The following is a 68573-nucleotide window of genomic DNA, read 5'->3' on the forward strand; positions in this document are numbered from 1 at the left end:
GACATAGAGTACCGGACAAAAAGGATGTTGAGTTCATTCTCTGCTGAGGGTCCAGCTGACACAGAGGATGTTCCTTCTCCATCATGTCGGTACATAGGGCAGAGAAAACATAAGCTGTTATCAGTGTCAGCAAACATTTCACCCTTTGTGTTAAATTAAATACACAAATTCATTTTTGCTTTGGGTGTCTGCGGCTGCTGGAAAACTGAGCTAAATTTGCACCTCTAGCTTGTCCAACAGTGCATAAAGCGTTTTATGAATACTAGGATAGATTCATCAGGCTTCTGTTTACACATAGTTACTGCATTTAAGTCAATTTTGTCTCTGGACATTGTTAGCAGGAATTTCTTTAGATTCTTAAAGAAATCGGCGACTTTGTCATTATTTACCCTCCTTTTGTCCATAGCGGTAACATTTGATGCATCACGTCGCGGCATTCTATCATATATTTTCTACAGGACTTTTTAAGCAGACTACTTTTCTTATCACAAATGATATTCAACATTTCTACTGACCTGGTTTCTGGCGATAATCATTCGGGATAAGGCTCCGAAAAGAAATTAGAATGCATTGAACTTCTTAAGTTGTAAACAAAGTCAGTCACATAAGCACTCCCGCATGTTCTGGATACGTGATCATGGACGTCTTCACCGATTCGCGGACGTAGGTTACACGTAACCGGAAATGGGAGTTATACTGAGCCGTTATTTGAGACTTTATTTTGTATTTTATTAATTTTTGGTTTTACAGGTACTTTAGATTTTTTATCGGACCTGTCTGTGGTCTTTGAATTATTCTGACCCATGTTCAGTGATTTCCAGAGGGGTTTACACGCTAGGAGGATTTAGGTTAGTATTTTCGCTGCGGCACAGCTGAGGTCACTTTAAATTTATTGCTAGCAATTTTTTGTTTGTGTGAGCAACTCTCACTTAGCGAGCAACTTCTCGCTTAACGAGCAACTTCTCGTAAAACAACAGGCAACTTCCTGTGTCTTTCTGCTTTTAATTTACTGCTTTTAACCCTTGTATGGTAATCGGGTCTGTGAGACCCGTTTTCAGTTTTCTTTCGTTTTTTTTTTTTTTTTTAACAAAATTAAATTTAATTATTTACTAGCTTTCTGTGAGTGAGCAACTTCTCACTTCTTAACGTACGTTTCAAGATAACAGGCAACTCCCTGTGTCACTCTTTGGTGAGCAACTTCTCACTTAACGAGAAGTATTTAAGACAACAGGCAACTTTCTGTGTCACTTTTCTAAGTGAGCAACTTCTCACTTTTTAACGTACGTTTAATTAAACAATTAATTATTATTATTTTTTTAAACAAAATTAAAATATTCAAGACAACAGGCAACTTCCTGTGTCCACCAACACCACACAAGGGTTAATTTACTTTATTCGGGGACTGAGGAAGTCGTCAGTGTATCTCTCTGGATCACTAAGTGAAACTTCGTCAGCATATCCCGTTTCTTTATGGATCAATCACTGAGAGAGGTATAATATGGTCTCTATATAAATATGAAAGACGCATATTTACCTTCTGTCAGGGATCCCACTTCTTGACACCAAAATTGAAGGAAATTGCCTTCCCGGGTTTCCTCCGTGGCGTGAGCGATAAGCAGAGTTTTGTCCTTTCCTTCTAAGATTCCTAATTATTTAAAGTAACACTCAGGTATGCCGTTCAGCTGGGTTAGTTACAGCGCCGGGAGCAGCTTGGGAGAACAAGGAAACACAGACTGCTTCAGGTTGCCTTCCCAAATCAACTCCAAGGTTTATTTGATACACAGCAGTTTATATAGATGAAAAAAAAGGTTCGTGTGTCAGCTTTCCCAGTTCAAACCGGTACAGACCAAATAAGGAAACGTCTTCCTGCCTTCTGAGCAAAGAAGTATCCTGTGTGTAGTTTATCAGTTCAGCTATAATTTATGATCATCCCAGCAAAATACACTCCTAGACATAAAATACAGAGTTCTTTCATCAGTGAATTCTGAAACAAACCACCTAGCCTTTAACGAGCCTTTTCCAGGAGATAAAGAAAAAGGGAGGATGGGAGTAAGGAAGTGGTCTCATCTCTGTGGTATTTTCGACCTTGGGGTACCAGCTTGTGAGTCCTACACATTAATTCTTGGGTCACAGAGAAAGAGAAAAACAACTAGTAGATGGGCCTTATTGAGCAACTCTTTTCTGTATAAAACAATCTTCTGTAAATGCTAACCGTGGTACTAAAATACCTAACACTGACCTCCACAGAGGTGTTTTTATGTGATTCTACGAGCCACAAGAACCTAATTGAGATACTTGGATTAAATACTCGATGTGAGGATTTCAACAAATCATCACAGCCACATTGATGAAAAATATCTGAAAAGTAAAACCCTGACACTGGTCTGAATCACAATAAATGACTTAAAGTAAAAATAGGGCTTCGGGTTTTTAAGGTGCTTTTCAAAGTTAGCAGACTCAGAGCAGCTCTTCATTTGTACTTGCGTTAGTTACCACCCACCAACTCCACTTTTCACTCTGTGTTCTGCTCTCCAGCTATGAAACAAAGAAATATATTCCTCTTAAGCTGAAAATGATCCACTATGCTCACCACCTTGTCTAATAGATGTTTCTTCAGTGGTTATTAGGGCCATTTTGCTAAAACAGCTACCTGCTGTGTCAGGTACAATCTGTCAAGGAGTGACTGAACTGAAGCTGTAAAGTCATAAAACCAAACCAAGATAATACTGCAATGCTCAGCTGTTTCTCAGTTATCAGCTCTTAAATTGTTTTATTAAGGCATTTTATTACATGAACATAAAGGTCTCCATTCTGGCTTCAGGATCTGTGGTACCAAAATAACAAAAGCAAAGCCTTAATGCCAATATCCATAACTAAACTAAACAGAGAGCTGGCAGAAAGGAAATATTTGCAGATCATTTCCCAGACAGTTATAGAGTGTATGTCTATAAAGAGATGTGTTTAGACGATAGACTGCATAAAACAACTGGCCGCACCTTCTGAGTTGAAAAATGAAGAAATAAGAATGTGCCTTAAACTTAGATTGTCTCTATGGGATACTGCTGTCATTATAAATGTATAAGTTCATGGAGAAATTCATGTCACCTGTTGTCCATGCTGCAATGTTAAATTTCTGTATATATGATTATGGTATGAAATACATTTCTCTAAATTCTAGTTTCAAATCCTATTAGTTCAGATTTTTATCCCGTAGACTTGAGTTTCCCTTAGTATCTCTAAGGATGCTGAAACAGGATGTGCTTAGCAGTGAACCTACCTTGTGATTGACAGTTAGGTACCACATAAATATGAGTGTCCCTTGGTTTCACACTTGCGATGTCTAGTTCACAAACCAATGGCCAAGTCTGTCTTTTATATGCACTCAGTGTCTTTTTTATAATCTTAGCTAAAACAACTTTGACACATAGAGGAGCTGGTTCTCAAAGAAACCAAAAAGCACCCAGAAGTAGTTTGAAACAAAATAACACTCACACTCACGTGATGCTGCCGAAAGTATTTGCTCGCCTGCCTTCACACATATATGAACTTAAGTGACATCCCATTCTTTTGATGTCGGCTCTGCAGCTGTAACAATTTCAAGTCTTCTGGGAAGGCTTTCCACAAAGTTTAGGACAGTGTTTATGGGAAATTTTGACCATTCCTACAGAAGCGCATTTGTGAGGTCAGAAACTGAAGTTGGATAAGAAGTCCTGGCTCACAGCCGCTGCTCTAATTCATCCCAAAGGTGGTCTGTAGGGTTGATGTCAGGACTCTATGTGGGCCAGTCAGGTTCTTCTGTACCAGACTCACTCATCGATGGGCCTGGCTTTGTGCAGTGGTTTACAGTCATGTTGGAACAGAAAGGGGCCATCCCCAAACACTCCCCTGCACCCAACTTGACATTTGGTACAACCTAGTCAGACGAGTACTGTTCTCCTAGCTCATCCATTGGATTGTCAGATTCAGAAGTTTGAATCGCCACTCCAAAGAGCACGTTTCCACTGCTCACGAGTCTTGTGGCAGTGTGCCTTACACCATTTCATCTAAGGCTTTGCATTGTAGTTGATGCTGTAGGATTTGGATCGAGCTGCGCAGCCATGGAAACCTATTTCATCTAGTTTGCTATGCACTGTTCTAGAGCTTATCTGAAGCCCACATGAAGTTTGGAAGTCTGTAGATATCATGATGAACCAAAACGTGATGGATTGTCAGTTCTTGCAGGTGCCTGGAGGAGAGGTAAACTGAACTACAGCAGTCTGATAATAATTTCACAACTAACCTGAACGATATCTCTCTCAGTCATCTGCCTGGTTTGTTGACATAATAAAAGAACACCCTCTGTGCAAAGATTAGTATCCAAAGACCTTTCTCTCCACCCACTTCCTGACAATGATGCCAAAAATTAAATGAGCAAGATATGTTGGTTTCACTCAAAGGCAATAATTACCTGGAAGCCAACAAGATTGAAGCAAAGACAGGAAAAAAGGACTGAACTGCAAGTCAGCATCAGAACTGGATCCTCGGTAAAATCATTTCCTCCACTAAAGTAAGAAATGTCAGATTCTGATTTACTGAGTATTACTGACATTGTTCAAACATTAAGAAGACTATTTAACACAAATTCCTTGGATAAACTCTGTGGGTAACTTTACACTGTTTATCCACATTTTCCTGCAGAAAATATTCCAGTTATTACATATTCATTACTTCTGTGTCTCATACTTTGCTCTTACTTGTTTATTGAACTGTATATTTCTATACCTTTGACGTTCCTCTTTCCTGATTGAAATTTTAAATTTATTTACAAAGTATTTTATGTTTATTAGATTATGTAGCACATGACATTAGACAGTTTTCCTGATGTCTTATAAAGAAAGTAAGTTGTTAGAATGATGAAAGCATTGGAAATTCTGTTTTGTCCACATGTGCACTCCCTGTACACTACAGCATTTGCTATTTCAATTCACATAACTTTTCTTTCACTACAAATATTTCTTAGAGATTCTTCCAAACATTTACATGTATAGTTGGAAACAACTAATCACTAGACTCTATGTATTTGTTTGTCTCTTTACCTCTCAGGAATCTTTATAAATTAACTGTAACTTATGTCAGGATCTTCCTACTATTCAACAAACATTGGAAAAAAAAATGATAATGAATATCTTCTCATTTGTTTAATGGTGATGTCAGAAGAAATGTGAAAATACTGGAAAAAGTCTTACTCTGTTTCAGAGAATGGTCACTCATTAAGCAAAGAAAACATCTAGGAGTCTGCTGAAACTGATATAAAAATCCGATCCATTATTAAAACCTGGAAGGATCCACATAACTCTCCGCTTAACCATTGCTATGTTTAACTGTGAAAGTAAGACAGTTTCCACATACATAATGCAGAGCACTTCTACATTCACTACCAGGTGAACTGGTCACACAGCACAACGCTGCAACAAGACATGAGGACTGTTTTCCAATCATGACGTTCCTACTTTATAAACACTCCACCTGCCTTCCGAAGCCTGGTTACATCTTCGTATTCCTCATTGTGTTTGTCCTGATTCTGATTATATACATCGTGGACATTCTGGATGTGAGTTTTTTTTTTAATTATTTGTTTTTGTAATTAATTTACTAGTTAATTTTCTTAATTTTATTTACTTTCTCAAAATCAGAAATGAGAAAAGAAAGAGCAACTAGCACAATTAAAAAAAAAGGGGGGGGGGGGGGTGGGTGCATAATTTATTTTACAAAGACTCCTTTTGTAGCTTTGCTTCATTAGTTAATATAACTGAAGTAGAAACTTTAAGCTTTAAAGACTTCAACCCTGAAGTTATGGAGGACCTCGAGTACCAAAATGAATTAACTTAATACATAATTAAATATTTGTGTTAATTAAATAAATATACAAATTATTCATTAGATGTTAATACAAAAAGTACTTAAAATTCAATAATAATAATAATAATAATAATACATTTTATTTATAGGCACCTTTAAGACCCTCAAGGTTACCTTACAATAGTACAGAACAGTAGCAGCAATACAATACAATAAAACGTGGCAAAATAAAATTTAGGAATAATGTGAATAACAAAAAACTAAAAAGCATGAAAGTATAAAAGCTGAGCAAGGTAAAAATGGACTAAGACAGAATCAGCTGTATGAAATTTTGAATAGATACAATACAATACAATACAATACAATACAACTTTATTTGTATAGCACATTTAAAACCAGAGGTAGCCAAAGTGCTTCACATAATCCAATAAAATAGTAGTAAAGTACAAAGGTAGATAAGCTAGCAGGTGGGAGGCATTGATTAACGATTAAGTACGTAGATAAGCAAGCAAGACTTAATGATTAAAACAATAAAACAATATAAGCAAAAGAGAGGAAAGGGGAGGGCGAGAAGGGACACTTAAAAGGCCTGCTCGAGCCAGACACGTGAATGGTATGAGGGAGGTTATTCCAGAGGTTAGGTGCAAATGAAGCAAAGGCACAGTCACCTCTGGTTTTCAGCCGTGACCTAGGTTGCACCAAGAGCAATTGGTCAGACGATCTCAGCGTTCTACTGGGGGTATACACGCTAAGGAGATCAATAAGGTAGCTAGGTGTGATGTTATTTATGATTTTATAATTAAGCAGTAGGATTTTGAAATCAATGCGGTATTTAATTGGAAGCCAGTGGAGGCCAGTGAGAATTGGGGTGATAGACTCAAACCCTACGAGTACCAGTTAGAAGGCGAGCCGCGGCGTTTTGGACGAGTTGCAATCTATGAAGAAGGGCAGAATGAAGCCCAGTGTATAGGGAGTTGCAGTAGTCTAACCTGGATGTGACAGGCATTGATAAGCTTTTCTACATCCTCATGTGGTAAGTATGTCTTGGCCTTAGAAATTAAACGAAGTTGATAGAAAGAAGATTTAATAACAGAGGACACATGTTTCTCAAACTTAAAGGAGCCGTCCAGGTAAACACCCAAATTACTTGCGGAATCGGAAATCAGCAAAGGGCCCGAGGACACCAGTTAGATGGGCTCCAGGGGTGTGACTGTCAAAGATTACAATTTCCGCTTTCTTGTTATTAAGGATAAGGGAATTGCTCAGCAGCCAGTCTTTAACTTCATTTATACAATCGAAGAAGCGAAGCATCGATGAAGTATCATCCTCAGTCAATTCAAAATAAATATGAATGTCATCCACGTAGCAATGATCAGAGAGTTTGTACTTGTCAATAATACGACCAACGGGTAACATATATAGAGAAAACAGCACAGACCCCTGAGGGACACCACAGGTAACGGGGGCAGTGGAAGAGGAGTAGGTACCCATCGTGACAGAGAAGGACCTCTCCGATAAGTAGAATTTAAGCCAACTAAGGGCCATACCCGTAATGCCAACCAGATGTTCAAGCCTCATTAAGTGGATATTATGGTCCACCACATCAAAACCAGAGGACAGGTCCAACAAAATGAAGACCGCGGGGCACCCAGAGTCAGTAATTACAAGATCATTGAAGACCCTCAAGAGTGCCGTTTCCGTAGTTTAAACCCAGACTGGAATTTATCCCAGATGTTATTCACATTCAGATAGGTCTGAAGTTGTGATAGGACTATCTTCTTGAGGATTTTTGACAGGAACGGAAGTTGCGAGATAGGTCTGTAATTAGCGAGGTTTGAGTGATCTAGGGAACGATTTTTAAGACCAGGTTTCACTACGGCATGTTTAAAGGCAGCCGGAACACAACCCAGTGACAAAGAAAGATTGATTAGTGATAATATACAAGGCCCAATTACATTAAATCCCTCCTTAATAATGTGAGATGGGAGAATGTCGTGAACGGCCAATAATTCCCTTAAGGGTAGGAAGTGACACTGGTTCGAACTGAGCAAGTGTCATAGAGCAGCGTAAATCAGGGGCTTGGCACATCACCGGAGCTTTTAAGGTAGAAATTTTATCAGTGAAGTGATTTAAAAACTGCTCACAAAGATGAACAGTGGGTTTTAAGATGTGATTTAAAAGTGATGAGAGAGTTTGTGGTCCGGAGATCTGGTGGAAGTGCATCCAAAGTCTCGGGGCAGAACGGCTAAAGGCTCTGAGTCCCATGGCAGTCAGGCAACCAGGTGGAACAGACAGAAGGGAAGCTGAAGCAGAGCGGAGTGTACGAGGAGGCGAGTATGTGTGGAGAAGATCAGATAAATATGGAGGAGAGAAATTGACACGGAGGTGAACTGGAAGCCAGTAGAGCTGTTTATGAACAGGTGTTATACGTTCAGTGGATCTCATTCTGGAAACAACAAGTGCAGCTGTGTTTTGAACTGGCTGCAATTTATGGAGCGATTTATCAGGTAGACCATAGAGAAGAGAATTACTGTACCTTCCGTTTCTATTGCTCACCAATTTTTTTAATAAATTGCTCATGTTTTGTTTCCATGTGTCTGTTTTTGGTCCACAATCCAACCTCCACACAGTCTGCAAACACACAGACTCTGACACAGGATTTGTGGTCCGAGACTTGAAAAAATACTTGTAAACAATTTAAAGCACAGCACCCAAATTTTTCCACAGACTTACAAGCAAATAATGTGTTTGTTATAAGCTTTAACCTTCTGCCCAAGGTTCAAATTCTGAGGTTGATTCAAGTTTCTGTAATAATGCACTGTAAGTAATGATGTACTGTATGTGCAGCCATACTATGATTCATATCAAATCAAGGGAGGTTGAAACACATCTGTTGATCACTTTTTGAAGTATATTTGTAGTGAGCAGCCACCTATAATTCTATATACTTAAACATTACTGTTATGGCTGTGCTGTGTGGCAGGCAGGCAGGAGAAAGGACCCAAAATGCAGGACTCTCAAAACGGGACTGGAACTCAAAATGCAGCTTTATTGCTGGCAAAACGTCCTCGTAAAATAAACTCACAAAAGCAACACAAAACAAAACTCAGAACAGAGGCGCTGGAAGCCTCGACATAACAAACACACAGCATGTTGAGGGTACGACACGACAGAGAACAAAGGAAAACACAGGGCTTATATGCACTGTACTCCTGTTTCCCATTCTCTGATTACTATCAGAGAATGGGAAACAGGAGTACAGCTGGGAGAGATTAGGGCTAACAAGACAGGGGCAGGTAAAACTGAATACACAGACATAGGACTTGGACTAGCAAAATAAAACAGGAAATACGAAACAAATCACAAAAACGCAAACTTGACACCGAGAGACAGACTGAAAGAATATAACACATGAAACAGAGAAGACAGTGACTTAAACTAGAGGCCAGAACAACAAATAACGTCAAAAGAACACAACCATGAATAACCCTTAATACAAAATCAGACCAGCACAACTCAAAAATCCGATCAAATCATAATTTAGAAAAAACCCAAAACAGAAACAGAAAATGCTTTTGACCCAGAAACGTGACAATTAGATTGTTTACTTTTAATTGATAACTACTTTGTAAGTGTACAGCATGCTTGCCTTACTGATAAAAAATATCTGCTGAAAAAAGTTATTAATCAAATATATAGAATAGAATTGAATAGAATTGAATAGAATTCAACTTTATTGTCATTGCACATGCACAGGTACAGGGCAACGAAATGCAGTTTGCATCCATCCAGAGGTGCTTTAGTGATATAGATATATTACAATATATATTAGCAATAATATAGATATGTGAGTATATTACAGAAATGGGTCTATTATGGTATGTTATAATGTACACGGTATGAAGTATGTTGTGAATATTCTATAACTATAACAGGCTGTAGTGAGTACAAGCTATGAACAGGATATAAATTCTCTCTTCTGTAGCTCGGCATTAGCTGTGCTGTTGTTTGGTTTTAGGCAGCTGGTTAAGAGGAAAACTCAAAGTGATAGATTAAGGCAGCAGTCTTTACTCTTTTTGAAATTGGACAATGGATCAAGCAAGGCTAAAAATACACAGAACAGTATTATATGTATTCATTCCATGATTATTCTATTGAAAAACAAGGTGGCAGACAAACTGCATTAACCTATGAAAAACAATGAAAGAAGGGATACCTGCACAAAAATAATCTTTCATCATATTATGTTAAAAACTAAAGCTGAATTATGAATGAGTATATTTGCTATTTTTTGTATTTGCCACACAAATTTTTCAGTTTTGGGATAAACTGGACATCACCATCATCATCCCAGGAGCTGCCACTGTCACCCAACCTGCTGACATGTATTCTAACTTCTGCAAGTTAAAACCACTGTCCCCTGAGGAAGCTCTTGAAGAACACCTTGTACTAGAGTCCATCGCTTGGCCTAAAACTCCACCATTACCATCTCCTCTTTCTCTGAACAACACCAGTGATCCAGCCCATAGCACCTTCACCATTCTCCCAAGGAAGAGGGGAGAACAGTGGTACATAGGTGATAAACTGGAGGTTATGATAAAAATGTATGACTTTCAAGGCTATCCAAAGAAGTCCGGCGGAGATGTCTTACTAGCCCGGCTGCACAACTTGACTCTTGGTGCAGGTGCTGCAGGGCATATAACAGATTATCTCAATGGCACCTACTCTGCTGTATTCTCTCTACTCTGGGAAGGAAGTGCACAGGTTCAGGTAATGCTAACACTCATCTTGAATGTGATTGTAGGGACCAAATATGTCTGTGAAGGTTCTCAGTCATCCAGGTCATCGTAGTCTAAGGAGCTTGGAAAGACAAGCGTCTGGACTTCTTTAAGTTGCTTGAAGACGTTTCAGCTCTCATCCGAGAAGCTTCTTCTGTTCCAGGGTCAAATGGTGGAGAGTCCCAGATTTAAACCTTGAGGGAGTATCCGCCCAAAGAGGGACAAAAGGACCCCCTGATGATCCTCTATCTAATCACATGAGCCAAGGTGTGAAAATGGGTGTGGGTAACAATCAGCCAGAGTTTCGGGTGAGCCCATTGTGAAACCTGGCCCCAACTTATCATGTGATTTCCTGAGGTCAGATGGCCCAGGATGTGAGTGGGCGTTAAGGCGTCTGGGAAGGATCTCAAAACTGGATTATAGATGGCAGAGAGTTGGTGTCGTAAACCCCCGCCTCTGTTCAAAGATGGTCGCTCACAGTGGACATAGATGCTTCTTTCACTCCTCTTTCAAACCATCTGAAGGTTCTCAGTCACAGACATATTGCCTGTTTATTGGTCATAATATTGACATATTGGTCATCCATCCTTTTGTCCCGCTTTGGGCAGATACTCCCACAGGGTTTAAATCTGGGACTCCCCACCATTTGACCCTGGAACAGAAGAAGCTTCTTGGATGAGAGGTGAAACGTCTTCAAGCAACTTAAAGAAGTCCAGACGCTTTTCTTTCCAAGCTCCTTAGAGTAGGGACCTCTTTCTTTCACTGTCTGTCCTTTTTTCAATCACTGGAAAATTTATCAAGGTTAAATTCAAGGTCAAGCTTATAACCGCAAAAAATGCACGTGCTCTTTGTGAGCTCGTTCCCGGCTCGTAACCAGCGCGTTCTGCCGTCAAGGGCGATCATTGGTTAAATGTGATCATGTGACTGATGCAAGCCAGATCCTTTTATTTAGCAAAACTGTGATTAATAGTTAAATATTATTGTTGAGGGGCACAGACAGGACTCCGCACACACACACACACATAAAAAATAATAATTTTTTTTTTTTAAAAGTTGTCTCAACAAAAGGGCACTGTGGGCACCCATCAGGAAAGGGACGGGTGCTCAAGCCCCTCTATCCCCCCCTCTGCACTTCACTTTGTGTTAAATACATCACTGAGCTCAGCTGTGGTACCTGCATGCCTCAAAACCACGAAAATCATCCCGGTGCCAAAGAAGTGCACTCAATGACTACCGGCCGGTGCCACTTACGCCCATCTTCACAAAGTGCTTTGAGAGGCTGGTATTGAGGCACATTAATACACAACTTCCACCAAATCTGGACCCACTACAGTTTGCATACAGCCCAAACCCCTCCACAGACGGTGCCATTTTGTCTGCTCTTCACCTTTCTCTCTCCCATCTTGACAAAAAGGACACTTATGTCAGAATACCGTTTTCTGACTTCAGCTCAGCATTCAACACAGTCGTTCCCCAGGAGCTGGTAAAGAAGTTGGACTGACAAGGATAAACACCCCCCTCTGCAATTGGATCTTGGACTTTCTAACTAGGAGATAAAACCTCAGACTGAGTACAGGATCGCCGCAGGGCTGTGTGCTTGGTCCACTGCTGTTCACCCTGCTAACACATGAGAATACTACACAGTACAGCTCAAATCACATCATCAAGTTTGCAGATGACACAACAGTGGTGGGTCTCATCACCAACAACGATGAGTCTGAATACATAGAGGAGGTACAACACCTGGTGGACTGGTGTCAGAATAACAACCTGTCTCTAAATGTTCAGACGACTAAAGAGATGGTTGTTAACGTCAGGAAGAGCTCAATGACCAACACCCACTGCACATCATCTGCTGTTAAGATGGTCAACAGTGTGAAGTTCCTGGGTGTGCACATATCAGATGACCTCTCTTGGAACCTGAACACCACCAGCATCATGAAGAAAGCCCAACAGTGTCTTTCTTAGGAAACTGAAGAAGGCCAGTCTCCCTCCTCCCATCCTCACATCAGTCCTCTGCTGCTACATCACTATCTAGTAAGGAAACTGCACCCTCGCTGAAAAGAAGTCTCTGTAGCGGATGGTGAGGACAGCAGAGAGGGTCATTGGAGGCCCTCTCCCACCCATCTCCCAACTCTATGACAGACACATCATCCGACGTGCGAACAGCATAGTGAAGGACACTTTCCACCCCTCACATGCACCGTTCTCCTTCTTTCCATCTAGCAGACGGTTTTGAAGGATCAAAACTGTAACAGGAGACACTGCAAGAGCTTCTTCCCCCAAGCAGTCAGAGCCCTCAACTTGATACCACCAAAGGACTGATAAACACATACACCTTTACAAACACCTTACAATACTCGTGAAAAAACTCAAAAACAACAAAAACTTACACAGTCCACCTGGGAACGATATGCTTATTTGCACACTCAGTCACGTAGGGACTAAACACATATCTAAACTAAACTACATTTGCACATCTTGCACATGTCTTTGTCGTGTCTCGTCTGTAATATCCTGACAATGACTCAACCTGGTATTCAATATCACTGCACAATCCACTTTGTATTGTCTCTGTCCTGTCTTTGTTTGTCGTACAGTTAGTATTGTATAGTTAGTAATTAGTACCTTTGTATCCCTTAATTTTACCAAGATTTAGCACGTTATTTATTTGTTGTTTCTAGTTTTATATCTCTTGGAGACATATCTTTCATATACTTACAAAGGCGCCGTGGGGGGAACAGGATGAAACAGAATTTTGGCACACTGTATACTGTGTATACTGCTGTATTGACAATAAAGCTCTTGAATCTTGAAGGTTGTGACTTTTGGTAACACACGTGTGGCCAGAGCTTCTTCAGATCTTTGCTTGAAGAGACAGGGTGACAGGGAAAACACCCTTGTTGCAGTTCGGTGCGACTTGAAACCCACAAGATGTATTCTGAATATGGTCCCATCTCGTTTACTGAAAGATGTTTTTGACACTGTGGGTATGAGTTTACTGTCTACTGTCAATAGCAGTCTTCAGTCTGAGTGTGTCCCTACCGACTTTAAACATGCAGTGGTGGAACCTATTAAAAGACCTAACCTGGATCCAGCAGTTTTATCCAACTACAGACCAATTTCTAAATTGCCTTTTCTTTCTAAAGTCCTAGAGAAACTTGTCTTTCTTCAGCTCCAGACCTTTCAAGATAAAAATGGTGTTGGGTCTGTGTTTCCACAAGCCCCGCTGGTTTTAGAGACTTATTCATCATGAAAGAAAACAAGACAGTCAGCGATCGATCGATTACTTGCAAGGGAGGCCTCGTCTGTGTCCGCCACGAAAATGACCCCAAATCCGGCCTCCGATTGCTGCCTTTTATTGGGAACACAGTTCACACAAAACAATAGTACCTCCCCTCATAACCCCCCTTGGTTACAAAGACAAGGCAATGTGTGTGTGTGTGTGTGTGTGTGTGTGTGTGTGTGTGTGTGTGTGTGTGTGTGTGTGCGCAAAATGTCTTGTGCTTAAGACTCTACGTGAAAGTTAAAATATATATATGCTCAGTGCACAATGATAAATAGTGTATACAGTTACATAGTTATACATATCATACAAAAGTCCCCCAGGGGTCCATTCTTGGTCCAGTTCTCTTTTCTATTTATATGCTCCCTATGGGTTCAATTTTTAAAAAACAATTCCATTGTTATGCAGACGACTCACAGATTTACCACTGAAATGTAAATCTGTGAGTGCTCTGAAGGTTTTGCTAGATTGTTTGGAGGATGTTAAGGCATGGATGGCTTTAAACTTCCTAAAGCCAACCCAACAGAAAACAGAGGTGATTGTGTTTGGTCCACTGCGACTTTGGCCCTTTAAATATAAAAAAACCTTTGCTAGGAACCTATGAGTGTTTTTCGACTCTAATGTTTGACAAACAGATTAATGTTGTAATCAAGTCCAGTTTCTTTCATCTTTGACTACTTGCCAAAGTGAGGCCATTTTTCTGTTTTGGAGACTTTGAGAGAGCTATCCATGCCTTCATTTCATCTTGCCTCGACTACTGTAATAGTCTTTACTCTGGTGTTAGTCTGTCATCAGTTAGCCACCTGCAGCTGGCCCAAAATGCTGCAGCACGGTTACTAACTGGCACACGCAAGCGAGACCACATATCTCCCATACTGGCTGTGGTGGGGCGTGGCCTGTGGTGCTGTGCAGGGAGGGCGGACGCACCTGCACGGCATCCCTATTCACGCCCGCCCAGTTAAAAACACGGGGAGTCAGGGGTTTGGAGTGTGGTGTGTTGTGATGTTAAATAAAATGGCTCAAAACCTATGATCCCTGGACCCGCCATGTCTCATTCCCACCACACTGGTGCCCAAACCCAGGACGCGGGAGAGGCTGCTCGAGCCAGGAGTGGCGGAGGAACCGCGCGAGAGGCTGCTCGTGCCGGGAGTGGCGGCGACGAAGGAGCCGCGCGAGGGGCTTCTCGAGGCAGCAGCAGCAGCAGCAGCAGCAGCAGCGGCGGCGGTGCGTGAGCTGCGCCAGCTGGGAGAGGCAGCGGCGGAGAGGCCGGTGTGTGGTGTGGTCCGGCGTGCTGGACGCCTGCCCAGCTGTCCATGAGCCCCGGCTCAATGCCACGCCGGCTGTGTCGCTGCTTGCCACTGTCATGGTTCTCAAGATCTGGAGAGGTCGTGGTGTGTGTGTTTTTTGTCTTCGCCTCTCCCACCAGAGCGGAACTGGACCTTGAGTCCCCGCCTCTGAACCTGCCCTGAACACACACCTGTGGCTCATTCACACTGATCCTGGCAGACTACTTAAGATGGCAAGAGAGGCTGCTTCCTCGCTGGAGCGTAACACTACCTAGCGTCAGTGTGGCCTAGCCTTTGGAAGTATTTCTTGTGATCACCTAGAGGTTCCTCCTCACGTTGTTTTTCTCTGTGTACAGGCCTTCTAGATTCCCTGCCCGTCTTCCCTGCTGTCTGGATTTCTGTGGATGTGTGTGAGTGAGCGTTTTGGAGTGGACATTCAGAGTGAGTTGTGGATTAAGTTGAAGAGGAGCATATGTACCCCGCCTTGGACCTTCCCCTCGGACCCCCCTCCACCCCCCGGAGCCCGGTGTTATCTGTCTCACTGTATATATGTAGATATCCTCACTTGGTGCCGCACTGAAAATAAACCCTCACCTTCTCTCTAAACTTCAGAGTCCTGCAAGTGAGTGCTCTGCCTAATAATCTGTGACAACCACATGGGTGGCCTCCGGTCCAGCTCCGTGGGCGACCCTTGGACCCACTTCATCACCGGCGCCGCTGTATGCATGGGCGGCCACCAGAACAGACACCTCCCTGTCGCTTGGCCAGGGCCCGGGGTTTGGAGTGTGGTGTGTTGTGATGTAAATAAAATGGCTCAAAACACTGATCACTGGACCCGCCGTGCCTTATTCACACCACACTGGCATCATTGCACAGGCTGCCAGTTAGTTTTAGAATTAATTTTCAGATTTTATTATTTGTTTTTAAGGCTTTGCACAGATTAGCACCCTCATAGCTTTCTGATCGCTTAAATTGGTACAATTTCATGATTCTTTTTCTTAACTCTTATCATGTCTCCCTATGTTTTTATTTTTTAATTATCTTAATTGTACAGCAATTGTGATATAATTGTGATATATAAATACATTTGACTTTGTCATTGTCTTCATGCTTGCATGCATGTAATCTGAATGAATTACTTACCATCAAAAAGAAAGTCTGTTCTAAAAGGTTGTCGTCATTATACATATTTATGTGATACTGTTTCAACACTCTGATTCTTTGTCCTACCAGGTGATATTGGTTCATCCCAGTGAGGCAGTCACAGAGCTGTGCAGGATGAACAAAGAGGAACCTGACAGGATCTTCTTCAAGAGCCAGTTCCGCTCAAGCTTGTTCACTAGAACGACCACGTGTAACGTATGTTTACGTCCAACTGAGCAGCCTGTGTGTAACTACACTGACCTCCATACAGGTGAGCCATGGTTCTGCTACAAGCCAACAAATCTGAGTTGTAATGCCAGGATCAGCAACTACAATGGAGGATATAAAAAAAACCTGACAACTATGGAGAAGCTTTTTCAGAGGTGAGCATTATCTGTGGTGTTAAATTTCTGGAGTGACTAAAAATGTATATACTGTGCATAATACATTTAATTTTCTAGTTCAAAAAGATGTTCTTTCCAAATTTTGTGAAGATGTTAATTGTGTATGCTTTCCTTCAGAGGTGTAAATATGAAAGTCTCCATTCCGGCTTCAGGACCAGCCAGCGTCACCATTTTGCCAAAACAGAAAGGTACGCTAACATCTATATCTCCATAATGAAATATTTAAAAAAGGTTGTGATATATATTATAAGCAGTTGGCAGGTCAAACATTAATAAATAAATAAATTAAAACTCCCACAACATTTACTAGCATCTTCTTGATATTGGACACCTATAGGATGTGTCAAGGTTATTTTAAGAGTAAGTGATCAGGAGATCTGGAGAACTTTATTGATGCGTTATTGATAACACTAACAGCTGGGGGTGTTCTTATGAAAGCATAGTTCAAGATGTGGATGAAATTAACTTACCGTAGGGGTCTCTTATAAAATTACAAAGAAACTTCTGGGAATTGGGCAGTGCAGTGAGGTTTACCTCATTAAAATTAGATTGATCTCTCATGTAGAAGGGCAGATCGTTGGAAGCCAATCAATGACTAGTAATGGGAATTGAAAATAGCACAGTGATTCTGCTATAGAAACATGGACAGGGAGAAACAGAGGTGGCAACCTGACTGCTCATTAGTTTCTTACAAGTTGAAGTTCAGGTTCTGGCTGCTGGGCTGGGGTCAGCTTTAACATCATTCTAGAACACGCCATCGACCAGATGTTTCATGAAATCAAAATTAGAAAAATACAGCAATACATTTGTAAGAATTTGACTTGGGTTTGAATGCTACAGACAGGTTAAAGAAAGGCTTTGTTTTGGTCTTTTCATTTTAAGTTAAAAACACACACAATTATTTGTTTTCCTGCTTACCAGGTCAGTCAGAGGTGAGCAGCAGCAGTGGGGGGTCTAAACCCTCTGGCTATTACTACCAGGGTGTGTGGCGAGCACTAGATGGTTCCACAGTTCAACAGTTCAACACTTCCTCAGCCATCACTCAGTGTCTGAAAGGAAAGGTGGTCCATATGTATGGAGACTCCACAATGAGGCAGTGGTTTGAGTACCTTAATGCATCACTACCAGGTAGCTTCTCTGCAAACCCTTCTGTAAACCAACATTATGATGTTCACCCCATTTTATTCATGTAGCTTAACTTATTCCCTTTGGAATTCTTTTAGATCTAAAGGAGTTTAACCTGCATAGCCCCAAGTCTATCGGACCTTTAATGGCGCTGGACTATGCAAACAATATCTTTGTGACGCACCGCGCCCACGGTCCTCCTCTGCGTACTGTCAATGTCCCATCCATGGAGCTGCATTATATTGCCAATGAGCTGGACAATGTGGTTGGAGGTAGTAACACTGTAGTAGTTTTTGGCATCTGGGCACACTTTGACAATTTCCCTATTGAGTTCTACATCCGTCGACTGATGTCCATTCGCAGGGCAGTGGTAAGGCTACTGTCCAGGGCTCCAGGCACTGTGGTTGTCATTCGGACTGGAAATCCCAAATCTTTTACACCCTCTGGTGCATTTGTCAACAGCGACTGGTACACTTTTCAGCGGCTAAAGGCACTCAGGGCTGTGTTCAAAGGCTTCAATGTCCATCTGGTCGATGCCTGGGAGATGGTTCTGGCCCACCACCTGCCACACAACATGCACCCACAACCTCCAATTATCAAGAACATGATTAATGTTCTTTTATCCTACATATGTCCTCAAAAGGTTGGATAGATGTGTTTCAGCAGCCTATGCAGACACATCTTATCTATAATATGTATGCTTCAAATTCATAGGAGCAGACTATGGTGGCACATAATCTTAATAACTTTTTTGTTATGACAACAATAATTCATTTGAAACATGAGGGGGGGGATGCAAAGCTGACATATTCCAATGTCTTCCTAAGAGAGGAAGCACCTGACAAATTATGCTGTCTCTAAGTTTGATTTTATGTAATTATATTTGAGCAGGTCGACTAATTACATCAGTCAGTCTTTCCCAGGCTGTGAGCAATCAACATAACTCTAGTACTGTCCATCTAGCTGGTTATTACAGTTGACTGCCAGCCTTCAATTTGTTTCTTCATTTTGCAAAATTTTGTAATTCCTTGTTTGAAAATACCGTGCACACTTTCTTGTTTTGTTTTTACATTGCAGATTGCTTGGAAAACCAAAGTGAAGTTTTTTCCCATTCACTGAACTAGCTAATTTGTATCTGAGAAGGGTCTTGTGACTGTGGTGCATGAATAATTTGTGGGGTTTGATTTGAGCTAATGAATTAAAAAGTATACATATACACACTGATTATTGTTTCACTATGTTGTCACTTATTGGCAGACCTGAAGTTAAATAAATAAAAATGCTTTTGAAATTGTTGCATCTTTAAAAAATAAAAAATTATCACAGCAGTGACCTCATGGCATGTGTAGCAAACAGGAAGTGGTAAAGGGGTCCTCAGAGTGTAAGCTGCCCACAATAATTCCTGATTTTTTTTGTACTTTTAAAAAAATCTGATGGTGTTCACAAAAACTCTGGACACGATTTTAATCACTTAAATTAATAAATTTTCAATTGCATATTTTGATATTATATAAGGTATTGACTTAAATACTTAGTGACGAGAGCCATGATGTTTAATTTTACATTTAATTTTTTTTCTGTATTTTAATATTATCACACCTGCTTGTGGACAGCGGATTTTTAAGGTACTGGTAATGTATTGTACCATTTAAAATAAATATATATGTATAAAAAATGCTAAATCATACTTTTGTTGTATAAACATTGCCTTGGTTTGTCTTTTAGGCAGTTGGGTAACACTTGTATGCATATTTTTAACCACAAAATTGGGTTTTATCTGCCGGACATGTTTTGTTCCTTATCTCAAGAATCACTGATTTTTGTGTGTTGCATTCTAGTGATGGGATTTCCAGCTCTTTTTAGAGAGCCGGCTCTTTCAACTCCCAACCGGCTCTTCAGGTTGTTTCGTTGCTTTAATTAATTTATTATTAACAACAATATAAAATTATGCACAAAATTAGTAATGTAAAAAAAAAAAAAACCTGTGGTTTTATTTATGTATGTTTATATAAATATATGCGGTGGCCCCTAGAGACAAAACACGTACAAATTCCAAAATACATTTCTAGCGTTAACTGAACTTCCAAAACGGAGCTGCCTAGATCACTTAAATTACACAATTGAAAGCATGTGTGTTTGTGTATTTATACACAAGCATTATTATTACAAATAATGTTGTAAGAATGTTCATTTACCTGTTACGACCACACACTAAATCCGGTCGTTGGTACTTCCTAGCTTGTGTAGCCACAAGGTAACAAAAGCTCAACACTGCCCCGAGCATCCTGAAGCACTTCTGTTGTGTTTTTACGTATTTTGGAGTTTGTACGTGATTCAGAGGGTTTTTTTACGTGTTCTGGAGTTTTCAATTCAGTCTGTAACAGGATTACTAATATTCACTGTATTTCAGAATGACAAAACACAGATACTCACTACTTTCTTGTGGCTGAGACTGGTAAGTACTCACTAAATGTAACATTTATAACAGGAATAACCATGGACACTGTAAAAAGCTGCTCACATATTTAAATGTTACACTGGAGATTTACTTTTGTGGCAGTACTGGCACAATTAGTTCCTGGTCTGGGACCCCAAGGAGTGTGATGGTGTCACTAAGACTTCTCTACCTGTGAGGGAGCTCTGGTCTCCAGACATCATTGTTTATGAGTTGTAAGCACTTCAAATATAACATCCACCCAACTTCTCTCGCTTGTCCAGGACCATGGGGGCAGCAGCTCAAGCAGAGAAGCCCAGACTTCCCTCTCCCCTGCCACCTCCTCCAGCTTGTCTGGGGGAACACCAAGGCGTTCCCAGGCCAGCTAAGAGATATAATCTCTCCAGTGTGTCCTGGGTCTGCCCCGGGACCTCAGAATCTGATCTCTGCTTGTTGCAGATGAAGTGGTTCTGTTGGCTCAAAAACAAAAGCGAGGGGAGATGTGTGATTTAAGTAGTGATGAGAATGATCAAAATGTCTCAGTGTGTCAGTTGCAGGTGGGAAGCAGACCTGGATCAATCTCCACAGGCGGCGGTCGGAGTAAAATAATAGTTTAACATCATTAGAAACACCCAGGACGAGTTTTGGCTGAATTGTTTTACAGCTTCACTTCCATGTGTTCCTCATCCCGAAAAGCAAGCTCCAAGGATGTTAACGTCTCCCTGAAAACAAGAAATGCAGATCCAAAAGCAACAACATGGCAGGTCAAGAGACAACAGCAGTATCCTGAGCAGCGAGGGGTCCAGCAGCAACAGCAGTATGTGCAAAAGGCATCAGCAAGGAGAAAACACCATCATCATGACTGGATGGATGGAGATGCAATGGACTGCTGCAAGGGGGGAGACGAGAGTACAGTGGAAGGAGGGGGAGGAGACATGGAAGAACGCTGTTGTTTAGTGTGGGAGATCAAATTGGGCTAAGGAACCTGGGGAGGAAAACCGACTGCCTTTGAGTGGAGAATTGAAAAGTGTCTGAAACACTGCAAGGAGGAGAGACACACAAAAATCACACACACAAACAGAAAATGCATTAATCCTATTAAGACATATACACATGCAATGAAGACCAGATAACATCTTAAGCATGCGTTTCTGTTTTATCATCTTGTCCAGTTCACTTAGTGGGATGAGAGGTGATATGTAAACTAGTGGACTAGTATTATGTTAGGAAAGATGATTGAATGATAGCAGGTGCAAACAGAATGCTGTAGAGAGGGTTTAAAATGGGTGGCACTAATAGATTCTGGGTTCTGATGTGTGGGGGAGGCTTTACCTCGACACACACCTGGCTACATGGGAAGAAACTCATTATCTAATAGAACAGCAGTGTTATGTGGTGTGTGTGGCTGATGGATGAATGTTTTGGGGATTTATCTGGCTGAGGCATTTTCTTTTGTTACCAAGTTGAACCTGCCAATTAGTTTTGGTTTGAATTACCCTTCCAAGGTGAAGAGCATGCTTAGATATGTCCTAACTAGGCCTTCCTGTCTGTTTGTTTTTGTACTTTCACAGTGCACTGAAAGTTTTGTTTGGTCATGCAACACGCAGCACCTGTACATAAAAGGCCAAAGCCGACTGTACTTCCTCAGAAGGCTGAGGTCCTTCAACATCTGCAGGAAGCTCCTGAGGATGTTTTATCAGTCGGTGGTTGCAGGAGTACTGTTCTATGCTGTGGTGTGCTGGGGGAGCAGCACAGCAAAGAAGGACTCATCCAGGCTGGAAAAACGAATCAGGAAGGCTGGCTCTGTGGTCGGCATGAAGCTGGACACTTTGGTGACAGTGGCAGAGAAAAGGACACTAAAGAAACTGATGGACATTATGGACAATGCTGGGCATCCTCTGCACGTGCTCGTAAATAATCAGAGGAGCCTATTCTCCGCCTCTCTCCTTCACTGAACACAACTCCACCTCCCCCATCGCTTCACCTGCAAGCAACGACAAGATGGACACGGCAGCTATCAAAGAGGAGCTGGTCGGTAAAAAGAAAACATTTGAAGATTACTATTTTAGTGCTGTCAGCGTAAAGTTAATGCCATAACTGCATTAACGGGGCAAATCTCCGTTAACTAGTTACCGCGGATCACCCAGTGCGTGGAGCTGGGCGGCTCTAACGAGCTAACCGGGCTAACCGTTGACGCACGGCCTAAAATCCTTTCATCTCAAAAATCGACAGTCTGCCTTATGTATGAATTCTGGTTGTGCTTACTGACCTCGAACCAATTTTATGTGGTACACAGCTTAAAAAATATGTCAAAAAATGTTTTGGTACGACTTTGGTAAGCTATGAAGCAGCACTGCTTGATGGATTGTGTGTTGTTTTTGTATGTATACCGAGCTTCTTATTAACTGCACGCACACACTGATCTCTGCTCCGCTTCCACTTTATTTCTTGTTCTTTTCGCTTGCCCTGAAGCTTCTTGCTCGCCAGTGAATTACACACATTGCAGCGACACAGTGCCATCTAGTGGCTGATACAAACATAGGTCAACATGCTACATCTCCCTTCTTAAAAAAAAAAACACAACTCAGGCTTGTAAAATTTCTAAGGCAACTGAAATTACAGGAATAACATCCTGAGCACATCCATTGATAACATATGCTATTGAGCTAGCAGGCTACACCGCACAGCGCCAGGATAGAACAAACAATTCCGGTAAGAGAAAAGGAGGGGGAATCTGCATATACGTGAATAACAGCTGGTGTACAAACACAGTGATCATAGACAGTCACTGTTCTCCGGACATAGAATATCTGACTGTCAAATGCAGGCCCATCTATCTTCCACGGGAGTTCACTGTTGTGGTAATAACAACTGTTTACATACCGCCAGATGCAAATACTAACGTGGCACTAGCGCTTTTGCACACGAACATCAACAATAAACTCAATAAATATCCTGACGCAGTGCACATTATAGCGGGTGATTTTAATCAGGTGGATTTAAAAACAGCTATCCCTAATTTCCACCAGCATGTGAAGTGTGCCACGAGAGGGGCTAACACCTTAGATAAAGTCTATTCCAACATCAAGAAGGGCTACAGAGCAAGACCTTTACCACATCTGGGCCAATCTGACCATTTATCCCTGCTCCTAATTCCTGCATATGCCCCAATCAGGAAAACTGCGTCGACCATCACTAAAACTATAACAACATGGCCAGAGGGCGCTTCTCAACAGCTACAGGACTGCTTTGACAGAACCAACTGGAATATCTTCCAACATCAAGACCTGGAAATGTTCACAAACAGTGTCCTCTGTTACATCAAACACTGTATAGACACTGTCACAGTAGACAAGCAGATCCGGGTTTACACCAACCAAAAGCCATGGATGACCCGGGAAGTCCAGCAGCTGTTAAAAGAGAGGAACAGCGCCTTCAGGTCCGGAAGCAGGGAGAGCTACAGCAGGGCTAGAGCCAACCTGAAAAAAGGCATTAAGAAGGCCAAGGCGGACTATAAGAAGAAGATCGAGAACCACCTGGAGAGTAAGAACAGCCGGCTGGTGTGGCAGGGTGTCCAGCAGCTGACAAACTACAAGTCCAAATCAGGTATGGCTGAAGGTGATCCAGCACTGGCGGAGGAGCTGAACATCTTCTTCACACGCTTTGAGGTCACTGCACCCTATGCCTCAGAGGAACAGCTACACCATACAGCCCACAGCAGCAGTACCATCATCACTCTGGAGGAGCATGAAGTGAGGCGCACCCTGCGGGCTGTTAACCCGAGGAAGGCAGCCGGCCCAGATGGCGTACCAGGACGTGTGCTGAGAGACTGCGCAGACCAGCTTGCCTATATTTTCACCAGGATTTTTAACCAATCCCTTGAACAGTCAAACGTCCCACCCTGCCTCAAGACCTCCACCATAATACCCTTGCCCAAGAAATCTCATATCTCTAGCCTAAATGACTATAGACCAGTGGCACTAACCCCGGTGGTGATGAAGTGCTTTGAGAAACTTGTGCGTTACCACATTACAGCAGCCCTACCCAGCAGCCTTGACCCACACCAGTTTGCCTACAGAGCAAACCGATCGACAGAGGACGCCATAGCAACAGCACTCAATGTAGCATTAACACATCTGGAGAGGCAAGGAAGCTATGTGCGTATGCTCTTTGTGGATTATAGCTCGGCATTTAACACCATTCTTCCATACAAACTGGACGCCAAGCTAAAAGACCTAGGGCTTCCTCACAGCACCTGTAAGTGGATCAATAGCTTCCTCACCGACCGCAGACAGAGAGTGAGAGTGGGATGTTACACATCTCCAGCCCTAAATCTAAGCACTGGGTCGCCACAGGGCTGCGTGCTTAGTCCACTGCTCTACTCGCTTTATACACACGACTGCACCCCCGCCCACCAGAGCAACACCATTGTAAAGTTCGCAGATGACACTACTGTGGTGGGGCTCATATCTGGGGGAGATGAGTCTGCCTACAGAGATGAGGTGGAGCGGCTGTCTTCATGGTGCAAGGATAACGGATAACAACCTTCTCCTAAACACGAAAAAGACCAAAGAACTCATAATTGACTACAGGAGACACAAGACAGAAATCCAACCACTAATCATCAGCGACGACTGTGTGGAGAGGGTGGCAGACTTCCGCTTCTTGGGAGTCAGCATAGAGGGAAACCTATCCTGGAGTGTGAATACCTCTGAGCTACTGAAAAAGACACAACAGAGACTGTACTTTCTGAGAGTGCTTAGGAAGAACAACATCACACAGAGACTGCTGGTGTCTTTCTACAGAGCCTCCATCGAAAGCATACTAACGTACTGCATAGGCATATGGTACGCTAGCTGCACAGTGGCTCAGAGGAAAGCACTCCAGGGAGTAATCAACGCTGCCCAAAGGACAATCGGCTGCCCTCTCCTCAAACTGAAAGACCTACACAGTTCCCGCTGCCTCAAAAGAGCCCATAACATCATAAAGGACACCTCACACCCTGGTCACTCCATGTTCGAACTGCTGCCTTCAGGTAAACGGTATAGAACAACATACACAAGGACTAACAGACTCAAACACAGTTTCTACCCAATTGCAATATCATGTCTCAATGCTACTAAAAGTAGATGACTTTCATTGCCCCTGTTGTCATTTGTGCCCTTGATGTTGGAATGCTTTCAGACATGTTTTGTTGGATGCGCTAACAAATTGATTGAGTGATTGATTGTTTGAGTGATATATCAACTAGGTCGTATGTTGAGTGTCTGTATGGGGCCTTAGGCCTGGATTGCTTGGGTGTATCTACGGTATGAGAATACTGTGTTTTATATGTATTTCTATCTTTTATATCCTATCATTATGGTTTTTAAGTATTTAGTTATGGTTTTTGGGTATTTGTCTTTTGTGATGTTGCACTGACCAGAGACATCTTTCAATTTCATTGTACCTGTGACAATGACAATAAAGAATATTCATTCATTCATAGCATTCGACTCAATACTGGCTATATCACAAACATAATAAACAGATGCATTTAGTGACATCATTGGAACAACAAACATATAAACAGCCTTTTTTTTTTTTTTAGGGCAGCGATCTGCCTGCACCCTTTACAATATTACAGGTCTAAGACCTGTCTTGGTTTGGTAACACGCCCATATCGAGTCGTGTATCCAGGTGTTGTAATGTCTTCACCAGGGGGCTCCACAGGCGGGGGCTGAGATACCACAGGGCTGTCATCGCTGATGCCTGTTGGTTGAATGAACTCCTCACCTCCTACGCTGTTCCTGCTTCTGCGGAGGTGTCGGCGGTTACGCCGGTAAACTTGTCCTGTATCTGTGGTTATGTTGTAGCTTCTGGACGTGTCGGCACAGCTTGTGACCACAGCTGGCTTCCAGGAACCGTCTTGTTGCCGGAACCGGACCGGTGTGCCAGGACACAGTTGAGGCAGAGGTCGGGCGGCTTTGTTGAAATAAGTCTGCTGGCGCTGCTGGCAGACTTCTCTCCTCTCACGCACTGTTTGCTGGCAAACTACTTGGGGTGCCAGCTGTTTTGGTGTTGCAGGGAGGATGGAGCGAAGTCTCCGGCTCATGAGTAGTTGTGCAGGCGACTTTAAGTTGTCCACGGGGGTGTTCCGGTATTCTAATAGGCTCAAGTAGGGATCCTTATGTTCCGCTTTGGCCTTGTCCAGAAGTTTCTTTGCTGTCTGGACTGTTTTCTCGGCTAGCCCGTTGCTCTGTGGGTAATGGGGACTAGTAGTGGTGTGGGTGAAACTCCATGACTTTGCAAACTGTTGAAACTTACTGGAAGCATAGCACGGACCGTTATCACTAATCACCGACTCTGGAATACCATGCCTAGCCATGGCTGACTTTAGTTTGTGGATCACTGCTTCTGCAGTGCAGCTGCGCAGTCTTTCCAACTCGAAGAATCTACTGTAGTAATCTACCATGATGATGTAGTCTTCCGAGTTCCAAGTGAACAGATCGGTGGCTATGACCTGCCACGGTCGTTCTGGTATTCCATGTGACAACAGGGGTTCCTTGGGGTTAGCAGCTTGTCTCTCCTGGCATGTGCTGCAGGCTCCGACGGCTTCCTCAATCTGCTTTCCCATGCCTGGCCAAAACAGAAGGTCTCTGGCTCTGTTTTTGCTCTTTTCTATGCCCATATGGCTGGAATGAATCTGATCTATCATGTCCTTTCTGAGCCTTTTTGGGATGATCATTTTCTCCCCTTTAAACATGATCCCGTCTATCAGTGAGATCTCATCCCTGTGGTTCCAAAACTCCTGGATGTCAGGCGGGCATTGAGACCTTTTATCTGGCCATCCACTCAATGTGGTCCGTCTTAGGCTGTTGAGCTGAGGATCCTGGGCTGTTTCGTTTCTTATCTCTGAGAGTCTCTGGTCACTGACAGGCATGTTGCTGAGGACTGAGTGGATCTGCGCATCCATCCCGTCACATAGTGATTTGACGTGGAACTCTATGGATTTCCGGGAGAGCGTGTCGGCTACCGGGATGTCTTTCCCTGGCTTGTGGATGATGCTGATGTCGTACTTTTGCAGCTGTATTATCATCCTCTGTAGCCGTGGTGGTGCTGATGCTAGTGGTTTTTTGAGTATGGACTCGAGTGGCTTGTGGTCCGACTCAATGGTCACATGTCGACCGTACATGTACTCGTGGAACCGCTTGCAACCAAAGAGAACAGCATACAGCTCTTTTTCTATTTGGGCATAGTTCTGCTCAGTGCTGTTAAGTGACTTGGATGCGTAGGCAACTGGCTTGCCGTCCTGCAGCATCACAGCACCGAGGCCACTTTTGGATGCATCGACCTGGAGTCGTAGCGCTTTCTTGGGGTCGAAGAAGGAGAGAACTGGGCCTGGTTCTTTAGTGATCAGCTCCTTCATTCGTTGAAAGGCTCTGTCATGGTTCTTGTCCCATACAAACTCACTGTCCTGCTTTAACAGCTGGCGGAGCGGTGCGTTTATCTCTGACAGGTGTGGGGCAAATCTTGCTAAATAATTAACCATCCCCAGCACTGTTTCCAATTCCGCCCTGTTCTGTGGGGGCGCCATGTCTTAGACTGCTTTTACTTTTTGTGGATCTGGTTTCAGCCCTTCGTGTGACAATGTGTGACCGAAGTAACTGACCTCTTTGACGCAGATGGTGCACTTGTCAGGGTTCAGTTTTTACACCTCTCTCTCTGCTGCGCTGCAGCATGGCCCTCAGGTTGTCGTCATGCTCCTGTTTGGTTTCTCCGAAGACCAATACGTCGTCCACAATGGCTGCCACGCCCCTCAGGCCCTCGTAGGTCTCGTCCACGCGTCGCTGGAACTCATCCTGAGCTGAGATTATGCCGAATGGCAACCTGAGGAAGCAGTACCTGCCAAACACAGTATTAAATGTGGTTAACAGAGATGATTTGTGGCTTAGCTTAATGGCCCAGTAGCCTGATCTGGCGTCCAAAACACTGAAATACTTGGCCCCAGCAAGTTTTGTGGTGACATCCTCTAAGGTGGGTAGAGGGTAATGGGGTCTTTGTATAGCCTTGTTGAGGGGTCTGGGGTCCAGACATACTCTGAGTCTGCCCGTCTTGGGTTTTTCCCAAGACAACAAGTGCATTCACCCAGTCTGTAGGATCTGTGACCTTGCATATGATTTGATTCCTTTCCATGTTGTCGAGCTCGTCTTTGAGTCGGGCTCGCAGAGCAATGGGAATCCGACGAGGTGGGCTGACTGGATTTACATGGAAACTGCATTCACCAGGAAATTCTCCTATCCCTTTGAATACGTCTGCATATTCGTCTAGTATTGCCTGTGAACTGTTGGTTGTCTTGCCTCTTTCCTCTGTCACTGCCATCACGATGCTTACCAGGTTAAGGTCACGGCAAGCTTTCATTGCTAATACAGGTGGGGCGCTTGTGTTAACAACATGGAATTCCAACGTGCAGGTCTTGTCTTTGTGTTTGCATTTTAACTGGCATTTTCCTTCCACGCTGAGTGAGTGTCCCCCGTAATCTGTGAGCTTGTGTGTGACAGGCTTCAGTGTCACGTGTGGGAAGAGTGTCTGGAACATGTTAGCTGGAATTGTGTTTGCTTGCGCCCCAGTGTCAACTTTAAACCTCACTGTCTGTGGGGGGGAACCAAGCTGCATGTCTGCATATGCTTGCTCATCATTTCTTCCTTCATTTTCTATGGTGATGCTATCAATGTAGAAACAGTCTTGGTCCTCATCTGTGTCCTTAGTTGTCGTTTCTATGTTCTCTCTCACAGTGTGTACTGATTTGAGGTGGGCTTTTGTCTGCGAAGGGAGTCTTGACCTGCATGCTCTCGCAAAATGGTTCATTTTCTTGCATTTTGCACATTGCTTCCCTTTTGCTGGGCAGGTGTCTTTATTACTGTGTTGTCCGGCACAATAGCTGCACGTTTTTAGTGTTGCATTAGCGTGTTCTTTTGGTCTCACGCTTCTTGTTTGATATTCTTGTCTGTGCGATTTCCTGCCGATGGCGTGCACAGTTTCTTGGCCCCTGGAGTGACCCATAGTTTTTAGCTGTTGCTTTGCTAGCTCGTGTGATCGTGCTATATCTATAGCTTTCTCTAGCGTGAGCTCTGCGCCTTGGCTGAGTAACTTTTCTCGGACGTGTGGCGAGTTAGTGGCAAATACAATGCGATCCCTGACCATTTCATCTGTATTTGGGTACCCACAGTCTTTAGCAAGTAGTTTCAGTTCCGTAATAAACTGTTCAAATGTCTCATTTTCACCCTGCATCTTTTCATGGAACTTATATCGGGCATAGATTGGGTTAGCTTTCGGTATGATGTAATCAGTGTACTTATCGTAGTACGTCTGAAGCTTTCGGGAGTCGTCTGCGGTGAGCGTCCATACGCGGTGTGGGAAGGCCGTAAGCCTCCATGTCTGCGCTGTCCGACGGCGAGGGATTGCGTAGAATCCGCTACTCTGACACCATGTGTTGTTTTTGTATGTATACCGAGCTTCTTATTAACTGCACGCACACACTGATCTCTGTTCCGCTTCCACTTTATTTCTTGTTCTTTTCGCTTGCCCTGAAGCTTCTTGCTCGCCAGTGAATTACACACATTGCAGCGACACAGTGCCATCTAGTGGCTGATACAAACATAGGTCAACATGCTACAGATTGTTGGAGCATTACTGCTACCGAGGAGCCTCGCAGAGTGATACGTACTCTGCTTCAACGTAATATTACCATATTATGCGTGTAAGGACCATAAATGGCGCCTGTAAGAGACACGGTTACAAAGAGGATTTCAAACTCCAGGCTGTCAGTCACGCAGTAGAACTTGGAAACAGAGCAGCTGCAAAATCTGTCTTTGTTATTATGCTCAGCATCTTTTATTTTACATTTTGACTGCACAATTGTGAGCTTTTTGTTATGCACAAAAACAACATTGTTTTGGTTTATTTATGGAGCACCATTAATAAATGCACTGATAATTTAAACAGATGCTTCAGGAGTTTTATCCCACTCATACTCTCAATCCAATGTTTGTCATTCTAAGTTGTAAAACCAATCACACAAAATTATCCTTGGCTTACATAATACATCCCAGTATACTGTTGGTGCATTCCATGTAGAATACAATTTGTTAATAATAAATTAAATAAATTAAACATTTGATGTAATGTATGTTTTGTAAATTATTTGTTTTACTGTGTTTCACATGGCATTTTACAAGGCAGAATCAGCTCACTTTAGTGAGCCAAAAAAATTAGGACAGGAGAAAAAAATTCTTAAGTAATGTCAGGAAGCTGGTATTTTATTTTAAAACTAATTGCTATTTTTATTTATTTAGAGAATTAAAAGCCAACTCCAGACCACTGCTTGTCCTGATTTATGAGGGACTGATGAGGAGTTGGTAAGGAGAGGAATCAGAACAGGAGTGCCTGCCCCCCGCCCCAAACACATTATCAGGTAATGTAACTTTGGTAATTTGAGATTAATTCAGGTTTCTTTTGAATTGTTGACACTGTCCTCTCCTCTCTTCTCATTATAGCTTTTGTATGCAGTGCCAGTTCTGCTCTTTTGTCTGTTCAAGCCAAGAAGTACTCTTAAGACATCACCAGCTACGACATAGAAGAGGATTTCATTTGCCCTGTGTTTACAGTGACTGCGTCTGTTCGTTCAGGACACGAGGGGCATTGAAGTCTCACCTCAGCAGATCACACAACAGGGCTAAGAAAAGGCAGGAGATCTCAACATTTTTTTGTGAATTTAAGGAAAACTGCTCACAGCATACATTTATTTCACATATTTTAAGGCACTTAAAAAAAAATCAGACTGTATCCTGTCCTTTCCAAAAATGTGACTATGCTACCAACAATTTATCAACCTTTACGTCACACACAAGCAGAAAGCACAAAAACTCAAAAGATATAAAAAACTGTATTAGACTGATTTCTCATGCAAATGCATGTCCTAGTGAAAGTAGCTCCCCTGATAAATCCTTAAATACCTCTCAGGAGCCAGAGACATTACCAAGTGGTTCAGGTGTAGCATCAAGTGATAAAGAGGACAATGAGTTTGTAGATTACCAATGTCTTGAACATAAAATAGCTAGACTTTTTCTATGCATGCAAACTTTGTTACATGTTTCTAACAGTGCTTTGCAGAGAATTATTGAGGAAATTAGTGACATTTTAAAATTTTCTCAGGTTCATTCATTTCAAAGAATCAAAGAGGTGCTTGCTGAACAGAACATTGAGGCAGATGATGATGTAATTAAAAATATAAATGATGCACTTTTCAAAACCAACCCATTAATTATCTCAACAGAACCAAAAGGTGCATTGTCTACTGATTACAAGAGAAATATTTATTTCAAGAATAATTTTCATGTAATTGAGCCTACAGAGTACATCTACAAAGCGAGAACTAGAAATACATTTGTTTATGTCTCAGTAAACCAGGTCTTGGAGAACTTATTGAAAGGGAAAAGTTTCTTTGAAAAGTTAGCATTTGATAAAGAAATTAGTGAAGGTTACAGATCATTTAGAGATGGGCAGTATTTCAAAAACAACAAGCTTTTAGGATTGCAAGATACTTGCATTAGTTTAGCTTTGTATATTGACGACTTTGAAATATGCAACCCTTTAGGAACATCTCTAAAAATTCATAAAATAACTGCTGTCTATTGTACTCAACTTATCTGCAAGGTTTCGTTCTACATTACACTCAATACAGCTTGCTCTTCTTGGTAAAAGTGTAGACGTTAAACAGTTTGGGTATGATGCTTTTCTTTATCCACTCATTGAGGATTTAAAATGTCTTGAAAGCACAGGGGTGTATGTTGAATCTTTAAATAGTTTTTTAAAGGGAACTGTATTTTGTGTCTGTGCAGATAACCTTGGGGCTCACAGCCTTGCAGGCTTTTTGGAGTCCTTTAATGTTGACAAATTTTGTCGATTTTGTAGTATTGATAAACATCAGATTGCAGCTCTTGATCCTAGAGAATTTCTGTTAGGGTCCCTGGGTCGTTGACCCAGTGTTTTGTGTTTTGGTTCTTTGATTTTGTTATTTCATTATTTTCTAGCTTTTCTTGACGGGTTTTAGGATCATTCTTAGTTTGGGTCCTCTGGGTGGGGTTTGGTTAGAGTTTTAGTGTTCTGGTTTTCTGTCTGTGTTCCGTAGTTGCTGTCTCCCCTGTCTGCTGTATCCCCACATCCAGTCAGTGTCTGTCTGCCCTGGTCCCACGTCTCTGTTCCCTTTGTTATAGTGCCTGCCTGTGAGTCTGTGTTATGTTTCCTGTTTTACTTTGAAAGTCCATGTCTGATGTTAATGTGTCTGGTTTTGCTTCCCCTGGTCTCGTTAGGCCTGATTTGCCCCAGCTGTGTTTCCCTCCTGTTATTCATTCCCTGATTGCTCCCACTGTGTATTTAAGCCCTGTGTTTCTCTGTGTCCGTGTCGTTTATTTTGCTGTGTGTTTTGTCAGTCCACCGGTGTTAGTTTATTTTGAGTTTTTCCAGTTATGTTATGTTTGAGTTCAGCATTAAAGCTGTTTTGGTTTAAGTTTGTCTCTGGAGTCTGCACCTTGGGTCCTATTCCTGTCCGCACACAGCCACCTCATAACAATTTCCATTAAGAACTGTGGAACAGCATAACATTTTTCTAGAAGAGCTTGAGGATGGTCAAAGTGTGTGTGGTGTCAAAGGTTCCTGTGCCTTAAGTGCGTTGTCCTATTTTCATCCAGTCACTGGATTTCCTCCAGATATATTACATGATTTCTTTGAAGGTGTTGTCCCTGTGGAATTGTGTTTGTGTCTTCAAGATTTAATCAGAAAGGGTTTTATTACATTTGAAGGACTAAACAAACGTATAAAATCATTTCCATATAAATTCTCTGATAAGCTCAACAAGCCACAACAAATTACAAAAGCCAGTTTTGGAACAGGAAGAGTGAGTGGCAATGGACATGAAAACTGGACACTTTTGCGTTTGCTGCCTTTTATCATTGGGACCCGTATACCAGAACATGAGCCAATTCCTAAGTTAATTTGTAAATTTTTGTAGTAAACTGTAAATTGTAAATATTGTAAAACTTTTCTTCTGTCATTTAATGGTCGGGCATTGTACAGCTACAAGCATTTCACCCCCATGTCATACTGTGTATGGTTGTGTGTGTGTGACAAATAAAATTTGAATTTGAATTATGGGAAGTATTGATGGACCTTAAGGAGCTTGTTGAGATTGTTGTCTCGACAACTCTATCAGAAGAAATATTGTCATACTTGGACACCAAAATATTGGATCATCGACGATTACTGATAGAGACTTTTCCTGGTTTTAATTTGAAGCCAAAACACCACTATATTGAACATTATAGTCATCTTGTGCGTTGTTTTGGTCCCTTAGTTGATTTGTGGACTATTCGATTTGAATCTAAGCACAACTTTTTCAAGAAAACTGTGCATGATGTCCAATGCTTTAAGAATATACTACTAACACTTTCTTCAAAGCATCAACAAATGATGGCATACTTCTTAGATGGTCACAGTCTTTTTAAACCAAGTCTGCATGTTGATAATATTGACACAGTTGACATCTGTTTCTTGAATGAAAATCTTCAGAAGTGCTTGAAACTGAAATATCCACAGGTAAAAGCTGTGTCATTTGCTAAATGTGTTTATCTGTATGGGACCCAGTATGTTAAAGGCATGATCATTTCATCAGGACAACTGAGTGGACTACCTGAATTCTACAAGATACTGAACATTTTGGTAGACTCTGGGAAAGTGTCATTTGTTGCTACAAAGCTCTCCTCTTGGTTTATGGAACATTACAGATCATATCGGCTTGACAGCAGCTACAACGATCTGGAAATACTTGACCCAGAAGATCTGAATGATTACCACCCTTTAGCTGAATACTGCGTAGATGGACAACTGATGGTGACACCTGTTACGTGCCTCCTGCATTGAAAGTCATGGTATGTATTATTCTTAAATAGTTTTCAGTTGATTACTTTGAATTTGTCAATTATTTAGAATTGCGCCCTTTTTTGGTTTGTCTTCACAGGCCCTGTTACTGCGAGTCCACGTCAGTCCAAAACTTATCAGAAAAATCCAACTGTCCACTGTTCCAGAATCTGTGAAGCAGCTTCAAGATGAACTACAAGCAAAGCTTGGACTTGAAGGTGACTTTGCAATACAATATGAAGACCCAGATTTTGGGAACGCACTTTGCAACCTGATGGATATTAAGGAGCTACCTGCTGGACGGGCAGTGTTGCACCTCATTTGGGAGGAAAATGCATCAGCCTCGCCACCACAGACTCCATCTGATCATAGCGCTATCTCATCTATTGATACAGCCAGTGTGAGTTCAGCATCTTCTTTCAGCCCATCCTCATCCACAAAGACCTACATGCGTAGCACTTCACAGTGGCCAAATCCATTTCCTATCCCAACCTTTTCCTATGATGTAGCGTTAAAACTTCGCAAGGGCAATGAGGTATATGAGAAAGCAGGGGCAAATTTAAGTGTAACAAGAGACATCAAGATGGAAATTCTAGACAAGCTGGCACAAGAAATGTTTGCAATCAAAGCGTACCCTGACAAGAATGAAATAACATCTGTTGCACAGGAGCTAGTTTCCAAACATCCCTGCCTCAAAGAGCCTGGCAATGGCACAGGATATGATGGTTGGGCAACAAGCATTAAGTTCAAGCTTGGTAACTACCGTTCCAAGCTAAGTCAAGCTGGATGTAGTGAAGTTGCAGTCAATCGAAAAAGAAGAGGGGAAGAAGATGACAGTGGCTCAAATAGATTTTCCTTAAAGAAACCAAAGCGAGGTGAAGTCAACTTTATCCCTGATGGCCCAGAAAACTACAATGATAAGTCTCTTGAAAATGAAAGATGCATTTTGGAAGATGAAATGAAGAAGAGGGATAAGAACATGGCACTCATCACCCAAAAGATGGACATCACATTCTCTCTCAGGAGGAAAGAAGTTGTGGAGATGCAGCCCTTGGTCAAGGAAATGCAGCTCAGATGGCCAGCTCTCTTCTTGAAAGAACAGGTAAGATAATCTCTTAAATATTTAAAGGAAAACTTCTGGGTTTTTTTCTTCCCTTTTTCCCCAGTGTGGTCTTATTTCTAGAATGGAAAACGTTCATTTATTCACCCAGAAAAATTTCAAGGCATTTGGAGTTGTTAGAAAGAAATTTTAATCCCAATGTTACGAGTCAGTCGTTTTGCAAGAGAGAGCTGAGCCACGGTTATGGGGAAAGGATTCACTGAGAAAATTAAGAAATGCCTGAATTAAGCCAAAAACCACTCTGGAGGGTTTTTAATATAAGGAAATAACATTAAAATGTGTTTAAAAGCTCCAAAAAGTTGATTTTACATGATATAGGACCTTTAAAATTTCTTCTGAACAACTCCAAATGCCTCGAAACTTGTCTGGGTGAGTAAATTAACGTGAGCTCCATTTCTTGTGCCCTTGAGAAGCATCTGTTTGTATCACTCCAATATCTTGTAGAAAAGGTTGAAGGCTACCGTTGAGCTAACAATGCTAGTGGTAAAATATAAAAAAATACTTGGCTCTAAAAATATGAAGCTAATTTTGGTATTACCAACAACTCTATTGAAGTGAAATCTATTTATTTGTCAACTTGCTGTGTATAATAACGGATTGCTTTTATTTCGCTCTTCTCTGGGCACCCAAAGCGCTTTACAATTCCACTACTCACTCACTCACTCTCACATTCACACATCGGTGCAGGGAAACCACCGTTGTAGCCACAGCTGCCCTGGGGTAGACTGACAGAAGTGACGCTGCCATATCGCGCCACTGGCCCCTCTGGCCAGCACCAGTAAGCGGTAGGGTAAAGTGTCTTGCCCAAGGACACAACGACCAGGACAGAGAGAGCTGGGGATAGAACCAGCATCCTTCCGGTTACAGATGAGCTTCCCAACCCCCTGAACCACAGTCGCCGCAATGACTTGTCTTCACTGGGCATCTAGAATCTTTTGGTGCTGACCCTTAGCAGGCAACAGCCATGAAACTCACAGAACAGGATTGAGAAAGTCACTTACGTGTTATGAAAGTATACAAATTTGACCACAGGATGTTATTCTTACTTCATTCCTACATAATTATAAAATTAATGAAATTTTTTCAATGAATTTAAAATACAATTTATTGATTTATTTCTTTTCTGCAATGCATCCTGTAACAATTGAAACCATTATTTTGTCTTATCAACATTTGATTAGGTATTCTATAGACTTACTGTAAAATCTGCCGATCAGATTTTTCTTGGGTTTTTTTTTTTAATACGTCAGTTATAATTTGTACCACCACTACCACTAAAAGAAAAAAAAATCCAATCAAGGCCTGACCAATAGATCAACCGAGACTAACTAAATGTTTTGAAATTAAGCTCTTTTAACCAAATTTGAAAACAATGTGATTTTTATATAATGTACCTTTAAAAGTTTTCTTCTATATTTTTTTTGTTGCTTTGTAGATTTGTGCGGAATTCTCACGCATTACCACCAAGGATCTCATGGGGACCTTCATGACTGCCCTCGACACTTACTCACTTCGGCTGATTAAGCTGTATCGAATTAGAAAAGCTGCTTTCCGCAATGACATGGATTCCCTGTTGCAGAAGTTTGATGAACAGGTAATATATAAAAATGTATTTGTGTCTGGTTTATGAGGAACCTGAAGTTCCCACTGTAACGAAAGATACTTTATTAAATATTTACTAAATTGATGTAAAAATTGTTAGTTTTCAAAAAGTGTGTCCTGAATGGGATTATAAGCTAACAAGCAGCGCTGTGTTTGGCAGATTGCAGGTCATGACAGACAGTTCAACTCTCATCCCACTCATGGCACTTTTTGTTATAAATGCTGTAATAAGTGTGCTACATTTGTTGCACATCAAAATTACTTAAAAAATAAATAAATAAAAAAAATCTGACAAAAACATGACCAATTATCTGTAATAACTCATTTCAACCTCTTATTTCTTAAGGCTGTATTTTGAGCAACAACACTTAATGTGCTTTAAAAACAAAATGGTAGGTTTATAAATGAGACTGAGTCTTGATTTCCTTGTTTTAGGTCTCAAACATAGTCCAGCATCGACGAACCATCAGTTTGGAAGGGTTACCGATATTTGTTCGCGACGACGAGACCAAACTCTTCTTAACAGGTCTGGTGAGTATGCAAATCTACTCAATCTTCAGTTTTGGTTTTCAGAGACTTATATGTACTGTTGTTTTTTATTTTGCATAGGATACAGATCCAGTTGAGAGGGCAACCCGAGGTGTTACGGTGGGCATCCTCACTGTTCTGGAGGACTACGTGGGACCCAACTCGCAGTCCACAGTGGTCAACACTGCCATTGTTTTGGAAGAGGACATTATTCTTGATGATCTGCCAGACCTTCCCACTGCCTTTGCCTACCTGTTTGGCCTACTTTATGGGCTCAACATGGAGTTTCCCAAAGAACTCAAGTACACATTTGAAGCTGTGCAACACATTTTTATGGAGTTGACATCTACCTGTTCCCAGAGGATAAGAAGCTTCAAAACCAAGCTCTTAACCAAAGTCTAACCTATTTGACAACATGTTCAACTCAAATGCAACTTGTGTAAAACAGAATGGCAATTTGTTTTGATTTACAGTTTTTGGGTTTCGTGGCAAGTTGTTCTGAAAAAAGTTAATTTCTGGCTTTAAGAAAACGGTAAGGTGCAGAAAGTTCTGAATCAATCTCTTCTGTTCTAACTTTACTTAATGTAGCTTTAATGGCTGATTGCAGATTTCATGTATAACAAGTTTTTATAAAATATTGAAAGGGTTTATTCTAACTTGAGCTGTTTTAAACAATTTTTATAATCTGGTTTTAGGTACATTTGTACTAGTTTTATAACAAATGTGGCGCGATACTGAACTTCACAGGAAATTGGAGTGTTGATACCATTACTATTAAAAGACAAGTGGTGGAAAAATTTGTTTGAAAGTTGTTTGCTGTATGGAAACAAGATAGAAGTTGTTCACATCCTGCCATCTGATGTTTTGAATCTGTTTGTTAGTCACTATCTATCAAGATAGGTTTGATATTCTGTCTGACAACACCACCTTTAAAATTTAAAGATCTCAAAAGTCAACATTGTCAGTGGTGCGGTTGTGTTTGAACACAAAGTTATTTGAAAATCAACTGTGTAAACATTCATTGGTACAACAGGGAGCACCTCATGAAAACTATGAAAGATACTTTTTCTAAACTTTAGGAAATTGATTGGCAAAAAAAAAAAATATGTTGTGTAAACTTTAGGAAATACGTTGCAGAAACAATAAAATATGAGTTAAGAAAAAGGACAATTATTAATTTTGTAAACACAAAAACATTAGCTAAAGCAACTTTTCTCCTAAACTTGAAATTATAAGCTATCCCTCAGAACCTAAAAACATAAATGCAGTGGGTTGCCTTGAGTTTTTAAGTTTTCGCAACGTTTTTTTTTTTTTTTACAGTGTGTGTCTGTGGATGTAAAACAGTACCACACTTTCTTCCTTTCAAACTTTATACAAAACATCCAATCCTGGATCATATCCACTTAGAATTGAGTGATCCAAATACACCACATTGTGACAATAACCACGGCATAGCAGCTGATGAGCAGCAGATAGATACTGCTCATGGCACCACTGGTGCAACTAGACTTGCAGTCAAGACTGCCTAAACCAAGACCAGAGGGTATCGAGACCAGGACGAGACTAAGAACAAGTCGAGACCAAGTCGAGACGAGACCAAGACGAGACTAAGAACAAGTCGAGACGAAGTCGAGACGAGACAAAGTCGAGACGAGGACGAGACCAAGACAGACAAAAAAGTCTTTAAACTGCAGCCAGATGCTGCTTCGTTTACGGGTGTCAGGTATATTTATGTGTTTTTGCTTTCGCGCAGCCCTCCTCACCACTGTCTACTGTCTCACTCACTTACTGAGAGGACAGACGCACGCTCCACTTGACTGTCGCGAAATGCAGATCCAAAAGCAACAACATGGCAGGTCAAGAGACAACAGCAGTGTCCTGAGCAGCGAGGGGTCCAGCAGCAACAGCAGTATGTGCAAAAGGCATCAGCAAGGAGAAAACACCATCATCATGACTGGATGGATGGAGATGCGTTTCCAACAAGCTGCAACTTCACTGTGTGTGAATGCAAACTGAGAACTGGACATTTGTTACGTTTGGAGTGAAACGGCAATGGAAGAGACAGTGGGCGTAGATTTCGTTCTGGCATTGGTGGGGACCAGTGACCAATGATTCAGTTTTTTTCCCTTTTTGTCTGTGCTTCTTGATAACAAAAGGAGAAATGTACTTGCCTAAATATGCTCTTCTACATGCTTGTAAACCATTTAAAATTACAATTGATAGTTTTATATGTGAGTTATATAATGCTAAATTACAATTAAACAAATGACTAAGTATTTTAGACTTTCAGTCAGCAAGCCGGCCTAAAAACACATCAACGTAAACACACTGGAGACAAACTGAAATACTGCAAAGAATGTGGGAGAAGCTTCCCCACATCAGGTGACTTAAAACGACACAAACTCTTTCACAGTGGGGTCAAAAAGCACCTCTGTGATCAGTGTGGGTCATCCTTCACCACTGCAGGTGACCTTAAAACACACAAACGAGTCCACACAGGAGAGAAACCATACAAGTGCAGACACTGTGACAAAAGCTTCTCATGTTCAGGTAGTCGTAGCAAGCATGAACGTGCACACATGGAAGGAAACTACAGCTGTGAGCAGTGTGACAAGAGCTTCAGTAATCTCAGTTCATACTCTGCACACAAACGATCCCACGTTACTAATAAACTGTTTCACTGTTACCAATGTGCCAAAATATTCACTTCATTATCTGCTCTGTGCAAACATCAGCGCGATCACGCAGCGCTGAAATCGTTCCCATCACAGGACGACAGCGAATCTGAAGAGAGAGAAACATCCTCTTCTGGCGTCAGAGTCCAACTTAAAACCCTGGAGATCAGGCTCCACAGAGATGGGCTCTCCTTAACGTTCTAATGAGGCAATGAATCAAAATGTTCCTGTAGTTCCATGTTAATCTTTATAAATTGTTCTTCTGCAGTGTTTGTGTTCAGTCGTTACCTTTTTTTTTCAGTGGTTGGATGAAAAATCAGTTTCCTGTTGTTCAAGTTTTTATTGAATGTATTTTATTAAAGTTCTTAAATAAAGTTAAAAAAAATGTTAAATAAAGAATTGTTTGAACGACAAAGATTTTGAGCCATGATGTCATTTCCTGTATTTCAGAGTAAAGACTGAAGTGACAAATGGAAACATGTTTACAGTCATGGAATAAACACCGATGGGTCGTCTGCAGGAATATGGAATCAGAACGATGCCACCTTGAAATGAAACTGAAAAAAAATATTGTAACTGAAATAAATGTAAGTTGTACACTCAATGGCTGCTTCAATTTCAGCTTGAACCTCCAAACCGCAAGTAAGTAATCATTTTTTGTCATCTTTTCTTGCTGTCCCACTGGACTGGACATTAGTTTAGTTTTTTTAGCTACATCTGGTGAAGTTGTGGTAAAATGCTGGTATTAGCCTATTCGTCGTAGCAAGCTAGCCTGAAGCTAATATTTGCTAAATTTAGGGACACCCATGTCTCTTCAAGAGTTGGAGGCCGGTGTTCTAGGAGCGGATCTCAGGATCTCAACAGGCAGTGTTGGGCAGTAACATAATACATGCACCGGCGTTACGTATTTAAAATACAAAATATGAGTAAATGTATCCGTTACAGTTACCGTTCAATAGGTGATATTGAGAATACAGTTACTTTGTTGAAATAAATGGATTACATGGTGGTCAAAGGAGCTTGCAAAGAAAAGCGTCTGGACTTCTTTAAGTTGCTTGAAGACGTTTCACCTCTCATCCGAGAAGCTTCCTCAGTTCTAAGGTCAAATGGTGGAGAGTCCCAGATATAAACCTAGTGGGAGTTTCCCCCCACAGAGGGACAAAAGGACCCCTGATGATCCTCTAATCGCCTGAGCCAAGGTGTGTAACTGGGTGTGGGTCCCAATCAGCCAGAGTTTCGGGTGTGTTCATTGTGAAACCTGGCCCCACCTTATCATGTGATTTCCTGAGGTCAGATGGGCAGAATTCACAGTAACGCATAATTTTATTATTTACTATTGTGACGGCCAGTGGGCTGGCCTTGTGTTTTTCTTTTTCCTTTTCCTGTTTCTTGCAGGTAGGTGGAGCTGACCCAATTATTGATGCAGCACACCTGAGAGGCCAGTCCCAGTGTATATAAAGACACCTTGACTGAACCAGGGTGGCTGGCTTTTGGCTCCCTCTGGCACGTGTTATGTTTATTTGGAAGTTTCAGTTATGGCTGTTATGTCCTTTAACTTGTGTTTAAGTTGCTTTACCTTATTTTCATTAAATGTGTCTTACAGTCTTTAAAAGCCTGTGTGTGGTCTCCCATTTGTTTGTCACTTCCTATGAGCCGGGTTGTGACAAATGGGGGCTCGTTTGGGATCGTCCTGGTTTGGTAAGCTTTCTAACATTTGATTGAGAGCTGGTCTGTTTGCAGCTGCTTGTCTTGGCTAGGTCTTGCCTTGTAGGCAATTGTTGAGTTGATTGCTGATCAGTTTGGTTATTTGTGGTGCTTTGATATTTTGGGTCTGCTGTGTATTGTGTTTGGGAGGCCATTTGGGTTAGGCAGATTGAGTGGAGGCAGTCATGTTAATACTGTTTACTGTAGACTTGAGCTAGTGTTGATGTGCTGTCTTGTGTCAACTTTGGAGCGTATGAGCTGTGTTGATTATTGAATATGCAAAGTTAAAATCAGTGCTTTCCCTGTTAGGTTGAAGGAGTGTTTCTCCCTCGAGAAACATTCATTGAAATTTCTGTTGCGGTGAACACGGTTAGAGCAGTTGTCTCGGGAGCACGTCCCCAGGATTGAGGAGGTCGCTGTTTGTGCAGTTGCCTTTCTCTTCCTGGCGGTTTTTAGTGCATAAGTACCCACCGTAAGTAACTGCATGAAGACTAGGCTTTAGTTAAGTAGATTTTGGTTAGGCAGTTAGTGGGAAAGTGCTGTTTTAAATTGCATGTCGAGAATCAATACTTTGCTGTTATGGCTACTGTTGATGCTTTTGTTCAGTCTCCATCGGAGGAACTCTTGAATAGTTGTACTAAAGAACAACTCCTGAAACTTGCTGAACATTACGATGTCGACATTGGAGATAAACGGTTGAAAGATGAGATTAAAGGAGTGTTGAAGGCTGCATTAGTAAAGAAAGGCGTGTTGTCACGTAAAATGCAGACCTTAGTGGCTGAGGTTGATCAGTCTGTGGTCTCAACTGCTGTTGCTTTGTCTTTTGAGCAGCAAAAGGAGTTGTTACTCTTACAAATGGAGAAAGACCGTGTAAGGCATTCTTTAGAAAAGGAAAAGTTGGAGTTAGAGCAGTATCGGTTAGACCTAATCAAAGCGGGCAAGTTATCAGGTGGTGTTGAGGCTAAAGAGTCTTCTCCACAAGGAGTTGAAACTTTTGATGTCGTGGTAATTTGCGCTTGGTGCCGAAATTTGATGAAAGAGAGCCAGATACCTTTTTCTCCCTTTTTGAACGCATTGCTGAATTGAGAGGATGGCCAGCAGCTGACTGTGTGATTATGTTAGTCTGTGTTGACTGGAAAGGCTCAGGAAGCTTATTCAGCACTCAGTGCAGTTGATTGTCAGAGTTTTGCTACTGTTAAAGATGCAGTTCTGAAGGCATATGAGTTGGTACCAGAAGCTTACCGTCAACGTTTCAGATCATGGAGGAAGTCTGATAAGCAGTCGCATATAGAGTTTGCGAGGGATTTAACTAAACACTTCAACAGATGGTGTTCGGCACTGGGAGTGACAACTTTCCAGGATTTATGTGAGTTGATGGTATTGGAGCAGTTTAAAGAGTGTGTTCCTCCTGTGGTTGCCACTTACATTGCCGAACGGGAAGTGACAACCGTTTCTGACGCTGCTAAATTGGCAGATGAATATATCTTGGCACATAAGGGGCAGGTTGGTAGAAACTGTTTTCCAGTTGGTGCTCCCGCTAGAGCTATTTGTCAAACTAAGTTTATGGCATCGGACCCTGCGAAGGCCATTGGTGGTGTGAAGCCCAGTAAGTTTGGTCAAGCATGCAACTACTGCCATGGCGATGGACACTGGAAAGCAGAATGTCCCTTGTTGAAAAGCAAGTTGGCACGTACAGGTAAACGGGTTAAGCCTGCGGCTCTTACCATTCCTGCTCGGGAAATTTCAGTAGTCTCTCGGGAGACGCCAGTTTCGACTAAGTCTGACTCAGAGAGCTATTCGGGGTTTGAGGATTTTGTGTCAGATGGGTTTGTATCACTCCCGGGTGATGATCATAAAGTTCCTGTAAAGATTTTGCGTGACACAGGCGCAAGGATTCTTTTATCTTAACCTCCGTGTTGCCATTTTCACAGGTTACTGATACTGGTGAGTGTGTGCTTGTTCAAGGCATGGGTTTAACCACTATCTGTGCCCCATTGCATAAGGTCAGGCTGTCATGCAGTTTTGTGGATGATTATATCTGCCTTGGTGTTCGTCCTGCTTTGCCACTTGAGGGCGTACATGTGATTTTGGGGAATGATTTGGCTGGAAATCGAGTCTGGGCTGACAATTCTTTACCTGTTAAATCTAGAGTTCGGAATGAGTCCCATGAGTGTGAACAGGGTTTTTCTGACTTTGCAGCTTGTGCTGTTACGAGGGCTGCAGCTAAAAGGGATGCAGAGCCTGTAACTCAAGCAGAAGAGTGTCAGGTTGAACCAGATTTGATTGTTCCTGAACATTTGTCAGTTTCCCAGCAAGAGTTAATTCAGGCACAGCGTGCTGATGCTTCACTGACTGAGCTGTTTCACAAAGTGCAACCTAGTGATGACGCTAGAAGTGCGGCCTCTGGTTATTTTCTGCAGAAGGAGGTACTAGTCCGTAGGTGGATTCCGCAAGGGTTGGACTGTGTTGGGAGTCCAGTTGTCCAGATTGTGGTTCCAACTAAATACCGTGACGAGGTGTTGAAGTGTTCTCATGACAAATCTGGGCATTTGGGTGTGACGAAGACTTATAATTACATCTTGCGCTACTTCTTTTGGCCACGTCTTAAGCGTGATGTTTCAGCTTACATTAAGACCTGTCATACTTGCCAAATTGTAGGTAAGCCAAATCAGTCTATTAAACCTGCTCCACTTTGTCCCATCCCTGCTGTGAGTAACCCATTTGAACATTTGATCATTGACTGTGTGGGCCCTCTTCCTCGATCAAAATCTGGTTCGGAGTATCTGTTAACTGTAATGTGCCAAGTTACGCGTTATCCTGCTGCATATCCGTTGCGTACCATCACAGCTAAGTCTGTGGTGAAGGCTTTGACACAGTTTATTTCTGTATTTGGCATACCGAAGATTATTCAGAGTGACCAGGGATCAAACTTTTCGTCACATCTTTTTGCACAAGTTCTTAAGCTGTTGAATATTGTGCATAATAAAGTCTCTCCTTATCATCCAGAGCCAAGGTGCTTTAGAGCGCTTCCACCAAACACTGAAGTCCTTGTTACGTGCCTATTGCACCGAAATGAGGAGTGACTGGGAGGAAGGTTTACCGTGGCTTCTGTTGGCAGCGCGTGAAGTGTGCCAGGAGAGTACTGGGTTTAGCCCAAATGACTTGGTCTTTGGCCACAAAGTTCGGGGACCGTTGACAGCGCTGTGCGATAAGTGGTTGTCAGGTGAACCACCAGTGAACTTGATAGATTATGTTAATGGTTTTCGGCACAGACTGTATGATGCAGGTCAGTTGGCCAAACAAAACCTTGAAAAGGCTCAGGTCAAGATGAAATATTTTTATGACCGGCGTTCTGAAGAGCAGCAGTTTAGTACAGGTGACCAGGTTTTGGCTTTACTGCCGATTGCAGGGTCACCGTTCCAGGCACGGTTTGCTGGGCCTTACACCGTGGTACAAAAACTGTCTGAACAGAATTATCTGATTGATACCCCGGATCGCCGGAAAAGAAATCAACTTTGCCATATTAATTTGTTGAAACCCTATCATGTTCGTCCCTTATCCGTCGGTCTGTCGGGCTCTTTCGTTTCTCCTTCTACATAGAGTCCAGGGTTGTCGGCTTGTACAGTGGCGAAGTCAGTTTGTGGGGGGGAGGATGTGGCAGCACCTGATGATCCCTTATTGCTTGGCCGTCTGAAGAATTCAGAATCTCTTCAGAACTTGGATGTGCTATTGGGCCATTTGCCTGCTGACAAATGTGCAGAATTGTCTGCATTAATTACAAGGTATCCAACCTTGTTTGGAGACACACCTTCTAAAACAACTTTGATAGAGCATGATATTGATGTGGGTGATACAAAACCAATTCGGCAGAGGTTCTACAGGGTCTCTGAGGAAAAGAGGAAAATAATCGATAAGGAAGTTCATTACATGTTGGAAAACAACATTGCAGTGCCGTCGTCATCAAGCTGGGCTTCCCCATGCTTGTTGGTTGAAAAAGCTGATAAATCACCACGTTGTTGCACAGACTTTCGTAAGGTAAATGCAGTGACCAAACCCGATTCCTACCCCTTGCCTCATATTGACGACTGTATTGACCAAGTTGGTGCAGCAGAATATGTGAGCAAGTTTGATCTGTTGAAGGGATATTGGCAGGTGCCGCTGACTCCCAGAGCTCAGGAAATATCTGCTTTCATCACGCCATCTGGTCTTTATTCATATACAGTCATGGGTTTTGGTTTACGCAATGCTCCAGCTACATTTCAGCGACTCATGAATATGGTTGTTAATGGGCTGGAAGGCTGTGCTGTTTACCTAGATGACGTGGTGGTATATAGTAACACCTGGGAGGATCATCTGGATCGCATTCGCACTCTGTTTGAACGATTAGTTCTGGGAAATCTGACTATCAACCTGGCAAAATGTGAATTTGCAAAAGCAACTGTGACCTATCTTGGTAAGGTTGTGGGCCAAGGTTATGTGAGGCCAGTTGATGCAAAGGTGTTGGCCATCAAAGAGTTCCCTGTTCCGGTAACAAAAAAAGAACTCATGAGATTTTTGGGTCTGGTCGGGTATTATCGCTGTTTTTGTCGAAACTTCTCAACAGTGGTTGCTCCTCTGACTGATTTGTTGAGGGCCAAGGTAAAGTTTATTTGGTCTGCAGCATGCCAGCAAGCTTTTTGGGATGTAAAAGCTTTACTGTGCTCTGAACCTGTGCTTTTAGCCCCTCGTCTGGATCAGCCCTTCAAGCTGTATGTGGATGCAAGCCACATTGGTGCAGGTGCTGTTCTAGTCCAAGCTGACAAGCAAGGTACGGAACATCCAGTTAGTTTCTATTCCAAGAAGTTCAACTCCCATCAGCTGAATTATTCGGTCATTGAGAAGGAAGCTTTGGCATTAGTCTTGGCCTTGCAGCATTTTAGGGTATATTTAGATTCTGCTCGGCCAATTGAGGTATTTTCTGACCATAACCCTCTCACTTTCTTGAACACATTGCAGAACCCAAATCAAAGGCTCATGCGGTGGGCTCTCTTTCTGCAGCCTTACAATTTGGATATCCAGCACATTAAGGGCAAAGATAATGTCTTGGCAGATGCTTTGTCCCGTGCCCCTTTGTAACCAGCAGCTTCACTCCTCATATGCTTGAAGTATGTCCTCTCCAGTATCGTTTTCCTTCCTCTTAAATTGCTCCTAGGTACCAAGGTTGCTGAGGTTGGAGTTGAGCTGAAGATGATTTTTGAGCATACAAAAGGTGTTGAAAGTGAGGGTGCATGTGTGTGTGTGTGTGTGTGTATATGTTATGAATTTAAAATATGTTAGTTCTTCTAGCTGCAAATTCATAATGTAAATGTGTTTGCCAATTCAGGGTGAGACCCTGTTCTTTGGGGGGAAGTGTGACGGCCAGTGGGCTGGCCTTGTGTTTTTCTTTTTCCTTTTCCTGTTTCTTGCAGGTAGGTGGAGCTGACCCAATTATTGATGCAGCACACCTGAGAGGCCAGTCCCAGTGTATATAAAGACACCTTGACTGAACCAGGGTGGCTGGCTTTTGGCTCCCTCTGGCACGTGTTATGTTTATTTGGAAGTTTCAGTTATGGCTGTTATGTCCTTTAACTTGTGTTTAAGTTGCTTTACCTTATTTTCATTAAATGTGTCTTACAGTCTTTAAAAGCCTGTGTGGTCTCCCATTTGTTTGTCACTTCCTATGAGCCGGGTTGTGACAAAATCTATACTTGATAAAAAGCTATGTATTGCAAGTGTATATGGTCCAAATGTTGATGATCCCTCATTCTTTCACGGTTTTTTCAGTGCACTCTCTGAACACTTAGATGGCACACTTGTTCTTGGAGGTGACCTCAACCTTGGACTAAATGAAGACACGGATAGGCTCAATACAGCGGGAACTCAGCGTAATTGGCAGTCCACAAATATAATCAAACAGTATATGAGCGACTTTGGTCTTTGCGATGCATGGCGCGCCCTTCACCCCACCAGTAAGGAATATACTTTTTTTTCTCACATGTCCATCACTCCTACTCTCGTCTGGATTATTTGTTGGTCAGCAGCTCACTACTGAACGACATTTCAGACACTGAGATTCATCCTATAGCTGTCAGCGATCATGCTCCTGTATCTTTAACACTAATGCACAAGAATAACACTACGCCAAGTAAAAACTGGAGATTTAATACATCACTGCTTAAAGATGAAGACTTTATTAAATATTTTTAAAAGGAATGGACTTCATATTTAGACTATAATGTCCTTCCACATGTGGAAAGCGACAGAAAACATGCTGCTGTTTGCACATATTTAATAATCAGCTCTGCACAGGAGCAGAAGCAGAGTCCAGCCTGTTGCTCTTACAGTATAATACTCATAATAAAAGTACAGTAACCGTGGTTAGTCACTGAGCAGCCCGGTGCGTTTCTCTTGATTTCTTTAGTCAGGGTAAATTCATTCACCTGCACGGGTTAGCTAAACAAACTTTACAAAACAAGTTTCCCCGACAGCCGAGTGCTCATTTTAGCTAGCTAGGTCCTTAGGAAGCTAGCTAAGGACCTAAATTACGGATTAGCTTACAAACACATTTAACTTACCAAAAATAATGCGGTGGGGCCTCAGGTCCTCCTGTCCGGTAGTCCAGTTTACTGAAGAACACCTCAGGCTGTCACTTTGAAATAGTCGGTAATGTAAACGCTGGACCTCTCAGCATCTGCCATTCCCGAACAGACACGTGCGAGTTTGTCCGTGACCGCAGCCGCGTCGTCAGTGTTTTCTCCAGTCATTGGTCAGCATTATAATATATGCAAATACATGCGGGTCGGAATCCCCGCCCCCCAGCGCGCCCCAGTACGCCAAAACAGTGCCAGCAGAGTGAAACTGAAAAATGGTTTGAAACCGAAAACAAAAAAATTACAGTTTCAATTAATTGTTTTTCACTATCAATTTTTTTTTCCGGTTTCAATACAAGATTTTTCAGTACATTTATTTCAGTTACAATATTTTTTTTCGGTTTCAATATTTTTTTCGGTTTCGTTTCAAGGTGGCATCGTTCTGATTCCATACAGGAAGAACTATTGCTGACCTGACAGACTCGACCTTGTTCACAAAGAAAGAAAGGAACTGATTACATGTGTCAGCAGAGGCTTTCAGGGTTGTTTAGAGTAGAGCTGATAGTCTTAAAGAGAACACGGAGATTATGACAATCTAACACAATGATCTGAGAAAAATATCTGTTTCTCTCATTTTCACTGTATTCTGATCAAATTTCCAACAAAGAAACCTGCAATTTGTCTTTCTTCCACTTCCACTCTTCCACACACGTTCAACCTCCCTCCTGTAGGCAGACTCGTCCCCGTCCGAGATGAGCCCAATAACGGTGGTGTCATCTGCAAACTTGATTAGCTTGACAGACTGGTGGGTGGAGGTGCAGCAGTTGGTGTACAGGGAGAAGAGCAGAGGAGAAAGAACACAGCCCTGAGGGGAGCCGGTGCTGATGGTCCGGGAGTCCGAGAGTAGCCTTCACTACTGCCTTACAAGTAAATGCTGCCCAAAGAGAGTCCTTCTTGTTGGTATAATAGCTACAATATTATCTATAATATCCATTGCTTGTTCCTAACTAGTTTTATGGCCTTTGTTGTAGAAGCACAGTTCCCACCTTGAAGCAGCCCTCTATAAACATGCATTTATGCAGCTGTTACGTTTTATCAAGATTTGTTTGACCGTCTTGAGGAATATATGGAACATTTAAACATATGCTACAGTTATTGTACGTCATAGCTAGTCATAGCTAGAGGTCACTTAAAATCCATCACTAAGATCCATTCATCCTTTATCACTTTCACATGCAATGTGAGGTTTGTGCTTCTCCCATTATTATTAACATTGTGATTCTTTTTACATGGATATTCACTGCTCGTCCAAAGCACACAGCATGCAAGTGAGCTGTCTGAGCTATGACCCTCAGACTGATGTCTCAAATCCAATGAGTCATCAAAGACTTAATATTTGTGAAAGTAGCCTAATGAAGTGGTGTCTTCATTTGTTTATAGATTTACATTTACAGATCACCCCGTCCTTTGATTTCTCAGTGCTCAAAATCAGACATGTTTTATGTGGGTTTAACACTGGGGCAACCATTTATTACTGCCAACTCTTGATCGTGGACTTAAACTATACTAAAATGGACTCATGGATTAAGCTGTTTCAATAGGAATAACAAAGAGCTCAGATTTTAAGGGAATTCTTACTGATTCAGAGGTTTTTGTGTCAGTCTCACAGTGTAATCAGCTGTAAATGACTGGTTGGTGACATTTTTATATTAACATAAACAATGATGTTGGTGTTTCAAACCTGTCAGTGTTAGCAGACATATTACAAGACTTCATAAAATATGATACAAAAGCATGATTACAAATACAATAAATGCTTCTGGATGGCAAATGCTCTGTTCAGTACACACGTTTTACTTTGAACACATAGGTATGCAGCATGCACACAACATGCATTCATCCTTTTTGGTTGAGTCCATGGTGATGGCCTGTGTCTTTCCGAGTTCTCCTCAAACACTTTGGCTTCCCTCTACAATGTTAGGCCTCTTATTAACCTTTGTCATGTCATGCACACATTGCTCAAGAGCTGTTGCCATATTGGATGTGATAACCTGTAGCGATCACATCCAATAACTCATGTGTTGTTTACATACAAATGATCACTGCTTTTTTTTCACTGCTGTGCTGCTGGTTGCAGCAATCACCAGGGATAGAGAATCTTTTTTGTTGCCTTTCAGGTGATTTGGATAGAAGAGGAGCATCACATAAAAGGTAGTATCAGTTCTAAATTATTTGAAATCCAAGTATCTGTTTCAAACAATATTTGACTGTGAGGCTTGGTTACCGGTTGTTGCTGGTTCTCACTGGTTGTCACTAGTTGTTACCGCTTGCTGCTGGTGCAGCAGCACTGACAGCTAACATGGCGGTTAAATCGACACATTTTGCTGCACCCATTTTTAGTTTTAATTGTTTTATGTCAGCTTTTCAGCTCCACCTTCTCCACTTCTTCCACACTAAACTTTTTCTACAAGCTGCGTGAGCGCACACCAAAGGTAGGGGAGGTGCTCAGGTTCACTGTCACTGATCATAATCGATCGATAGTGAAAAGTCCCCGCTCAATGCTCAGCTCAAATGCACAAATATATACAATTATGAGATATTCATGAAGTATTTTTATTTTATTTTGCCATTTATATATGTTGGCACTAACAGTGCTCAAGACAACACTTATATACTGTCAATATGTGACATATTGAAATCGCGTTTGAATTTGCGCTTGTTTTTTGCTTTCACTTTGCAATCGCACGAACTGTGTATAGAGAGCGACAGCACTGATTGGTGAGTGATGATAATTTGTGCACCAATTCCTCTGACATCGTCTTATCAATCGTTAGCTTACTATGCAAACATGACAAGTGAAATCTCCCGCAGCTTAAACATGTGAGAGGTTGATCGCGCAGAGAATCGCTGAGCTTATGTGAGTGTGTGTGTAAAAGCATTTCAGTTCTGCTGAGCCAAATAAGACAGGTCAGGGTGAAGAAGTGACAGCCAAAGAAAAGCTTACCACAAAACGGAGAAGTTATGACAAATCAGACTATAAGGCAAAAAGAAAGTGCAGCTTTATGGTTTATATGGACAAAAGAATTTCTGTGGCTGCGATATGATGAGCTAAATAACCAGGGCTGCACATAAGTGGTCCGCAGGTGCGCATTCGCTGTCAAAATAAAAAACACGCACAAGGGTTAGGGTTAAATTTAAAAACTGTACTTTTGAGTTAAAATATATATTTATAATTTTAATAAATGACAAATTAAAAAGGCATGAACATTTTTTTTGTATCGAAAAAATATCGAACCGTGACACCAAAGTATCGAACCGAACCGTGAATTTTGTGTATTGTTGCACCCCTAATATATATATATATGTGTGTAATTTTAACAAGAACTTTATTGAACAATCAGTGAGTATACAACATACAAACAGATGAGGTATACAAGTGGAACATAAATATGAACAACCAGCGGTTAAAGAAAAAAAGAAAAAAACCCCACACCGATAGAGTTGGGAAGCAGGTACCATGCTTGTTACATCAGCTAACAATACTAACTTCCACAACACTCACCAAGACAGTCGGAGGTTAGGTAAAACAGAGCAAATAAATTATTGAGAAATTATAAGAAAATACATTAGGCAGGAAAGGAAAAAGAATAACTGTGGAAGTTCAAATTCACTGGGCTACACGTGCTTTCTTTCTATAGCCTTTGAACCTTGAAAAATATAACCTCATCACAGTAACGCATAATTTTATTATGCATTACATCCAATACTGCTCATACATTTAGTGAGTAGCTAGTCACAATAATGCGCACAGATACGATTTATAGATCAGTCAACACATTTCAGCACCTTTAGGCAACTGTTTTTGTGATTTGGTGCTGTAAATAAAACTGAAATCAAGTGAATTTTGACTTAACCTGTGCTGCTAGCTTTTAGCCTGCAAAGCTATCCATTAGCCTTCACTACTGCCTTACAAGTAAATGCTGCCCAAAGAGAGTCCTTCTTGTTGGTATAATAGCTACAATATTATCTATAATATCCATTGCTTGTTCCTAACTAGTTTTATGGCCTTTGTTGTAGAAGCACAGTTCCCACCTTGAAGCAGCCCTCTATAAACATGCATTTATGCAGCTGCGCTACAGTTTTTGCAATATTGCACCCCTAAATAAATCTTTACAGAACTTTGCCTTCACCAGAAACTACTGCCTAGCCCAGGCTGATGTTCTGTAGCTATGGAAACCAAGAATTCCAAAATCTTGTGATGTCATCACCTCGTTGTTATAAGACATTGTTATAAGACACTAAAGATCATAGTTCTCACACACAGCTCATTGCATCTTTGCAGAGTGAAGAGTGAAATCCTGAAACTAAATTAACCTAAATGAATCACACAATGTCAAAGTCTTGGCCAACTTATACTGCACCACGTCCTGTGGATCTGAATAACCCTCTAGGTAAGTCAAATGGGATTCATATGGTAATTATGCATGCTTCTGGGTTTTTATTTGAGGCAACTGAATTTGACTTAAACAAAATCATCTTTTGTTGATTTCAGGACACCAAACAGAGCCTTGCATCTCCACACTGGTGAAGATGACTCCAGATGGAAGAATAGAGGGAAGAAAGAGAAGGGACTTACCTGAAAGACTGGACAAATCCCCCAAAAAAAGCAAAAGCAGTGGAGGTCCAAAACCGGGTCCCAGCCACTTTGTTTCTGGGGAATCCAGTTTGAAATGTAAGTGATAAGACCTGTTTTAGCTGTGACATTATCTTGGCTATGTAGTTTATTTTGTGACTTTAACTGTGTACTTAACGGTCTTTAACTTTGTAGTTGGTTCATTTAGCCTTCTTTGTGTTGATTTTCAGTGTGCAGTTATTGCTTTAATGCACGATTGCCAGACCTTAGAAAGTCAGTAGAAAGCAGTTGACACACAGAGTTGGACTGAAAATGCTTAAAGTCAAACTACTTTTTCCATTTTAGTTGGCCTTCTCATAGTGCCTTCAAGCGACTCTAGTATAATTAAGAGGAGCAACAAACGGAAGAGCACTAGTGACGAATCTGAGGGACCATCCAGCAAAAAAAGCAGGACAACAAGCCCAGAGGAGAGTCCCACCCAGGAACCCTCTGAAACATGTGACTCACCGAGGATATCCGGCACTGACAGAAAAGGTAAGATAATGGCAATATTTCTGAGCTGGATCACAAGATCCTTTAGAATTTGTCCTGGGGTTTGAGATTGGGTTTGATTCCTGTGGGACCAATCGACAATAAGAGACACTCTGGGCAGTAATGACGTTACCTACCTACTAATCTGCTAAAATGTAGCTGCTATTTACCAATTAATAGAAATGTTATAGCAAAGCTCTATAGGACTGTGCCAGCTGTTTTCTGTGTAGCAAGTCATAACCTGTATGTTTTTCCTGTGTGTCTGCAGCAGACTTCCTGGAAAAATATCAAGAGCTGGAGGTGCTGGGTCATGGAGGCTTTGCCACCGTGTTTTCTGGAATACGCATAAAAGACAGTTTTCCAGTATGGCTTCTTACATTTGCATTTCACAGATCTTCAGTTTATTCCTGTTTGTACTTCTCTAACCCAGAAAATGTCTTTAATGCAGGTGGCAATCAAACATGTTCAACAGCGCAGACTTGCGCGCACAACAATGGTAAGCGTCTTTTCTTATTCCAGCAGGTATTTATTAGGGCTGCCACGATTTGTCGACTAGTCACGATTATGTCGACTATCAAAATCGTCGACGACTGATTTAATAGTCGACGCGTCGTTTGAAGCTTTGTAAGATCACAAAAGACGCAGGAGTAAGTGGCAGGATTTAAGAGTGTAATAACGGACTGAAACAGAAGATGGCAGCATTGCATGTACAAGGATGTCAGCTACCGTTAAACCCCGAAGAAGAAGAAGAAGCAGCTGTGTCCCAGAATTCATAGCGCGGCCCAGTGCAGTTTCCAACAATGGCGGCAGCTAGTTAGTTTTAATGTTACTCTTATTATTCTTTCTGGGTCACAAAATAAACGTTTAACATATTTTCAGGCGAGAATGTAGCTGTGTAAACCTCAAATATCTGCTCAGTTTATCAAGACACCACATATTTTCAAAAGCGCTCCGACGTTTTCGGAGACATCTGTTACCCACTAGCTCGTTAGCGAGCCGGGGGCTAGGCTCACTAGCGCCGTGAGAACACCGGACTCCCGGCAAATCGTTTTCAAACCCACCGCCGTCTTTCGTTACTCAGGTTAAATATATATGAGTCACTTAGATAACTTAAAATGTTATTGTTTGGCTTTTTTTTTTAGTATTTTATTTGTTCCTGAGTAAATCAGTTTGTCTGAGATTAAAGTTATAGTTTTTACACAGCTGAATAAACATCAAGCAGACAGCTGATTATCAGAAGTGTGAGATGCTCCAGAATATACTCCAGTGTCCTGTTATATTTTAGATAGCAAGGAGTTTATTAAACTTCACCGAAACAATCTGCAAATTTCATTAAAATTTAATAAACTATCATCTTGTCTTTATTTTTAGTTAGCACAGACCTTAAACACTTAAAGCTGTAAGCTAATGATAGTTATATAAGAGCAGATACTGCTGGTGCAATAAGCTGTAGTTTTACGTCCAATGGATGATCTGATTAGTCGACTAATCGCAAAAATAATCGGTGACTAGTCGACTATCAAAATGATCGTTTGTGGCAGCCCTAGTATTTATATTATTTCAGGCCTTCTCAGGCATCAAGCATAAGGCACGTATTTCCTCCGTGCATGAACCAGACTGGTCTCACAGTTGTGTGTGAAATCGTCAGGAAATATGGTCGAATTCTATGAACAGTGGGTCACCTTATTGTTTAAACTGACATGTTTCAGTGGAAAGAATGCTTTTTAAAGATCAGGTCATTTTGTGACTATTTCAAAACTGTCTGTACGCTGATAGCTACTTTTGTTGAAATTCTGAATACTGACCTGAAGTAACTTTCCTTCTGAAGGATTGGAATGGGAAAAGTACTGATGTTCCCCTGGAGGTGGCGCTACTGATACAAGTTGGGGCTGGACCACACGATACGGAAAGCAGTATAACCCCACTTCTACTTGACTGGTTTGATCAGGAAGATGAGCTTATTATGGTTTTTGAGAAACCAGAAAATTGCATGGACTTAGACAATTACCTCAAAACTACAGATAAACCTCTGTCAGAGACACATGTTAAGGTAAGTGACGAGCATTTGGAGCTTACAGCAGTTTTTCATAGAGAATGTCCTGTGCTCCAAATATGGCTTCCTTTCTTTTAGGTCATAATGAAGCAACTAGTTGACGCAGCCATTACGATGGATAACAAGGGGGTTTTCCACCGAGATATTAAACCACACAACATTCTAATTGAAACATCTTCGGAGGAACCCCGAGTGCGATACATCGATTTTGGCTGTGGAGTCACGTTTACTCCGGGACAAAGGTTCAGGAGGAACGCAGGTATGTTTTCAGCCACAGCGTTGTGCTGTCATGAACTGTCTCCACATCATGTTCCCTCCCCATTAATTCTTCTTATCTTTGTGTTTTAGGAACCAGGATCTACAATAGTCCAGAGTGGTTCATGTACGGCTTCTGCTCTGCAGAATATACTACAGCCTGGCAGCTGGGTGTTGTGATGTACCAGCTGTTACACAACAAGTTACCATTTGACTGCGACTACAAGATCATCAACCAAAACCCACCGATTTTAGCTGACATTTCAAACAGTAAGATTTCTGCCAAAAGGGCTGTTGATATAAGAAAGGTGAAATAACTTTGTGGATAACTTTAACAAGAGTATTTCATTTCTGTAAAGAATGCAGGGATTTTTTGACGGGGTGTCTGAGGAAGCACTACAAGGACCGCTTCACCCTGGAGGATCTTCGGAATCACATGTGGCTCAAATGATTTCTGCGCACCATGAACTAAAAGGTTATGGAGCAAAAGCTCCAACACATCACAAGTCATCAACAAGTCACTTTTCAAATTTAGTAGCAATGTTGCAGTTGCTGTCACGTGGCTCTTTTTTGGTGTTTTCTTTTCCAATCCAGCAGCAAGCAGTCTGAGACCTCCATCTGACCTTCATCTAAATATAGTGTCAAGCGGCGGCTGTGTGAAGGCAAGAGAGGACCCAAATGCACAGCTCTAGACACACGGTGATGACCTCAAAGGCAGGTCTTTATTAACAGGAACATAAGAAGCCATACAATAACTAACCTGGGAGCAACTAAAGCTGAGGCGCTGGGAAGACACGGTAAATGCACACAACCTAGAGGGACGACGCAACACAGAACAAAGGGACACTCTGACATAAATACACAGAAGGTAATGAGAGAAGTGGGAACACACGGGGAACACAGCTGAAGACAATTAGCGAGCAGGGAGGACACGAAACTGAAAATACTGACACCAAGATGTGGACCTTAAACACAACACAGTACACAGAGATGAGCACAGAGAGAGAGAGGCAGAGAAGAAGGATGAATATGGGGGGATGAGGAGAACACAGAACACAAAGGATGGGAACACGGTACCAGAACAAACACCACAATAAAAACATGGACACAGGGGGAATCCAAATACCAAACCAACCAATCCAATGGACACAAGGAACAAAATACAAAACTACAGGAAAACTAAGAACACTGGGTCAAAATGACCCAGGACCATGACATATAGGCTTTTGTAGGCTTGCTTTATGAAAAATGTCATTGATGAAAATGTAGTGTATATCTGTTATTAACCTCTGTCTCTCTTCCACAGCATGTCTTTATCCTGTCTTCCTTCTCTCACCCCAACCGGTCGCAGCAGATGGCCGCCCCTCCCTGAGCCTGGTTCTGCCGGAGGTTTCTTCCTGTTAAAAGGGAGTTTTTCCTTCCCACTGTCGCCAAAGTGCTTGCTCAAAGGGGGTCATATGATTGTTGGGTTTTTCTCTGTATCTATGAAGCGCCTTGAGGCGACTTTTGTTGTGATTTGGCGCTATATAAACAAAATTGAATTGAATTGAATTGAGGCCATGATGCATTTTATTGTAGCTCATCATCATCCGACCCTGCCCTGAAAATAGCTGAAGAAATGTTGGCATACCGAAAGGTTTGCTTTGGGGGTATACTATTTGGTGCCATTTTAAGTTAAAAACTATTAAAAAAAAAAAAAAAAAGAGTCATATTTTGTGTGATTTTTTCATTACTGTTGTTGTCCCAAGAAGCAAGATGGCGCCTGTGTTTGGCTGTGCCGCTGCCTCCGTCCGTGTGTTTGTTTACTTCATATGTTATGCAAGTGTTCTTGCTACAGTTTTGTCCGATGTCATCTCCCTTCGGATTTATGATCGCCATGCGTTACTGCCGATCAAATCTGCTATGGATAACTTTCAGAGTCAACGATACGACGTTGTTTTCCCACCGCCGCTTGAGCGCGACGCAGCACCCGGTTCACCTCCACTCTTGCCGGTCAGCTCAATTTTGCTTCAGAGGCCTCGTCGGAGGAAGCGGGGGAAGAGAGCCGGCTTTGTTGTCCTGCTCCGTCGTCTTCGGAAAGAGGCAGATCTTCGGGGGCTTTATTCCTGGGCTGCTAGCGGTAAGATCCGCCTGAGACTTGTCGGAGCTGGATTAATCCCCACAACCCACTATGTTTGAACTGAGCCCTTAGCCCTATATGTGCCTTTAAATGAGCACATTGCCCCAGAAACCTTTGTTTCTCCAAGTACTTGTGTATAAAAAACTATATATTAATGTTTGACCACATTTGGGAATCAGAGCAGAGAGAAGATGACAACAGGTGGCGCCATATTGCCAACTGATTAGTCTTCTTCATAAAATATGATACAAAAGCATGATTACAAATACAATAAATGCTTCTGGATGGCAAATGCTCTGTTCAGTACACACATTTTACTTTGAACACATAGGTATGCAGCATGCACACAACATGCATTCATCCTTTTTGGTTGAGTCCATGGTGATGGCCTGTGTCTTTCCGAGTTCTCCTCAAACACTTTGGCTTCCCTCTACAATGTTAGGCCTCTTATTAACCTTTGTCATGTCATGCACACATTGCTCAAGAGCTGTTGCCATATTGGATGTGATAACCTGTAGCGATCACATCCAATAACTCATGTGTTGTTTACATACAAATGATCACTGCTTTTTTTTTCACTGCTGTGCTGCTGGTTGCAGCAATCACCAGGGATAGAGAATCTTTTTTGTTGCCTTTCAGGTGATTTGGATAGAAGAGGAGCATCACATAAAAGGTAGTATCAGTTCTAAATTATTTGAAATCCAAGTATCTGTTTCAAACAATATTTGACTGTGAGGCTTGGTTACCGGTTGTTGCTGGTTCTCACTGGTTGTCACTAGTTGTTACCGCTTGCTGCTGGTGCAGCAGCACTGACAGCTAACATGGCGGTTAAATCGACACATTTTGCTGCACCCATTTTTAGTTTTAATTGTTTTATGTCAGCTTTTCAGCTCCACCTTCTCCACTTTGTTATGGTTCAAAATATTGGGGATGGAGACAAGAGAAACACCACAATAACAACACTGGTCCGGCCGGGTCAAGTCAAACGATGATTTTAATGGTCACACACGTGGGAGATGGACACCGTATGCAGACAGCCTCAGATCTCATCACAAAAAACACATCTCCATAGTTTTGTAAAAATCAGGGTATTAGAATGCCCCTTCATGCGTAATGACAGGTGTTATACAATCAATGTTGACAGTTTTATTTAACACAGAAAAATAATATTGTCTCCTTCCCGAGGGCAGACGCTAACTGCCCCCCGTCTCCTGGAGCCATCCGTCCCCTGCAGAGACACAACATTGCAGCTACAAGGACTTCCACATTGATTAAGATGATCAGTGTGTATTGCTCTAAAACAAGTGTATAATACTAAATGAATAATGCTTGGTCAGCTACCACTACTTAAAACATAACAAAAAATAACTGAGCACAAGATCACCAAGAATAACATCGTATAAGTGCTTTGTAAGCATGTTTGCATTTAGCCCTCTGCACTCAAAGTCAAAACCTGCAATATATCAGTCCGGACCATCACGCCGAACGAAGCTTATGACCTTCAAAAGACCAAGTGCCAACTCATCATAAGCACAATTGCAAGGTGTGTCTGAAATTATTGAAACCACTCTTTTTAACAAAAGACAAACAAATTAACAAATCTTCTAAACGCTATTCAGTTCATTTCAATCATTAATTATTAAACATGAAAGTGATGATTTATGCTTTTCACTGATTCTCTAAAAAGCCCGGAAACTGACTCAGGTATTTAATATTTTAATCAATGTTGTTTAATTAACTACCACTTTAAACTTAGCAAAAAACATAATTGAATAAAAGACCACAAAGAATAATATGATATCAGTGGTATGTAAGCGCGTGCGGCCCTCTATGCTCGAAGCCTTTCCCCTCCATAGATCAGTCAGACATTCACGCTGACTGTAGCTTTTAACCCTTAATTAACTTGAGCACAACTCTATAATAAGCAACAAACTGCAATATGTATAAGTTGATCATGGTCACATCTGCAATGAAAGATCATATTATTCTGGTACCTGTAAGTAAAAAATCAAACTAGAGTTATAACAATCACTGTAATACAAAAGCTAATGTAAGATCAAAAACTTCAGTATATATTTAATGCAAAGCTGGTTATATGATTCTAATGAACTAATAGTGCCACATTAAAATAATGAAACTAGAAGAGGAAAAAAAATCCCCTTTTTATTCTACAACTTCTTCCACACTAAACTTTTTCTACAAGCTGCGTGAGCGCACACCAAAGGTAGGGGAGGTGCTCAGGTTCACTGTCATTGATCATAATCGATCGATGGTGAAAAGTCCCCGCTCAATGCTCAGCTCAAATGCACAAATATATACAATTATGAGATATTCATGAAGCATTTTTATTTTATTTTGCCATTTATATATGTTGGCACTAACAGTGCTCAAGACAATATTTAAGTCTCGAGACTGGTTTATTTGTCTAGAAGGAGACTATCAATGGTAAAACTTTCACAAAATGTCTTTTAGAAAGACAGATTTATTTCTCCCTGTGGGGAAATTGGCTTACAGATAAAAGAAATTCAAATTAACATAAATATACCAACAAAAAACAAACAAACAAGTAACATGCAAACATATACAAAATATTTAAAACGACACTAAAAACTAGCAAATGCACAGGTTCTTACAGAAGCACGGTTCCTATAGGATGGATCTATAAGATAGATTTCTTTTTTACCTCCAAAACAGAAGAACATAGAATTAACAATATTGAAATTTAACCAAGTCACTCTCATGGGACTTAGGATTGACACCAAAATGAAAACTTTGGCGATTAAATGCCTCATTCCTAAATGATAGCCAGTTTTGTGAGTTCATACACACCAAATTAAAGTCTGTATTTCAGGTGTTGGTATAACTACACTATAATCTTATATACACATATATATTGCTTTTTGTGCTGAGTAAAGGGTTGAAGTTAATTAAGATAAGATAAGATAACCTTTATTAGTCCCACACGTGGGAAATTTGTTTTGTCACAGCAGGAAGTGGACAGTGCAAAAGTTATGAGGCAAAAATTAGAATACAATAAGAATAAATACAGTACACAGCTGTACAGAATAGAATAAAATAATATACTATATACAGTAGAATAAAATAGAATAAAAATATACAATAAGATAAAAATAGAATACGAATGCTATATACAACTGAGTAAAAATACAACGATGCCAGAAAAGATTATTGCACTTAGTGTTATTGCACATGTGTGGATGTGTGTGTTTGTTCAGTTAAAGTCTTTGTTGTGGAGTCTGACAGCAGTGGGGAGGAAAGACCTGTGAAATCTCTCCGTCCCACACCGTGGGTGCCGCAGTCTCCCACTGAAGGAGCTGCTCAGTGCTGTCACAGTCTGCTGCATGGGGTGGGAGATATTGTCCATCAGGGATGACAGCTTAGCCGCCGTTCTCCTGTCACTCACCACCTCCACTGGGTCCAGAGGGCATCCTAGAACAGAGCTGGCCCTTCGGATCACCCTGTTCAGTCTCTTCCTGTCCCCAGCAGAGATGCTGCCGCCCCAGCAGACCACACCATAAAAGATAGCAGAAGCCACAACAGAGTCATAGAAGGTCTTCAGGAGTGGGCCCTCCACCCCAAACGACCTGAGTCTCCGCAGCAGGTACAGCCTGCTCTAAGGGTTTGAAGCTACAGTCGGCGCGAGTCCGACTGATCAATGGAGCAAAGTTCAAGCTGGAAGGATTGCTTACATATATATACAATTTAACACATATTTTACATGATTGTTTAAGAAAGGAAATAAAGGCCGTGTGCCCTGTGCTATGGATGTTTGCCTGGTAACAAATGTGGATGATGATAATAATGATAATAATCATGACCCCACAGAGCGGGACATTCTCTTCAGCCAAAAATCTTAGAGGCCAACCAGAAAGCAGCTGTAGAGAACAATGAACCCTCCGACATTTGTGAGTTCTTCGTTCCTTTCCCTGAGTTGTCTGATCTCTTCACAGAGTCGTCTTCTCTCTTGCCTGAGTTCTTCGTTCTGTTGCCTGAGTCGTGTGATCACTTGCCCAAGTTCCATGTATTCTCGATTGACTTGTGCGTTGTCTCGATTGCCTGTGATGTCTGTTTTCTTCCGTGAGGCGTGTGTTAAATGCAGCGATGTCTAAGTTTTGACTAACAACAATATGTAGAATTTCAACTGCCGTACGCTGCACTGGGTCTGACTGAGTGAGTTCTCTTGATGTAGTTGTATGATTTCTTGCCTGAGTTGTATGATTTCTTCACTGGGTTGTATGGGCTCTTGCCTGGGTTCTCTCGCTGGAGTTGTGTGTTTTCATGCATGAGTTTTTTGTTTTCTTTCCTGAGTTTTGCGTTATATTCAAGGAGTTCTCTGTGTAGTCTCATAAGTACTATGTAGAGATTCAACTGTTGGCTGCACTGGGTCTGACTGATTTCTGCTTCCAGATGGATTATTCGACGTTCCCTGTGACATTTCTTTGGAGGTTTAAAGCTCAAAAAAGTTAAATTTCTGAATGATTTAAATGCAAAGGTCAGCTTTGTCTTTCATAGTGTGTACCTTGAAGGCCCTGAGTACTTTCTCCCACACTGGAAACACTGGGATGATAACATTATTTGAACATTACCTAATAAGACTGATTCAGGACATAAATAACTGCAACTTGAATCTCTGAACCAGAGTTCAAGCTCACTGCTGTAATATATATATATATATATATATATATCATAATAATCTGACAATACATATAATATTGGCCATATTATATTTACATTACCACAGTGAGATGACTTCAGTCTCATGAACAACATCAGCTAATTGTTATTTACTAACTAATCTTAAATGACTGTTCAGCACAGAAATGAAGCCCAACAATCATGTTTACAGTCCTTTGGTCTCAGATGAACAAAATATGTTCTCCTTCATTTCTGTCACACAAAGCTGTATGACACGTTTCTCGCGGTTAGTATCATGGTTGCTAGGCAACCTGAACAGCGCGACGAAGGCTAGACCGTCCCATTTCACAAGCCTCTCACTTCCGCACTTCTCGTACTTATAGTACGCGCCGTACGTAGTACGCGTGCGGTCGCTGGATTGGGACACAGCCTGGGCCTGCCAGAGTCAGAAATGAGGATAAAACAGGAAGTTTGACAGCAGTGAGTTCCTGCAGCGACCTCTCGTTTCTCTCCTCAGTGCTGCATGTTCATGAGCTTTAAATATGTCATGTCCAAAATGAGCAAATTTTTGGACATGACCATAATATGTGTGAATGGGTTCCTAAGTGAGGACCACAATTTCGCCAACAAGTGTCAGGAGTTGTTGGGTTCGATTTAGCAATTATCTCGGGGGTTCTAAAATATCCTCCTGAGACCCAGGGAAAAAAAAGTATTTTGATTTTGATTTTTTTTAATATAAATCAAGTATTGGCTTGGTAAAAAACACATTGCAAAAACAATTTTGTTTTTAACAGATTTTATTTAAATTTTACAACGTGCACTGCAGTGCACAAGGGGAGTTCATTGATCACGAATGTGAAACTAACAAAATTCAAGAGCTGATTAAAAAAATTAAATGCTGCACTGAAATCTTTGTAAGCAGGATTTTAAAACATATTTACATAAAAACTAGAGATGGACCGATCCGATATTACGTATCGGTATCAGTCCGATACTGACCTAAATTACTGGATCGGATATCGGAGAAAAATAAAAAATGTAATCCGATCCATTAAATATCACGAAAGCACCTCACAAAACTTGCAACATGCCGTAACTCACCTCAGAACGTTAGCAGTCGGAGCAGTATGCATCACGTGATAGAGCGGCTGTGGCATGGGGACCTGTCGGTGGTCTGGATAGCATGTGGAGCTTCGCTAGCAACCTGGCATTTCATCACCGACAAAGTTATCCCCGAGAGAAGTAAAGCAAGTGTGTAAGTCCATCTCTGAATGTTTGTAAAGCATTCCTGCGTTAAGCTTAACAACTGATATATGGAGTGACTGCCTCTTCTTGCTGCTTCTTCAATCATGAAACTGATCAATGATCAGCTGATCGGCTTTTCTGTCGCGAGTCCGTCTCTCTTGTTTGTTTTTGGCCCACTTTGCACCAGAAAGAGGAAACCAGCGGCTGAACAACAGCAGCACGTTTAAGCTTGATCAGCTGTTGTTAGAATTTATTTAATGTTACTTTCTACTGGAGGATCTTTTTCTACTGCTGATGTAACTGTGCAGGGGCGGATCTAGCAAAGTTTAGCCAGGGGGGCCGATAGGGCATGAACAGGGAAAAGGGGGCACAAAGACATACTTTTCTTTCTTATTCTCATTTAAAATGTCGAGCTTTTAATAAATAATTATCTGACACCCAAAGTTTTAATTTGATGTAAAATGAATAGAAGTCCATTACTGTATATAGTGACTATTAAGTCTAATATACCCTAGTAAGCTATAGTACTTTTTCCTTTGGGAAGGTACCATCTGTGCAGTCTGCAATTTTGTTGAAGAAAGATGTTGAATCTATTTAATATTTTAATATATTGAAAAATAATTGATTTCTGTGCATTTTTTTTCACACTGCATCAAATTAAGGTTGGTTACGTCGATTAAGCATCATGAGGTGGAGCGTGAGGGGTGGTTCCCTATTTTTTATTTATTTATTTTTGTTGTTGCTGGGAGTTGGAACCCTATTAGTTAGGTTGCTTAATATTTACGCTAAGTACTCTTTAAAATACCAGAATAGGGAGGATGGTGCAGGTTTAAGTTTATTAGATTGATCAGTATTGCTGAACTATGAAATTTTTTTTTTGCAAACAGGTATAACAGAATAGCTTTAGTGTAGTTGTTGTTTTAAACTTGAGTATGAACTTGTACAAAATGCAAGAAAGATCGTGATGACACTCAGGCTGTAGGAGAGGGAATGGGGTCTTTCAAGCAGTCACACTTCAACTGTGTAACTCCCTTGTGGTGCATTGACACTATTGAAACTTTTCAAAAGCAGTCTAATGTTAGAAGAGCTTTTAGGTAAACTGTTTCTGTTGTTATTATTATTATTCTTATCATCATTATTATATATTTTATTAATTATATTTTATTATGATGTTGATTCGGGTGACAATTATTTGACAAATATTATATATTAATTTTCTAAACATATTAACCATCCCTATGCTTAAAAAAACTCTTAAAAATAATTTTTTTCTTTTAAACGTGTGTATTGTTTGACTTTTAAAATGTTTGTATCAGGTGTAAAATTACTTTTTAAATAAAGTTTTTAATGTGAGCAGCTCCTATTTGCTCGTTTAAAAAGAGGGAGGAGCAGATTGCACCGCCTAGCGTCTAGTCTTCGCGGTCTTTCGTCAGTTGCGGCCTTTTCTCTCCCTGGTGTTTGAGAACGTGGAGGACAAAAGGATACCAAAGAATCGAAAACTATGACAAAGCTAAATACTGAAAGTTTGATAATTTTTCATCAATGATTATTTTAGTAACTTTCTATAGTTGCCCTAAACGGTATAAATGGTAAATGGCCTGTATTTGTATAGCGCTTTTACTTGTCCTTAATGGGGAGAAGCATAACATCTTTAGCTAGCAGGTAGAACTGGGTTAATTTACTGTCATTGTCTTTGGCAAAAATAATTAAAAGTTAATTACTAAACTCTTACTGCCTATATTCTACTCAATAAAGTTCATCTTTTCTTATTCTGTTTTCATTCCTCCATTCTCTCTCTACAGTTTTTGAATTTACATACTGTAACGTACACGGCAGTTTTTTTCTGTACTTCTGCAACCTTTTCTTAGGTTTTCCTATAAGGTATTTGTAATTAATTAACATGAAATTTCCCCTTGTGGGACTAATAAAGGTACCTTATCTTTAAAAAAATTATTCTTTATTTGGCTTTACTGGATTCCCACTCAGGTAACTCGGCCATTATGCACTACCCAGTAAACAAAATGGCTGAACAGTATCTTAAATGTTTGAACATGAGCTAGTCATGCCATGTCACGTAATATTCATGTGCAGTGTAACAAGCTCACCTTATAGGGGTGTAAAGCATGAGGCGTATGAGGTGATTGCTTAAATTACAGCAGTAGATGCCTGCAGCTGAAACGGTTTTCTGATCTGAACCTGACCCTACTGGTCACGTTTACGGTAATGTTACCAGATATGCCTTGTACTATAGGAAAACGGTGGTGGATCAGTGTGCAAAAAGCCCCCAAAAGAAACACAGCTTCTTTAGCTCAAACACTGTCTGATCCCTCTCTTAGATACTGTGCTGTTCCATCTAGTTATTGGTTACTGAGAAATGTTTGGTTATTAATTTCTTAAGACAGTGCAGCTGTTCAGTGAGTAGGAAAATGCAAAACATGTTACTATAGCTGAATGCTGTGTAAAATACTAGTAATAAATCGAACTCCCATTTATGGCTTTTACTACTGTGGGGCTAAATAAAAAATTACAGACATAATGAAATCTGCTACAATTACAAAGCTTAAGTTTCAAACAATTGTTATTTATTAAGCATTTGTTTTGCTCTTTTTAAAATTCTTTTTGCTAATAATGGACTCAATTTTATTATCAAGTTCAAAGACCTATTAAACTTTTAAATCATTAAATCCAGGAAATTAAATGCTCGTAAATGTACGAGACCCTCTTTATTTCGTGCTAACAATGAAGGTTTCATAGAAGATTCCATAGGAACTGCTTGGGGTAATTTTCGACCCCACTTGTGGAAGAGTGGGATAGTGATTAAAAAAACTGCTTTTTTTTTTAATTAATGAAAAAATAAATAAAAATAGAAATGGCTTCATGTTACAAACATATTTTATGAGGAGTACCTGGAATATGAATATATTACAACTTTTCATTTTAAAGATTTTGAAGAAAAACAACCCGTGGGGTCATTTATGACTCCACGTGTGCATCTAAGGGTTAAAAGGAAAAAGCTGAAAATTTAAATAGTTAAAAGTTGAAATGTAAATAGTTGGTTTTTGTATTATATGATTTATTTATTAGATTTTATGTGGAGTGAATAAATAAAAGTTTATTTATGGTGCCTGCTAGAGACAAAGCACGTAAAAATTCCAAAACACGTAAAAACTCCATAGCACGTACAAAGGCTGTGTAATTTTTAAAAGTTTACGCACTTTGGAGTGCAGTTACGTAAAGTCACAGTTGTTGTACAAAATAAATGTGAAAAATGTTGTTTTGTGTACCCTCGTGATTTTTGAAATGGTTTTATTTACAAACTTGTTTTTGTTTGCGGTCAGCTTTAATATATTTGGTGTCGTATTGGCCGTCTGATAAATTGATTTTGTGACTGTTTTGCTACATTGGGCCCACCCAGTGCCAGAAATTAGCCAATTCAAACTAGAAGTAAGATGCAACTACAGAACCCACTGATAATGCATTTCCAACTTTTTAGCTCATGTTGTACCCACAAAAAACTTGAAAGATGGGGCCCGGGTGGATTTCTATGTACTTTGCCTAGTTGGGGCCCATTTAGTTCCCAGATTTTACCAACATAACACCTATAAGGTGTCGGGATGAAATATTATTTTATATTCATAATCTATGTTACTATTCATAATCAGTATTATTACTGTGGCATCACTTATGATTCATCATTATTACTATTTCATTGACACATTTATTGAAACCGATGATGTTATATTAAATCAGGTCTCCGTACAATCATTTCTGACGAACCTCTTGGTTTTGAGCTCAGGATGTTGTCAGCCGTGAAGTGGCACTCTTTTGGGATTCGATTCTTTTGAATTGTTCCTGTACCTAGAAGGCCCCTTTCTTTAAGAGCATCCAGAAGACTGATGGTGGTAAAATACCGGTCAAAGTAGACTAGTGATTCTCTAGGAAGTGTCTCTGTTAAACGCAGGACTGCATTTCCACTTATTCCCATCTGTTGGACTTGAGTGAAGGTGTTCTTTCCCATGTAGGTTTCAAAATCAAGCACTAAACCACCTGGACTTGCAAGAACAAACACTTTTAATCCTGTTGGATTTGGCTTCCCAGGTACAAACTGACGAACTGGACAACGGCCAGTGAATGGAACGATCTGTTCATCAATACAGACCTTGGTTGGCCTGGGCAGATTGAGGCAACCTTGGAGGACCCTCTTTAGAACTGGTCTGACTTTCCACAGGGGATCCTTTTTCTTTTCGCTTTCTGGCACACTGAGATCGTCAACCACTTTCAGCGAGGACCTGATCTTGTAGAAACGATCACGTGTCATGGAATCAGCTATAATTGCGACTCTTGTTTTGGCAGCCCAGTACATTCTAATTCTCGGATATCCAAGGCATGCCATGTACACAGAGATTCCTAAAAAGGTATTGATCTCCTCTGGTGTTGTGTTTAAATTACACCCTGAATCCCGTACCATACGCTGGTTGGTGAAGAAGGACAAGTCCTGAATTAGTTTTTTTATCAACATACTGCTGGAAATACCGCTGTGGGCTCCAATCATTACGTGTCATTAGTGTGCCATCATCTCGAATTCTGCATTCTTTCA

At 41.2% G+C, this 68573-nt stretch overlaps 2 protein-coding genes and 2 long non-coding RNA genes across 4 annotated transcripts; all 4 read left to right on the forward strand.

The window, feature by feature from the left end:
- The first annotated feature begins 5284 nt into the window (after nucleotides 1–5284).
- LOC113009636 (NXPE family member 3-like) lies at nucleotides 5285–19084 on the forward strand. Its single transcript, XM_080291628.1, has 7 exons — nucleotides 5285–5590; nucleotides 9957–9969; nucleotides 10196–10608; nucleotides 16422–16714; nucleotides 16853–16923; nucleotides 17657–17863; nucleotides 17959–19084. The coding sequence occupies exons 1-7, from the start codon at nucleotides 5477–5479 to the stop codon at nucleotides 18510–18512; spliced, it is 1665 nt and encodes a 554-aa protein (XP_080147754.1). The 5' UTR covers nucleotides 5285–5476; the 3' UTR covers nucleotides 18513–19084.
- Nucleotides 19085–22284: 3200 nt separating this feature from the next.
- On the forward strand, nucleotides 22285–31425 carry LOC145421411 (uncharacterized). Its single transcript, XR_013902759.1, has 3 exons — nucleotides 22285–22325; nucleotides 30629–30747; nucleotides 30830–31425. It is a non-coding gene; the product is annotated as an uncharacterized LOC145421411 (long non-coding RNA).
- Nucleotides 31426–35185: 3760 nt separating this feature from the next.
- Nucleotides 35186–37513, forward strand: LOC113009410 (uncharacterized). Its single transcript, XR_013902740.1, has 3 exons — nucleotides 35186–35349; nucleotides 36803–36961; nucleotides 37405–37513. It is a non-coding gene; the product is annotated as an uncharacterized LOC113009410 (long non-coding RNA).
- A 15287-nt stretch (nucleotides 37514–52800) lies between these two features.
- LOC113009795 (serine/threonine-protein kinase pim-2-like) lies at nucleotides 52801–57945 on the forward strand. The gene is made up of 9 exons (XM_026148340.2): nucleotides 52801–52935; nucleotides 53037–53216; nucleotides 53463–53651; nucleotides 53917–54011; nucleotides 54097–54144; nucleotides 55477–55698; nucleotides 55780–55960; nucleotides 56050–56226; nucleotides 56316–57945. The coding sequence occupies exons 1-9, from the start codon at nucleotides 52863–52865 to the stop codon at nucleotides 56405–56407; spliced, it is 1257 nt and encodes a 418-aa protein (XP_026004125.2). The 5' UTR covers nucleotides 52801–52862; the 3' UTR covers nucleotides 56408–57945.
- Nucleotides 57946–68573: the final 10628 nt, after the last annotated feature.

Source organism: Astatotilapia calliptera, chromosome 17 (assembly GCF_964374335.1).
Source record: "Astatotilapia calliptera chromosome 17, fAstCal68.1, whole genome shotgun sequence".
Classification (NCBI taxonomy): Eukaryota; Metazoa; Chordata; class Actinopteri; order Cichliformes; family Cichlidae; genus Astatotilapia; species Astatotilapia calliptera.

Coding starts and splice junctions, on each gene's coding strand:
- LOC113009636 (XM_080291628.1), top strand. CDS start 5,477: ATGACGTTCCTACTTTATAAACACTCCACCTGCCTTCCGAAGCCTGGT. Junction 10,609..16,421: donor AAGGAAGTGCACAGGTTCAG/GTAATGCTAACA, acceptor TTGTCCTACCAG/GTGATATTGGTTCATCCCAG. Junction 16,924..17,656: donor CATTTTGCCAAAACAGAAAG/GTACGCTAACAT, acceptor CCTGCTTACCAG/GTCAGTCAGAGGTGAGCAGC.
- LOC113009795 (XM_026148340.2), top strand. CDS start 52,863: ATGAATCACACAATGTCAAAGTCTTGGCCAACTTATACTGCACCACGT. Junction 55,699..55,779: donor TGTCAGAGACACATGTTAAG/GTAAGTGACGAG, acceptor CCTTTCTTTTAG/GTCATAATGAAGCAACTAGT. Junction 56,227..56,315: donor TTTAGCTGACATTTCAAACA/GTAAGATTTCTG, acceptor ATTTCTGTAAAG/AATGCAGGGATTTTTTGACG.